Source organism: Takifugu rubripes, chromosome 10 (genome assembly GCF_901000725.2).
Source record: "Takifugu rubripes chromosome 10, fTakRub1.2, whole genome shotgun sequence".
Lineage (NCBI taxonomy): Eukaryota > Metazoa > Chordata > Actinopteri > Tetraodontiformes > Tetraodontidae > Takifugu > Takifugu rubripes.
The window spans coordinates 155,417-226,748 of record NC_042294.1 but is presented as its reverse complement, the minus strand read 5'-3'; the positions used below and the strand labels follow the sequence as shown (position 1 = coordinate 226,748).

Below are 71,332 nucleotides of genomic sequence, written 5' to 3'. Positions count from 1 at the left end.
TTCATTATTTTGATTTTTTTTATTTGAATAAAAAGACAAGATTCTGAAATAAAAAAAATATTTAACAGAATGATACATTTTAATGATCAAATGTATTTCTTCAGGTGAATTTTCGATTTGTAATAATGATTAATTTTGCTTAGTATGGTATTTTTGTTTGTTGCTTATTTTGGGGAGTTTCTTTGTTTAGTTTTGGGGGGGTTGGACTTGGACGGGACGGAGTTCTAACTTTTTTTATCACAACTCACAACCCTCCTTGTGTGGCAAAATTCACTACAAGACTCCTCTTCATCATCATTTACAAAGAATTAGACAGATGTATTTTCCTATCATATGTCCTGAAGATTGATGTGTTTTCTTTTTCTTGACCTCTATTGTCCAATTTCAATCAATCAATCTTTATTTATATAGCGTCTTTTACAATTAAAATTGTTTCTAGGCGCTTTCCAGAATCCCAGGGCCTGACCCCAGACAAGCAGCAGTGGCAAGGAAAAACTCCCCTTTAACAGGAAGAAACCTTGAGCAGGACCAGTCCCGTGTGGGGGGACCCTCCTGCTGATGGCCGGCTGGGTAGAGAGAGAGGAGAAGGGGGGAGGACAGGTAGAGAATAGAATAGGTAGGAGGGGAGAGGAGCAGAGGAGAGGAGAGGAAACCATGACCCAGTGGGGTGACAGAGGCCTGTCAGGTGATCATGTTTCTGGGCCCCGGCAGCCTCGGCCTATACCAGCATAGCTAAGATGTTAACCTAATGATTAGACGACCCCTTAAGTATGATAATTTGTCTGTCTATGATAATAACTGCAACTACAGAATTAGTAACAATAAACTTTTCCAAAGAGGTTTTAAGTCTAATCTAAAAAGTAGAGATGAAGTTAGTCTCCCGTACCTGGACAGGGAGCTGGTTCCATAGCAGGGGTGCTTGATAGCTAAATGCTCGGCCCCCATTCTACTCCTAGAGACTCTGGGAACGACACATACTTTATATCCCAGCATTCTGAGAGCGGAGCAGTCTATTGGGCTGCTAAGGTTTCACTAGCTCCACCAGGTAGGATGGAGCTAGGCCTCTGCGGACCTGACAGGTCAAAAGAAGGGTTTTAAAAATTATTCTAAATTTAATGGGCAGCCAATGAAGAGACACCAGTACAGGATTTATGTGATCTCTTATGTCAATACCTGTCAGAACTCTGGCTGCAGCATTTTGGATCACCTGGAGGCTTCTTAAAGAGTTGTTTGGACACCTTGATAATAAAGAGTTACAGTAGTCCAGCCTGGAAGTAACAAATGCATGGACTAACTTTTCAGCATCATGCCGCGTCAGCAGCTTCCTGATCTTTGTGATGTTCCTCAAGTGAAAAAAGGCACTTCTAGAGACTAATTTAATGTGTGAGTTGAAGGAGAGATTTTGATCAAAAGTTACTCCTAGATTCCTCACAGAGAGACTAGATGTTAATGAGATACCATCTAGAGTGATCATGTGATCTAATCTATCCTTGAGAGGTTCAGGACCAAACACCATGACCTCAGTTTTTCCTGAGTTAAGGAGGAGGAAATTTGAAGACATCCACGACTTTATGTCTTTAAGACAGGTCTGAAGCTTCACTAACTTCTCTGTCTCCTCTGGTTTCATGGATAAATAAAGCTCAGTGTCATCAACATAACAATGAAAATTTATCCCATGTTGCCGAATAATGTTCCCTGAGGGGAGCATGTACAAGGTGAAAAGGATTGGTCCAAGTACAGAACTTTGTGGAACTCCATGGATAACCCCACTGTATGAAGAGGGAACGCCATGGACATAAGCAAACTTGTATCTATCAGGTAAATACGATCTAAACCAGTCTAGTGCTGTCCCCTTAATCCCAATCACATGTTCCAGTCTATGTAACAGGATGCTGTGATCAACTGTATCAAAAGCAGCACTGAGGTCCTGCAGAACCAGCATAGAACCCACTCCATGATCTGAAGCTATAAGAAGATCACTAGGAACTTTAATAAGTGCTGTTTCTGTGCTGTGATGAGCTCTAAAGCCTGACTGAAACATCTCAAACAGGCTGTTTCTCTGCAGGTGCTCCGGTAACTGAGTCACCACCACCTTCTCAAGAACTTTAGAGATAAAAGGAAGTTTGGATCTTGGCCAATAATTTGCTAAGACATCAGGATCCAGTGATGTTTTTTTAAGCAACGGCTTAATCACTGCCACCTTGTAGGACCGGGGTACATAACCTGTCACTAAAGAGCCATTGATCTGGTCCAGGATAGAACTGCCTATCAATGGTAAAACATCCTTCAACATGTGTTGGGATGGGATCTAAAAGACACGTGGTGGACTTGGATTTCTGAATTACCGAAGACGCCTCAGAAAAATATAGGGCTGAAGGAGTTTAAGGGCTCATTGGAGAACCTGTATGTTCCCACAGTCAGCATGTCTGGTGATGGTCCAGTTGTAGGGATGGCCTGGTTAGCTTTTTCTCTGATAGCTAGAACTTTATCAGTGAAGAAGCTCATGAAGTCTTCACCACTAAGGGAAGAAGGGATACGTGGATCTAAAACACTGTGACTTTTGGTTAATTTGGCCACAGTGCTGAAAAGAAACCTGGGGTTGTTCTTGTTTTCTTCAATTAAAGAAGGAAAATAAGCTGTTCTAGCCTTACGGAGGGCCTTTTTGTAAACTAATAGACAGTCTTTCCAGGCTAAATGGTAGCTATCTATTTTACAGGAATACCACTTCCTTTCTAGTCTTCGCACTTTCTGCTTGAGGGTCCTAATGTATGAATTATACCAGGGAACACGCCTCCTCTAATTTACTATTTTTTTTATTTGTGGGGCAACAGAATCAAGTGTGATTCTCAGTGAGGTTACTGCATCTTCAGCAATAGAGTCAACCTCAGCAGGGCTAAGATTATAATGATTGATCCCTGGGGAAACACACAGTGGTCCTGGGATCAACACAGGGATCACTTCCTTAAACTTAGCTGCAGCATTATCTGAAAGACATCTGCTATAGTAAGACTGAGCTCTGAGCATAGAAGAATTCTTAATCATAAATGTAAAAGTGATCAAAGAATGATCTGACAGGAGTGGGTTCTGAGGGAACACTGACACATGTTCTACCTCAACACCATAAGTCAGGACTAGATCTAGGGCAGGCCTGGCCAACCCGCAGCTCCCGAGCCGCATGCGGCTCTTTGCCTGGTTTCATGCGGCTCTAACGTTCATATCGAAGTTTGGGTTTGGGTTTTTTTAATGTGCGTGTTCACTTCGCTTGAGTTCAATACGGTACCTTCGCCAAACGCGCATGCGCGTTAGATGAAAATACCGCAAAGTTTCTCAGTAGGGACAAGATCTTTTGAGTAAGCAATTAGTGTCAAGTTCGCCCTCAAAATGGAAGGGAAAAAATGCACAGCCAAACGAGAAAACCTGCACGAAAGCTTCGTGACCTGGTTCTGTGATCTACAACTGAAAAGGCCACAAATTGCATTCCTCGCTGACCCATTTAATGAGCCACACTGTTTGAAAGCCCCGCTAGTCACAGATGAGGCTGCAGCTGAGTTGGAGATTATCGATCTTCGTGAGGAGGACCAACTGAAACCTGCTTTAAGGGAAGGGGCCATTGAGTTCTGGAAAAGTGTGCCAATGGAAAAATACCCCAATGTCAAACGGGCTGCGCTTAAGATACTGTCAATATTTGGGTCAACATACGTTGCGAGTCTGTGTTATCTACCCTAAAACACGTGAAATCAAAGCATCGATCTGTTCTGACTGACACCCATGTGAAAGAATTGCTTCGCGTGGCAACAACTGAATACAAGCCAGATTTAAAGAGGATTGTTCAAAGCAACGAATGCCATAAGTCCCACTAAGCAACATGCATAGTAAGAGAAAAAAAGATATTTTAATTATTATATTTTTGTTTGTGGACTTAGTTGAACTGAGAGTTTGTGTGTGTGAGACAGTGCACACAATGTTCATTGTTGAAAATGACTGGCCCGTGGTCTGTATAAGTCAAATTCTGTCATTATCATGTTGGTGTGTGACATTTACAATAAATCTGGCTAAGCAGAGGTCTGTGTGTGTGAGGAAGGGATGAGGTGATGTACCTGTGTGCCCATGTGTATGATGTGGCTCGTTGCGGTAACACAGTAAAAAATGTGGCTCCGAGGCTCTGACTGGTTGGCCACGCCGGATCTAGGGTGTGGTTGAAGCTATGAGTTGGTTGGTTTATCTGTTGAAGGAAACCAACTGATTCAAGTAATGAAATGAAGCAATTTCTAAAGCTGTCATTTATAACGTTTACATGGGTAATAAAGTCTCCAATGATAATGACTTTGTCTGTTCGTTTGTCTGAAACGTCATAGGATTGTTTTGCGAACCATGAGTCAAAAGAAACCCACTGACTGCATCATCATCAATGGCTTAGAAGTAAACAGTTTGGAAGGAGGAAACTTCTATGGATTGCCTGATGTTTATTCACAGAAAGAAATTCCAGTCAGCAAAGACCATATACCAAAGCAGAAGGATTTGGAGAGATGGCCACATTTGAAGGATGTATGTCTGCCAAGCATTGATGTTGACATTGATCTCTTGATTGGTACAAATGTGCCTAAACTTATGGAGCCATGAAGGTGATAAATAGCAATGACAATGGCCCTTTTGCAACCAAAACCCTGTTGGGCTGGGTTGTCAGTGGTCTCCCCCATGATGAGCACACATGTTCCAATAAGCAAGGCAAACCTGTTTACAGCCACCGGATTTCTGTGGAAACGGTACATGACCTTCTGGTGCAGCAATACAACCATGACTTCCCTGAGAGTGCCTACGAGTAGGAAGAAATGTCTCAAGAGGATCTGAGATTTCTGGACAGAATGAACACCTATGTCAAAGTACAAGATAGTCACTATCAGTTGCCTCTGCCATTTAATGGAGATCCCAAAATGCCCAACAACCGCCTGATGGCAGAGCAAAGAGCAGAGTCTTTGAAGCGAAAGTTTGGGAGAAACACCATCTTCAAAGAAGAGTACACGCTGTTCATGAACGCCATGTTGAAATGTGGGCATGCTGAACTTGTGCCCAAAGAGGAACAGGAAATACAGGCTGGCATTGGATGGTACATACCCCACCATGGAGTATGTCACCCCAAAAAAGGAGGCTTGAGAGTGGTTTTTGACTGCTCTGCATCTTACCAGGGCACATCTCTCAACAGCGAACTCCTGAAGGGCCCAAATCTCACAAACTCCTTGATTGGTGTCCTGTTGCGTTTCTGTCATGGGAATGTGGCTATACTGGCTGATGTTGAGAAGATGTATTACCAGGTGAAGATACCACCAGATCATGTTGACTTTTTGCGTTTCTTATGGTGGGAAGATGGAAACACATCTCAGCCTCTTAAGGAATACAGGATGACCGTTTACATCCTTGGAGCAACATCATCAGCAAGTTGTGCCAGTTATGCCTTGAGGAGGACTGCTGAAGACCACAAAGGCAGCTTCTCAGCGGATGCAGTGAACAACCTTTTTGTTGATGATTTGCTGAAGTCCATGGATACAGAGACCAATGCCATTCAACTGTACAAGGAATTGAAGGCTCTGTGCGCAGCAGGAAGTTTCAATCTCACCAAGTGGTCCAGTAACAGCAGAGCTGTCCTAGCCCACATTCCTGAAGGTGAAATGGCAAAGCCCCTCCCTGGGCTGCCACCTTATCGTGGTGGAGGGGTTTGCGTGTCCCAATGATCCTAGGAGCTCCGTTGTCTGGGGCTATATGCCCCTGGTAGGGCCACCCATGGCAAACAGGTCCTAGGTGAGGGACCAGACAAAGCGCAGCCCAGGACCCCCTAATGATGCTGAACAACTTTGGTGCCAAGTTTCCCTTGCCCGGATGCGGGTCACCGGGGCCCCCTCCTGGAGCCAGGCCTGGGGGTGGGGCACGTTGGCGAGCGCCTGGTGGCCGGACCTCTGCCCATGGAGTCCGGCCGGGCGCAGCCCGAAGAGGCAACATGGGACCCCCTTCCCGTGGGCTCACCACCTGCAGGAGGGGCCAAGGGGGTCGGGTGCATTGTGTTTTGGGTAGCAGCCGGAGGCAGGGACCTTGGCGGTCTGATTCCCGGCTGCACAAACTGGCTCTAGGGACATGGAATGTCACCTCTCTGGTGGGAAAGGAGCCTGAGTTGGTGCGCGAGGTTGAGAAGTTCCGACTAGATATAGTTGGCCTCACCTCGACGCACGGCAAGGGCTCTGGAACCAGTCTTCTTGAGAGGGGTTGGACTCTCTACCACTCTGGAGTTGCCGATGGTGAGAGGCGACGAGCAGGGGTGGCAATTCTGGTTGCTCCCCAGCTCAGTGCCTGTGTATTGGAGTTTACCCCGGTGGATGAGAGGGTAGCCTCCCTTCGCCTTCGGGTGGGGGGACGGATCCTGACTGTTGTTTGTGCCTATGGTCCAAACAGCAGTTCAGCGTATCCACCCTTTTTGGAGTCCTTAGAGGGAGTGCTGGAGAGTGCCCCTTCTGGGGGCTCCCTCATCCTCCTGGGTGACTTCAATGCTCACGTTGGCAATGACAGTGTGACCTGGAGAGGTGTGATTGGGAAGAACGGCCCCCCTGATCTGAACCCGAGTGGTGTTTTGTTATTGGACTTCTGTGCTCGTCTCAGATTGTCCATAACGAACACCTTGTTCAGACATAAAGGCGTCCACATGTGCACTTGGCACCAGGACGCCTTAGGCCGCAGATCGATGATCGACTTTGTGGTTGTGTCATCGGATTTGCGGCCGCATGTTCTGGACACTCGGGTGAAGAGAGGGGCGGAGCTGTCAACTGATCACCACCTGGTGGTGAGTTGGCTCCGATGGTGGGGAAGGATGCCGGACAGACCTGGCAGGCCCAAACGTGTTGTGAGGGTCTGCTGGGAACGCCTGGCAGAGTCCCCTGTCAGAAGGAGCTTCAACTCACGCCTCCGGGAGAGCTTTGACCATGTCCCGGGGGAGGCGGGGGACATTGAGTCCGAGTGGACCGTGTTCCGTGCCTCCATTGTTGAGGCAGCTGACCGGTGCTGTGGCCGCAAGGTGGTTGGTGCCTGTCGTGGCGGCAATGCCCGAACCCGCTGGTGGACACCAGCGGTGAGGGATGCCGTCAAGCTGAAGAAGGAGTCGTATCGGGCCTTACTGGCCTGTGGGACTCCTGAGGCAGCAGATGGGTACCGGCGTGCCAAGCGGAGTGCAGCTACGGCGGTTGCCGAGGCAAAGACTCGGGCATGGGAAGAGTTCGGTGAGGCCATGGAGAACGACTTTCGGACGGCCTCGAAAAGGTTCTGGACCACCATCCGGCGTCTGAGGAGGGGGAAGCAGTGCACTGTCAACGCTGTGTATAGTGGTGATGGTGTGCTGCTGACCTCAACTCGGGATGTTGTGGATCGGTGGAAGGAATACTTCGAGGACCTCCTCAATCCCACCAACACGCCTTCCAGTGAGGAAGTAGGGCCTGGGGACCTGGAGATGGGCTCTCGTATCTCCGGGGCTGAAGTTGCCGAGGTAGTTAAAAAACTCCTCGGTGGCAAGGCCCCGGGGGTGGATGAGATCTGCCCAGAGTCCCTTAAGGCTCTGGATGTTGTAGGGCTGTCGTGGTTGACTCGACTCTGCAACATCGCGTGGACATCGGGGGCAGTGCCGCTGGATTGGCAGACCGGGGTGGTAGTCCCTCTTTTTAAGAAGGGGGACCGGAGGGTGTGTTCCAACTATAGGGGGATCACACTCCTCAGCCTCCCTGGTAAGGTCTATTCAGGGGTACTGGAGAGGAGGGTCCGCCGGATAGTCGAACCTCGGATTCAGGAGGAGCAATGTGGTTTTCGTCCTGGCCGTGGAACAGTGGACCAGCTCTACACCCTCCGCAGGGTCTTCGAGGGTGCATGGGAGTTTGCCCAACCAGTCCACATGTGTTTTGTGGACTTGGAGAAGGCATTCGACCTTGTCCCTCGGGGGGTCCTGTGGGGGGTCCTCCGAGAGTATGGGGTGTCGGGCCCGCTGATACGGGCTGTCCGCTCCCTGTACGATCGGTGCCAGAGTTTGGTCCGAATTGCTGGCAGTAAGTCGAACTCGTTTCCGGTGAGGGTTGGCCTCCGCCAGGGTTGCCCTTTGTCACCGATTCTGTTCATAATTTTTATGGACAGAATTTCTAGGTGCAGTCATGGTGTTGAGGGGATCCGGTTTGGTGACCTCAGGATCGCGTCTCTGCTTTTTGCGGATGATGTGGTCCTGTTGGCTTCATCGGCCCGTGACCTCCAACTATCACTGGATCGGTTCGCCGCCGCATGTGAAGCGGCTGGGATGAGAATCAGCACCTCCAAATCCGAGGCCATGGTTCTCCACCGGAAAAAGGTGGAGTGCCTTCTCCGGGTAAAGGAGGAGATCCTGCCCCAAGTGGAGGAGTTTAAGTACCTCGGGGTCTTGTTCACGAGTGAGGGAAGAATGGAGCGGGAGATCGACAGGCGGATCGGTGCGGCGTCCACAGTAATGCGGACTCTGCACCGGTCCGTTGTGGTGAAGAGAGAGCTGAGCCGAAAGGCGAAGCTCTCGATTTACCGGTCGATCTTCGTTCCTACCCTCACCTATGGTCATGAGCTTTGGGTAATGACCGAAAGAACAAGATCACGGGTACAAGCGGCTGAAATGAGCTTCCTCCGTAGGGTGGCTGGGCTCTCCCTTAGAGATAGGGTGAGAAGCTCTGCCATCCGGGAGGAGCTCGGAGTAGAGTCGCTGCTCCTCCGCGTTGAGAGGAGCCAGATGGGGTGGCTTGGGCATCTAGTCAGGATGCCCCCTGGATGCCTCCCTGGTGAGGTGTTCAGGGCATGTCCCTCCGGTAGGAGACCCCCGGGGAGACCCAGGACACGTTGGAGAGACTATGTCTCTCGGCTGGCCTGGGAACGCCTGGGGATCCCTCCGGATGAGCTGGAGGAGGTAGCTGGGGAGAGGGAAGTCTGGGCTTCTCTCCTTAGGCTGCTGCCCCCGCGACCCGACCCGGATAAGCGGTAGAGAATGGATGGATGGATGGATGGATGGAAATGGCAAAGGAAGGACTTGGACTTGGAAGACCTGCCACTGGAAAGGGCCATTGGTGTGCACTGGACCGCAGAAGATGATGTCTTCAAGTTCCATGTGACACTCAAAGAACAACCATGCACCAGACGAGGCATTCTGTCTATGGTTAGTTCAATGTATGACCCGCTAGGATTTCTTGCCCCAGTGACCTTTCGAGCAAAACACCTACTGCAGGAACTTTGCAGGCTGAATCTTAGTTAGGACGAAGACATACCCAACACCCATGCACAGTCCTGGAAATGTTGGCTGCAGGGCCTTGAGGCTCTCACAAACTTCAACATCGCAGTTTCAAACCAAAGAAATTTGGAAAGGTTGAACATGCACAATTGCACCACTTCTGCGATGCAAGTGAAGTCGGATATGGCATAGTGACCTACCCAAGGTTAGTCAATAGTCAGGCGCAAGTCCATGTGAAATTTGTGATGGGGAAATCAAGAGTGGCGCCGTTGAAGTTGATGACAATCCCACGTCTTGAGCTAACTGCTGCAGTCCTGGTAGTTCGAATGGATCGGATGCTCATGGATGAGTTGAAACTGGACCTGGAACCATCCGTGTTTTGGACAGACAGTGCAACTGTCTTGAAGTACATAAGGAGTGACAGCAGACGATTTCACACCTTTGTTGCAAATCGAGTAAACGCAATCTGAGGCATGTCTGATGTATCGCAGTGGAAATACCTGGGAAACTGAATCCTGCTGACTGTGCGTCACATGGATTAAATGCAGCAGACTTCCTGAAAGGCAGCAACTGGATCAATGGTCCCATGTTCCTGAAAGATTTGCCCAAAAACTGGCCCAACTCACCTGTTGACCTCGCGATTCCTCCAGATGACTCAAAGTTGAGGAGAGAAGTGCTTGAAGTCCATGCCACTGTTGTCAGCCACCATGATCCAACTAATGTGTTGCTGAACTACTTTTCCACCTGGAATAAGCTCAGAAGATCTGTTGCATGGTTCCTAAAGCTGAAGAGTTTGCTCACCCAATGCGCTCTCAAGAGAAAGGGGACCTTAAAGGCAGTCACGGCTGGCCCCATGACACTCTGTTCAAGACCTGGGAGAGGCAGAAGAAGCCATTGTGAAGTTCTGCCAAAATCAAGGATTCTCGCAGGAGATGGCAAGTCTTCGCAATGGAAGGAACGTCAGCCGGAAAAGCACCATCTTCAAACTGGATTAATTCCTTGACCGTGGCATATTAAGAGTTGGTAGTCGCCTGAGCAGGATGGCTATGCCAGAGGAGCAGAAACATCCAGCTATCTTGCCTAAGAGGCATTTCATCTCAGAGCTCCTGCTTCGGCACATTCATCAGCAGGTTGGGCATTGTGGCAGAAATCACATTTTGGCAAGCTTAAGGCAAAAATATTGGATTCCTTGTGCAAATTCCTTTGCAAGGGATATTGTGAACAATTGTGTCCCCTGCAGGTGAAACTATGCACGTGCAGGTGAACAAAAGATGTCCAATCTGCCGATTGATCGTTTGACTCCTGACCTCCCTCCATTCTCATACGTTGGAGTGGATTACTTTGGACCAATAGAAGTGAGAAGAGGGCATGGCATGGCAAAGCGGTATGGTGTGCTATTTACTTGCCTGACTACTAGAGCAGTTCATTTGGAAGTAGCACAATCGATGGATACTGATTCCTGTGTGAATGCGTTCAGGCGCTTCATATCCAGAAGAGGCCAAGTCAGTGAGTTGAGGTCAGAAAATGGAACTAATTTGATCTCCACTGAAAAGGAGCGACGTGAGGCACTGAAACATTGGAACATGGACCAAATTGAGAGCAGTCTCATTCAGAAAGGTGTGAAGTGGACGTTCAATCCTCCAGCTGGTGTCCACCATGGAGGCATCTGGGAGCGCATAATAAGAATGGTGAAAAGGGTCTTGTCCTCAATCACAAACCAGCAGTCTTTGGATGATGAAGGTCTAGTCACAGTGATGTGTGAGGTTGAATCCATCCTAAACAGCCGTCCCTTGACAACCGTTTCTCGTGACCCCAATGACTTGGAACCACTGACACCTAATCACCTACTGCAGCTTAAGGTCCAACCCTTGCTTCCACCAGGAATATTCAAACAGGAAGATGTGTATGCCAGAAGGCGATGGCAACAGATACAGTATATCGCAGATCTTTTCTGGACACGATGGATACAAGAATTTGTTCCACTCATGCAAGAACGATCCAAATGGTCCCGCATCCGGCCGAACTTATCTGTGAGAGACGTAGTAGTGATCGCTGATGCCGCAGCGCCACAAGGCTCATGGGTGCTTGGGAGAGTCATCGAAGCCATAGCAGACTCTAAGGGCCTTGTTCACTCTGTGAGATTGCAAACTAGAACCAATCAGCTCCTAAGGCCAATCAGCAAGATCTACTTGTTGGTAAAAGCCAACTGTGAATGCTGAACAAAGACTCATGACGTGCGCACGTGCTTCCCTTTGTACTACATTCATACACTGATACTTGCACACATTAATAGTAAAACTGGAATTGAACTTAGAATTTAGAGATTGAACATTTATTGTTTTTTTAGTTTTTAGGGCCAGATATGTTAGAGCCAATTTAGTTTCCTTAGTTTAGATGTTTACTTGGGTTAAGATTTCTTGGCATCAGGCCACGTACTTTTATTTTGACACAGGCTTTGGTCACATGACCAACTAAAGATGGCTGCCCCTCCCTTGGCAGTCAGCCTTTGAACTTAGGAAACGAACACTTTCGTTTACTTATTCGGACCTTTTTTGTTGAGCTATTTTATTTGGATTATTTAGCCTTAATTTGGAGTACAAACAATTTGGATTTATACCACTGCGTGCCACCTGCTTGCCTGCCTGCCATTTTCCCCCTCTGCTTGCTTGCTTGCCTGCCTGCCTGCCATTGCCTCTCTCCCTCTGCCTACATGCTACTTACCTGCTTGTGGCCTACTCACCTGCTTGCCTCCATCTTGAACACCTTCAACCATCGAAACCCAAGGTATGAGCAACAGCTGTGCACAGTGTTTTAAGATAGGCGCATAACAACAACTATACAACATCCTTCCTTTGAATTTGAACTGAATTGAAACTGACACTCTGGAAACTCACACAACTGGACATATGTTTTGGTCTAGGATTAACTAATAACTTGGAGTGACAGATTGCTGCCACTCCCCCTCCTCAACCAGTAACACGAGGAATATGATAATTAGGATGGGTAGGAGGAGTAGATTCATTTAAGCTAAAATACTCCTCCTCCTGAAGCCAGGTCTCAGTAAGACAAAATAAATCAATGTGATGATCTGCTATCAGGTCGTGCACTAACAGGGATTTACACAAAAGAGGTCTAATATTTAACAGTCCACATTTAATTGTGATATTAGTTTCTCCAACTTGTGCTTTGGTATTAATTTTAATAAGATTATGGTGATTGACCGCTCCCCTGCTCTGTGCTTGGTGAACTTTTAACCGTGGAACAGAGACTACCTCTGTTGAATATCAAATCAAATCAAATAGTGTCTTATACAATCAAAATAGTTTCAAGGCGCTTTCCAGAATCCCAGGGCCTGACCCCAGACAAGCAACAGTGGCAAGGAAAAACTCCCCTTTAACAGGAAGAAACCTTGAGCAGGACCAGACTCATGTAGGACCATCCTGCTGATGGCCGGCTGGGTAAAGAGAGAGGAGAAGGGGGAGGACAGGTAGAGGAAAGAATAGGTAGGAGAGGAGAGGAGAGGAGAGGAGAGGAGAGGAGAAGGAGGAGGGGAAAGAGGAGAGGAGAGGGGGAGGAGAGGAGAGGAGAGGAGAGGAGAGAGGCACAGAGTACAGAAACACACACAAAAATACGATATACAAGAAACAAATGCCGCAGCGTTTCCATCCCCTACCTGTCTGGAGTCTCGGAGAAGTTTAGGAGGATCCTCCAGAAACACGACATACTGGTCCATTTCAAACCCAGCAACACTCTCAGACAGAGGTTAGTACACCCTAAGGACAAGACACCAAGACCCAAACAAAGTAATGTTGTTTATGCTGTACAGTGCCAGGAGAAATGCAAGGAACTGTACATTGGGGAAACCAAACAACCCCTCCACAGAAGAATGGCACAACACAGACGCGCCACCTCTTCGGGTCAAGATTCAGCAGTCCACTTACACTTAAAGGACAGTGGGCACTCCTTCGAGGACAGCCAAGTAAGGATACTGGCCAGAGAAGACCGCTGGTTTGAAAGGGGTGTCAAGGAAGCTATCCATGTTAAATTGGAAAAACCATCCCTAAACAGAGGTGGTGGCCTGAGGCACTTCCTATCACCCACATACAATGCAGTCCTCCACTCCTTCCAAGAGCAAAACAAACATTCACACCATTCCAGGAGACCCAGTGACTCATCACCATGTGATCCAGCAGACAAAGGGGAGACACCTCAACAGAAACTAGGTGAACGACCCGACCAACGACCCTGCTAACGACTCTCAGGTGACCACCCAGATCATTAGCATACAAATGGTCCACAGGGGCTATATATTTTCAAGCTCTCTCCCCAGCGATTTCAGAACTGAAGAAGCCTTCTGGATAGAAGGCGAAACGTCTTCAAGAGAAGAAACCCAGTCCAGTTGACAGAGAAAACTACCTTGGACGATATACAATCACTTCAGCGGGGCCGGAGGTCATTATGCAGCTCCAAAGGCGAATATGTTATTTTTGCTGGATGAGGGTTCTAAGGAAGCAGCAGAGAGGTGTGTAAGACTACAACTCTGCATCCTGGTCTGGACCCTGGTTTGTCAGGTCATTTTGGGTCTAATAAAATTGGCCAAGCAACTAAAACTGAGGGAGGCACCATCCCTGGTGGGATGGACACCGTCTCTCATAATCAGGCTAGGTTTTTCCCAAAAAGTGCTCCAATTGTCTACAAAGGCCATCCGGTTTTTGGGGCACCACCGTGACAGCCAGCGACAAAGCGATGATATGCGACTAAACATTTAATCGCTGGCCAGATTGGGGAGGGGACCAGAGAATGCTACGGAGTCCAACATCGTTTTTGCGTTGTTGCACACCGACTCCAAGTTAATTTTGGTGACCTCCGACTGACGAAGCCGGGTGTCATTTGCTCCGACGTGAATAACAACTTTACCAAATTTACGTTTACTTCTCGCCAGCAGCTTTAGATTGGCTTCTATGTCGCCCGCTCTGGCCGCTGGAATGCACTTAACTATGGTCGGTGGAGTCGGCTTCACGTAGCGCAAAACAGAGTCGCCAATTACCAGGGTCGGTTTCTCAGCGGGTGTGTCGCCGAGTGGGGAAAAACGATTAGCCACGGGAAGCGGGTGGTGGTGCACCGTGGGCCTTTGGTTTGGGCTACGCTTCCTGCGAACCGTCACCCAGCCGCCCTGGCTAGCCGGCTGCTGCCGGGGAACCGCTAGCTGTAGCTACGCTAGGCAGCTCCGCAACAGCTAGCTTCTCCTGGCTACCTGACGCAACTCCAAGCTGCGGAACCGCATCTCAAGCGCACTAAGTCTCGCCTCCATAGTGGTTAATAAACTATACTTTCTGCACCTATTCCCTTCACTAAAGGAGGTAGAGGAGTAACTAAACATTTCAGACGCTGAACAGACAGACACCGGGTGAAACAGACGGTGAGGCCATGCTAATGCTAATAATCGGCACAGCCCTACATTTGTTTAATATGGGTTATTTCTCACTGTTATTATCAGGTAACTAGAATCTCCCAAGAATTCAATTTTAAGTAAAGTGAAGTAAGTAAAGTAAATCCAACACACACAAGTGAATCCAAATCAATCTCAATCTTTATTTATATAGCGTCTTTTACAATCAAAATTGTTTCAAGGCGCTTTCCAGAATCCCAGGGCCTAACCCCAGACAAGCAACAGTGGCAAGGAAAAACTCCCCTTTAACAGGAAGAAACCTTAAACAGGACCAGGCTCATGTAGGGGGACCCTCCTGCTGATGGCCGGCTGGGTAAAGAGAGAGGAGAGGAGAGGAGAGGAGAGGAGAGGAGAGGAGAGGAGAGGAGAGGAGAGGAGAGGAGAGGAGAGGAGAGGGAGAAGGAGAGGGAGAGGGAGAGGAGAGGGAGGCAGAGGAGAGGGAGATCCAACACACCGTGCACAGTGCAACCAACGAACGATTGAGAAGACAGGAAGTGACACAATATGTTACTGGAATCCACCAGCAGGTGATGGTGTTTGTTTTCTGTACAGGGTGAAACGCTCATAAAGCTTTCTGATTACACCCTGTGAAAGTTACTAAACAGCGGAGCCCCTGGTTACACCCCCGCTCTGTCTTTTTCAAGAAGAGTCAGGGGCTCAAACAGTGGGTTTCTCTTATGCAGATGTGTGAAACTGATAACAATCAGTAACTACAAAAAGAAACAAAGCGCTGTGGCACTTTAATCTACCTGCTCACTGTTTTTTTTTCTCCATCACTTATTTTTTATTTCCTGTTGTCATTCCTTTGAAAGTAATATTATCTGTAGTTCACTTTGACTACCTCAAATTGGTACAGACAAATAAGAACCATGTAATTCTTATTACATTGTGGACATATCCTAGCTACTAAAATTTTTGTTGACTTCTAACTTTTTTTACCTTTACAGAAGCAGACAAAGGAACGATACAGTGTTAAGGCATAAGCACAAAATATTGGCTAAAATGAGTTGTCCTACAAATATGTTAAAGTAATTGCACCAAAGTAAATATGGATTCATACATTTCTTTGGTTTCTTCATTCCAAACTGCAGTCTGCTGGGTCATCACAGACGTTAAAATTATATTTGCCATATGTTAGAGTCATTTGGCCTTGTTTGGCTACACCTGCAGGGATAACATCTTCCCACTGTTGTCGGAACAGCAGTGACATCTGTTCCTGAATATATTCCTGATCAGATGACGTCATGTCCTTGTTTGCAATCGCCAATGAAAGACCACAAAAAGGTGACACCATGTGACGTCAACACCCACATCAGCTGACCGGTTCTACTTTATGTCTCTCTGCAGAGCCTGAAGACTGAAAATGAATGGCTGCATTTACGACTAAAGAGAGGAAGCAGGGGAATCAATTAAATCCTAATGTTTAATAAACACTGCCCGAAATAGAAAGGACTCAGTCCAATGATGGGCATTTATAGAGCAAAGATGCAGCCTCAGGATTAACTTTTTTGTGTAGATTTGTGTATAAAGGTCATATCATGCAAGCTTCAGTCGCCCCATGATGTAATATATAGTAGCATGTTGGAGCAGAGGGGAGATGAGTTCCCAGCATGCTTTGGAACAATGTGTTTTCATAAGTTTATTCTGTTAAAAGATCACAGCAAGCCTTGATATAAAGTGGTGCTGTTCCATACGCTATACGTTCTGTGTTTTACAGTTCCTGTGTGGAGACTGTACATCTTTAGTATAGCTGCATGTTTAGTTGTTGACATCCCTTCATTTTGTGTGTGTTCTGGTGTTAATATCTGGCATTCCTCCAGTAGTTGAGCAGTGTATGAGGAACAGGAGTGGTTAGGAATTCAGAATCAGTCTATGTCTGATTTACTACTGCAAAAGAACCTAAGATTGCCACAATATTCTGTTGAATTCACCCTTGATTACAAAATCCCCTTGTGTTCAAATGCTAAAATCCAGCAGAGGAAAGAGACAGAAAATGATTTAAATATTACTGTTTTTATTGCATAATGACCAGCACATTTTCAAATTTGGTGGAAATTCTAAAGAAACTGAAACAAGATATTTTTAAGTAAAAAAGCCCTGCCCTTAAGTTTTAACAAAACATAAAGCAATTAGAACAGGCCTTCCAGAAGCATCCTTTGCACAGCATTATGATGCTCTTACTATTCCACAGGAATCAAACAGAAGTCCTTATAGAACTACAAATTTGCATTGAGCACACATCAGCTTAGATACCTTGAGTGATAAATACCATATTGAAAGTATATTTGTTTGTTTCCACTAGAAAAGAAAAAAAGCCAATTATTGTTTCAGTTACCATAACAGTTACCATAAAATAACAGGTACCAGTACCCCAAAGGATGCTATGACATAAACAGAACCAGAAACTATGGTAATTAATGCCTAATACCTATTTTCCACAATGCATCTCTTCTGACCACTGGCCTGCAGTGTTGAACAGCTCCCACTTCAGCATTGAGGGAGCGCCGATGTAATTCACAATTCATCAGTGAGTCTGCAACTATCTGAACAATACACCTATTTAACTTTGTCTGATGGTTTCATCTGATACCGGTTAGGCTAGTACTAGCCATATTCTGAAGAAGGGGGGCCTGTCACTGTCAGTTTGCAGACGCCTGACAAAGCTCCCAGGTCGATGTATAGAGAACCCTTCCTCTTTATGTGGCCAGAGTTCTCAGAACACAGCGACGACTCTGCAGCAGAACACCAAGGGGAACATGTTTAAACAAGGAAATGGCTCTGATCATTAGTGAGGCCGTACGAGCTGCATACCTTGCGTGGTGTCATGGTTCTCGCTCTGTTGTCGGAGCAGAGTGAGCGTGACCTCCTCCAGCGCTGAGTCCAGGCTCCAGCAGCGAGGCTGATCCTCCCTGGGTGGGTTGATGGCCTCCTCTTTGAGTAGCTCAGATGCTGAGCTGCGTTGAGCTGGATTCCTCTCCATAGCTCGCTTCAGGAAGGAACGCATTGTGAGGCTGCAGTCCTCAGCTATGTCCTCCAGAGGGGGAGCCTGCTTGTGGATCTGTCAAGACAGGGATGATGGATCTAAATTAAACAAGGCTTTAACAAATCCAAAAATGTGTAGCCACTTAGTATCAGTCTGAGGATACTCTTGTAAACAGGGTCAGCTGAAGAAAAGGGAAGCTCAACGTTGCTTCTGTATAACACAGTTTCACGAGGAAGTGAGTAACAGTGGAGCTGATGATCATTTCATAAAACAGAAAAAGGACTTCTTGAAAAAAGAGAGCCCCTTCCATGGAAAGTCAAATCAGAAATAATCGGAAGCAGACTCAGTAAAATCCTGGATTTAGCTTTGACAGCTATTACTGTTAGGTAATCATGACAAGGTTAGCATCTTTACATCCATACAATCTGAAACAAACCCACTCAAAAGTGTGTTACAATTTTTAAATTTAGCAGAGGTTAAATAGTAGGTTTGACCTCCCAGCACCTGGGTGTCATATGAGCTATGCTAGTAGACAAGCTGTTATCTTGTATGTGATTGTGTGAAACCGTAACAAATGTAACTATCACACTATAAGGGCATGGAGATTAATTTACTTACTTTTATTCCACCAGTATAGCTTATGGTAATCACAATTATTGTCCAAATCAGAAATAAAGAAAATATCTACCGTATTTTCTGGACTATAAGTCGCACCTTTTTAATTGTTAGTCAGGGGGTGCGACTTGTACTCCGGAGCGACCTAAATAAATACATTACCGTATTTTCACGACTATAAGGCGCACCCAAAAGCCTAGAATTTTCTAAAAAAATCGACGGTGCGCCTTTTAACCCGGTGCGCCGTTTGTATGGATTACGGTAATATTGGTTAATCGCGGCTACCGTAGTCAGTAGGCGTGGCCGAAGTAACAGCAGTAAGAGCGATAAATAGGAATTCAGTCCCAAACCATTTCTGTCTGTAAAGACCCCAAAATGGCTCCTTGCAAGAGACACGCTTACGACGCAGAGTTCAAACTGAAGGCTATCAATCACGCAGTTGAACACGGAAATAGAGCAGCGGCAAGAGAATTTAACGTGAACGAATCAATGGTGCGGAAGTGGAGGAAGCAACAAGACGACCTGCGCCAGGTAAAGAAGACTCAACGGAGCTTCCGAGGAAACAAAGCAAGAAGTGGATTAACAAAGGAACTCCAGCCACTAGATATTGGTGTCAACAGGGCATTCAAAGCTAGACTGCGAACTGCGTGGGAGCGCTGGATGACGGAAGGCGAACACACGTTCACCAAGATGTGGAGACAGCGCCGAGCAGCATACGCCACTATCTGCCAGTGGATCGTAAATGCCTGGGCTGATATATCAGTCTCGACCGTGGTCCGAGCTTTCAGGAAGGCAGGGATTGTCACTGAAATGCCAGACAACACCAGCGACACTGACCCTGATGACGACTTTGACGAGACGGAGCCGGCCATGTTGGACGCCGTATTCGCACAACTGTTCAATTCGGACACCGAAGAAGAGGAATTCGAGGGATTCCTGGATGAGGAATGAACTGACAAAGTGAGCTTTACCTGTTTCTTTTGTGTGTTTACAACTTAACAAGGCTGGTCATACTGTGAATATGGACATTACCGTTTGAGCAACGTTGTTATATTGCTATTGTTATATTGCTATTGCTTTGCACTACTTCGAGAGTTCGAGTTACCGTATATTGTGTTTGCACTAACGTTTGATTTACCGCACCGGTACTACGTGATAAAAATGTTGCGCTAAATCGAAGATTTATTAAACTCCACTATCCACTTGTGATAAAAATGTTGCACTGCCTGTTATAACTCGCTGTTATTAAACGAACTGTGTTACGCGAAAACACTACGTCACTCGGGAAAAATAATAAAACAGCTGTTTATTCATTTTGGGAGTGAATGGAGTTGTGAGAATGTATTCTATTAATGTATTCTATTAATAAAGTTTGACTGACTTATCTGACTGTTTTATTGACATTCCTTTTAGCGCAGCTCGATCTAGGGAATGCCTCATGAAACCACAGGCACTACGCAGTTTCTATGCTATGCGCCTTATAACACGGTGCGCCCTGTGTATGAAAATAGTTCTAAAATATGTCGTTAACTGAAGGTGCGCCTTATAATACGGTGCGCCTTATGGTTGTGAAAATACGGTATTACGGAATTTCACATGTTATTTTCACACTGACAACCACAAGAGGGCGCTCTAGGCATGTGTACCTGAGGAACGAGTTCCTTTTGCGACGCAGAAGAAGAAGCAGTGCTTCGTCTATGGAGTTAGACTTGATTGTTTGGTAAACTTGCTCGGATGTTCTTTATGCTATAGTTATCTGAATAACTGTTAATATGTTACGTTAACAAAGCAGACACGTACTCAGTTCGTTTTGGGTCATGTAGCTGATTTTGTTACGTTAGCATACCATAACCCTATTGCTAATCCATGCTAATTGCCTTTCAAGATTAAATGTATGTTCTTGGTCTCGGATTTTATCAAATAAATTTTCCCCCAAAATGCGACTTATAGTCCAGTGCGACTTATATATCTATTTTTCTTCTTTATTATGCATTTTTGGGCTAGTGCGACTTAAACTCCGGAGCGACGTATAGTCCAGAAAATATGGTAGTACGGTATCATCTTCTGTTTAAAAGCAAAGACTCTAATAATTTCATTTATCCTGGACAAATCATTGGAGGACTTTGCTCCTGTGCCCCGTGCAATCTTCATCCTCACCATTACCACAAGGCAAGGAAGCTATGTGACGCTAAAACCATAGAGGTAACTATTCTCACAAGAACAATAAAACATTACAAGGCAAATACTAGGCTGGCATTGAGAATAACATAAACATTCTTGTCAATTTGGTCCAGACTGAGATACCTTTGGCCTAATTAGCTGTGCACGTGACCAAAAGAGTGATCTGAGTTCTGAAGAATATGACCAAAAGTAATTACAATGTAGAGGTAAGAGGGGTATGCAGTCCGTGGGTATCTCCGGACCCAAGGAGGGCTGCCAGTCTGCATGTGGATGATGGTGGAACCCAGGCTGTAGATGTCTGCCTTGGTGTTGTGCCCTCGACACAGGACCAGTTCCGGACTCATATACATCTAAAAGACAGAACAAGACCCACATTTAATGCGCAGAATTAGAGAATAAACCTCCAACCAAGTAATACTTCCTCATATTTTAGGGTTTTGGGTTAAGATTTTTTGTTACAGGAAGCAAACATTTGCAGTTTAATAGATTACTTAAAAAAAAAAAAAACAGTCATTGTGGCCTGAGGGCACTGCAAGCAGTAGTATGAAAAGTAAAGGCCAGCAGTGGGCAAGTCTTACTGGAAATTCCAGGCTGCTTTCCTGCTGTAATGTCAGCCTAGGTAACAGTGCATTCAGTAGTTCTTTCACTCTTTACTGCTGGGACTTTCCAAAAACTGAAACCACAAGTGATCCAGGATAGAGGTCAAAATTTAACGCAGGAGACATGCGATGGGGCAAAGGTTTCATGGGAAATCTTGTCTTAACTCGATCGAAGTTGCTGGTTAGAAATGCAAGGACTACCCTGATAGCAGACAATCAATTCTTTAAATAAGAAAAGGTTCAGCAAACAAATACAAGATCTAAATGTTCCGTTCTTTAGTCCCTGGGGAAGTCTGGGCTGTGAGTCATACAAGGCCCTGCCTCTAAAACACACACTCCAGGCAAGGCACGAAGACAAATAAAAGCCACTTTTTTCTGCACCCTTTCAATTTTCTCTCTTCTCTCACCTCTGTTCCTCTTAGGTCCCTGGGAATGTATATTTCCTCTGTCATCTGCACGGACAGTCCAAAATCCACTAACACAGCCTTGTCAGACATCAAGACAATGTTGCTGGCTACAAAAAAAAACAGGAAAGGGTTGTTAGAATTCACAAATATTAGACAGGTTTCAGGGTTTTGTTGAAGTTTTTCAATTTAGTGGCTTTAGCCTCAGGAAATGAATTCCACAGTCAAAGGTAGATAAGCTTTTAAACAAAAAGGCCTGTTGCACCACTGTCTGAGGTCAAGGCTGATCTTTGTCAAAAAGTGGTTTTCTTCACTGGGGATTTTATTTAGCCTGTGAAGTCTAATAATTCCAGGAAGTCGTCAGCCTTGGGCCATCAGACCAGTTCAGTAATGCTTTTATCCCTGCAACATGCCTGTCAGCTAACCTGCCTATGTCAATGTTCCACAGTGACACACCGCCTGCACATACAACTACATTCTGACCTGATTACCTTAAGCTTTCAGGAAACATAGAATGCTCATGAAAGAGTGTGAACCACGGCCAGAACTGTGAGATATTTCCTTAGATCATAAGCAGTATTTCTCAACAGAAATTAAAACTGGCTTTTGTCAGTGACCAAGACCATTTCGGTGGGGTGGAGAAAACATATGCTATCTGGCTATCAAATAAATATATTACGTTTGATGTCGTGGTGGATGATGTTGTGCGAGTGCAGGTACTCCAGCCCACGCAGGACTTGCTTGGTCACCCAGATGATCTCGAACTCCCTCATGGGTCCGCAGCTCTCCAGCTTCTCCAGTACTGAGCCACCCTCACCTGCTTCCATGAACAGGTGGATGCTATGGTCATACAGCAATACACCATAGAGTTCTGCGATGTTCTCGTGGTGGAACCGGGCTTGGAATTCCACATCAGCTGCATTAAAATTTTCCATGGAAATCTGTGAGGATGATGACAGGTTGTAAATGTGAGGGACTTTGCATACAAGCTTTATATTTGAACGAGCATTACAGGGAAACCAGTTTATTTTATTGATGAATAAGATAACAACTTCTGATAATATTAGACACAAAAGTGAGTCATTTCTCGTTCAGCTTGAACCTTCAAAGCTAGCCACTTTTTATGCAAAAATACTGTAAAAAGAAACTGGCAGCAACAGATTTTAATGCTAACACATCAAAGACACCATAGATGTTTTATTCTAGCAACAACTGTTGTTATAGGTCATATTGTTTGGTAGCTATAGCTGAAATAGAATCTGTTAATGTTGCTCTCATCCCTCTCTCTGGAAAGAATAATTTGGTTTTGGACTGTGTATCTCCACAACTCACTGTGTCAACACACTGATGATGACAAAAAGCAGGGGAAACCCTTCACTATTCCTCAATATTGTTCATGCGAGCAAGAGTAAACACACTTCGGGGGAAGGAGGCTCAGGGGCAGGGGCATCTCCACTCAGTCTGCACCTGGGGTCTTGTCTGGTATGGTAGACCCTGGCCTCTATTGCTCTGGTGCTCAGGGTCTGTTTTTGTGCAGCCATGAGTAGAGCCTCTGTGCTGTCTTTCAGTCCAGCCTTTGTCAGCCACTGGTATGTTTTCTCAATATCAGCCACTTCCTCAATTTGTCGGTGGTACATTCCATGCATGGGCTTGTCCTTCCATGATAGCCCCTCAGGTTCCTCCTCCTTGCTGGGCTTTTGTTGCCTGAGTCATTCACTCAGCAGTGGGTCAGTGGGGGCCATCTTCTTGACGTACTCTTGGAGGCTTGTTGTTTCCTCCTGGACAGTAGTTCGGACACGTACTAGTCCTCGGCCCCCTTACTTTCGCTTTGTGTACAGCCTCAGGACACTCGACTTAGGGTGAAACCCTCCGTGCATGGTGAGGAGCTTCCTTGTCTCGATGTCACTGGCGTGTATCTCTTCCAGTGGCCAGGGTATTATGCCAGCAGGGTATCTGATTACTGGCAGGGCGTAGGTGTTTATGGCCTGGATCTCATGCTTACCATTCAGCTGACTTTTCAGGACCTGTCTTAACCTCTGCAGGTATTTGGCTGTGGCTGACCTCCTAGCTGCCTCCTCATGGTTACCATTTGCCTGCGGGATCCCCAGGTACTTGTAGCTGTCCTGCACAACTGTGATGTTCCCTTCAGGTAGTTCAACCCCATCAGTTGCGATCACCTTTGCCCTTCTAGATATCATCTGCCCACAGATAACATGAAGAGCATGAATAGCCATACGGTGCAAATGGCCCCACGGAGTAGAAGGCTAGAGGCAAAAATCATGGCAACACGGAGAGAAGTCAGTCTCCTGGTGGTGGCCAACCAACCTGACATAGTGGTGGTGGGTAAACGCCGGAAGACAGTGGTGGTGATAGATGTAGCAATCCCAAGTGATAGCAACATCAGGAAGAAGGAACACGAGAAGCTGGAGAAGTACCAAGGGCTGAAGGAGGAGATGGAGAGGCAACAGTGGTCCCAGTAGTGATTGGGACACTAGGGGCAGTAACACCCAACCTGAGTAGATGGCTCCAACAGATAACAGGAACCACATCAGAGATCTCCGTTCAGAAGAGCGCAGTCCTAGGAACAGCTAAGATCCTGCGCAGAACCGTCAGACTCCCAGTCCTCTGGTAGAGGACCCAAGTCTGAAGGAAGGAGGCACCACCCAGGAGGGTGAGGAAGATATATATATAGAAAAAAAAAATCTCTTATATAAAATGAATGCAATAACCTGCACCACTAATTTATTAAAAAAAAAACATCAAATACATTTCTAGTCCTAAAATTATATATTACACTTTTAAATGAAAATGAACACACCTGATATTAAACTGGTTTGTATGTACAATATTCCAACTTATTTGTCCCCTTCAATGCAGATCTATTTATTTTAGTTGTTCCTTTGGTGCAAATAGGTAAACTCATGATTTTTCTCATGAAATGTGTCACATGCCCATTTTAAATGAGCACATATGAGATGTGAGAAGTAACAGCAAATTCCTGTTTTTGTGTTTAAACACTCAGTTTTTTCATTCTAACACTGGTGTTCAGCTACCTATTGTTGCACAAAAGCACTACCAATGTTGGTTTGACATTACTTTCATCAAAATGTATTGTTCAAAGGTGTAGATGTGTGAATAAACAGAACCTGTCAGGTGTATGGTAATAACCATTGCCCTGAGGCGGAATTGGAATTCCCTTGGCACAGACAGGATTCCAGCCTTTGCTGTCGGACTCACCAGCTTGCAGGCCATTCTCTTCCTGCTCACTGCATCCTGAGCCAAGTGCACTTTTCCAAATGAGCCCTTTGGAATGAGACCAGACCCACGATTCTTGTATGTCAGTTTCCATGGAAATAGCAGTACATCCATGTTTATCTGGTAGCGGCCATTTTTCATGATCATGTACTTCTGCCAACACATAATCAATATTTCGGAAATAACTATAAACATCATCATTCTCTTGCATTAAAACACCAATCACACACGCACTATCACCCCTCAACTCATTCAGTTGGGCCAATCAGGTCACAGTGAACACCTTCAATAATGCTGTTTTGGGTATTCTCACCTTGTTAAGCAGCACTCCCACCTCCTCAGATGTGTGCTTCAGGGCGGCCGACTGCATATTAGACACACGGTTGACGAAGGACAAAAGGTCTGTCACAGATCCGTACTGAATACCATCAGCAGCCTTTACATATTCATTTGGCTCGCTCCCTGAACCCTCTGAATCCCCCAATTCTTCATTGTCGTCCATCTCCTCCTGGGAAAGGCCTTCCTCTTCAAATGATAGCCCTCCCTCCTCCTCCTGCTCGTCCTCCAACTGATACAGCCTCTCTGTAGCTGTTATGATGTCTTCTATGTTCATGTGAGCCAGCAGCAGTTCTACTCCGTGGCCAAACCTGTTGTTCATGATGATGCTCGGTGTGAGCTGCTCGCTCTGGAACCAATCATCTACAGGTCACTTATTTGCTGATCAGTCAGTCAAAGTACATATGCTGAGCATGAAAGAGCTGGCTTAGCTGCTTGCAGCTCTTTAAAAGTAGAAGGAGGAGCTAAAACTGTTTTTCCAAGCAAGTGAGGAAGTTCCTTTATCAAGGTGGGAAGCCCCATGGCGTGATTATTTACAGACGTAAATGGCAACACTTTTCACGACATAAGGAATCTAAAAAGATTATCGGTGACACGTTTTTTGATTCCCAAATTCTTCTAATCTTAATTAGCTTTTTTAGGCTATGCCCATGCGAATATTTTGTAAAATGCAGGCTACTTTATCTTGCACACCAAAACAAGCGCGGCCTTGACACAACCACAGTATCAAATACAGTCTCTAAAATAAATGTCCAAAACACCTAACAAGAATCCCCATTCATATCGTAAAGTACAAACGATCAAAGAAGTCTTACCATCATGTTAAAATGTAACGTTCTCCATCGAGCGAACTGACTGACTTGGTGCGCAATGAGATGTTTCCGACCGTTGCTCACAGACTGTGACGAGGGTTTCCACGCGCTGACGGTGACAAGGCGGAAGTATACACAGGAAGTGAGGTCCGGCACCGTGTGGGTCGGGGGGGATGCGGAGGTTGGGTGTGAGTTGGCGTCCCATATCATATAGTATCGTTTTCCTTTTGTTTTATGGCGTCGGAATATAATTTCGTTTGATAGCGGAAAATATAGGAGAGAACTTTCGACTAAACCCTGGGTGTTCCCCGGCGCATAATCAACAGTTTTGTTTTTATAATCACCTAGGTTTACAAATAACTTATACATGGAAATTATACCATTAGGACAAATCAAGACGGACTGTAAATAGTTTTAGTGCTTATCCCCAGACAGACAATATATACAACGTTTATATTACTTCGATAAAAGTACCGTTTGGTTTCTGTCGGCTTCCATACACTAAGCATTACGCACGCGCTCTTTGCTTCCCTTGTGGGCAGTAATGGCGACCTCCTGTGCGTTTACTAAGTTCCATATGAGGGGCACCCTGCTGAAGAACCCTCAGAAAGTCGACAGGTTTCTCTGTAGAACTGTACGAACCGTAGCATCAGCAAAAAGTGAAGTATTTCATGCGGGTGAGCTTTTGTATTTTTTTCTTTTAGTTGAATTATTGCATGTATAACTATCCATAGAGTACATGTCCCGCTTTTAGTGTGGCCTTGCATCTCGAATCAAAATGAATTCGGCATTTAATCGCACCTTTTCAGCTAATCTTCATAGTGATCAAAAGCTGTGGTGTTGGAGTAGGCGAGTCATTTCCTACAGTGCTACCTAAAGTTAACTCAACCATTTTATGGTCATTTCTGTGGATATTATCATTCAAGTGCACTCATTAACGTTTATTTTATTGATAAATTTCAAACCATTATTATAACATTATTGAAAAGCTCTTGAAAACAGCTCTTTCGCTTCCTAGCCAGTGGCACTTCCAGAAATATTTCATAGGGGTCAGATGGGAACACTTAAATCTTTGGCACACCAAAAGTAAAAGCCATAATTTCAGGATATCATTATGCTGTTCTAATGCATAGGCTAATAACAATACAGTTAACATTTTGAGTTCCACAACAATTCTGTTTTATTGTGTAGTGAATATATAAGGTATAAGGTGTACATTTATTGTAACTACTGGGGAAAAGCAGGTCCTGGCACATAAAAACAAGAACAGAAACAGTCATAGTTGCTTTATGTAACAGGAATTCCCCAGCAGGAATCAATAGGCTGATTCTGATTACCAGGCTATACAATATTCTTCATACTCTGCCCATGCTAACATTGCATTAGTATGTGCTCCAGATTTGGTATGGCCTAAAAGCTCCTCATCTTTGAAGGCTGCCTTTTTTCAAATTTTTGAACCCCTCTTTAGGTGTAAATACTGTTTCACCTGAGGAGAGGAAACTGAAGTGCCAGTAGGCGTAACAGTAGGCAGAGTCTTTACTCTGAGAGGATTCCAGCCATTTATGTGTGTTTTACCAGTCTTTTGAGAAGGAACATGTTCTGACCCTTGATAGGTTTGAGGGAAGATTTTTAGCTGTGGCTGCTTGGTGTTCTCTGCTCTTGACTGGGGGATATCTATGATAAACCAGAGGCAAAATCACTTATTCTGACATTAAAATAGTAATAGCGGTAATAATAATATTTTGCCCCTCTCCATAGTAATCAATTATAGCTCTAATAATAGCCTGTAAAGTTTCTATTTAGACAAATGAAACTCAACTACCAATAAACATAAATCAAAACGCTTTAAATGATTATGTAATGATTTGAAATTTAATGGAAATACACTCAACAAAACATACATTTCTTCAGATGACATTCCTGTCTAGGCTAGCCATCAATTTCATTATTAAGGCCAGTCATAATTTCACCTGATGGTCCAGGGGTAGGTCGAACAGCTGCTTTTGTTGAGTCCTGCCCGGCTTCTGGCTCTTTTATTGATGCTGGCTGTGTATCCTGCTCTGTCTTTTCCTCTACTCCTTCCTCCTCCCCCTCCTCACTAAGCCTCTGTTGCTCCTCTGTCGTCTTTTTCCCTCTTCTAATATTCTTGATTAAGAAGAGATGTCTTTGGACTTTCTCTTGTCTAAAAATGACTGACATATACAAGCAGCAGCTAATGTTAGCTACATAACTCAGTTATCAAGTCAAAAACTCATCAAAAAGCTGCTATAACAGCACAATTTAGCACTTACAAAAGCACATGTTATGACACATACTTGCCCCTCTTATTTTACTAAAGAATATTTTGACTTATTTACTTACTGGTAGTCTTCTCTCCTTTTGAGATCATTTACCTGTGAAGATACAAGCGGCAGCCACGCGCACAAGCTGAGCCATTGCCATAAATTAACCAATTATTGCTCCTCAACAGGTGGTCACAGATCATTAAGTGCTCTCCAGGAAGAGAGATTTCAACAGGCTGAAAGGTCTGTTCTCATTGGCTACCATTCCAGAATCAATGAACAGACGTTCCTCAAGAATTTATCAAGACATGGTGACATCAAAAAGTACTTTTTCTATGAAAGCTATGTATGTAACCCACAGAATATCTCTGATAGAGGGATTTGTCATATTGGAAGCAGTAAGCTAATGGTGTGGGTGTGTTTATGCCATGCAGGGAGTATATGCTTTGGTGGAATTCACTAACAGGGAAAGTGTTGCATCCTTACTCGATGAGGCAGTCATCCCAACTTGCAACCATGAAGCCACTGTGCCATTTAAATCCAGGCTGCTCTCAGTGAAGAATCTTGACTCTGCTGACCACCTTAACTTGCAGTTAAACCAACAGTTCCAACCACAAACCAGCATGCCCATTAACCAGCTTATAAAAAGACTGGCAAAAGAGAAAACGGTAAGTGAACCATTAGTGCCGTTTGAAATATTCTGCAGGCAATTTTGACCCACCTCTTTTTTCCATCAGATGGAGCAGCAGCTCATCTCTCTTACAGAAGCATATCAGCTAACAGAGGAGAACAGCCGACTGCGTTTCCTAGTCTGCTCGCTAATCAGGGACCTTGCTTCAACATATTTCCCAGAATGCACCATTAAGCCATTTGGTTCTTCGGTAAATGGCTTTGGAAAGCTGGGTTGTGACCTGGATATGATCCTGGACATAGATGGCACCAGTATCAGTAAAGTAAAGGTAGAAGAATGAAAGTTTGGTATCAGAGGAACTAACACATTATTTGTATTTGAGTAAATCAACTGAAATATTTGCAACAACCATCAACTTCTAATATTCTCTATTTATTTATCATATTATTACACATGATATGGGAGCATTTGTAATTGGTGGGCAAACGGTGATCATTAGGGGGCATTTAAAGTAGCACCTAGTACTTAAAGGTCAGCACAAGATCTAGAACATTCAGTGTACACAATAATTGAGGTCAATACAAATGCACCACTCAATATTTTTAATTCACCTTGTGGCATTAAAAATGAAAATAATCCTTCAAATCCATGAGTTTATTTCATCCCATCGAATAACAGTTTTTCTTTAAATGCAGAAACAATGGAATGTTCTTGATTCATTTCTGTGTTTGGCAATATAAGTTAAAAAGGGATCATCTGCCCTCTTTGCATTTGCAGCCAAAGTCTGGTTTGTCTATGGAGTTCCAGCTGAAGCGGGTCTCATCCGAGCGGGTCGTCACTCAGAGTATGCTGTCAGTCATAGGAGAGAGTCTGGACCGGTTTGCGCCTGGATGTGTTGGCATCCAGAAGATTCTAAATGCCAGATGTCCCCTGCTGCGCTTTGCCCACCAGCCCTCGGGCTTCCAGTGTGACCTCACAGCCAACAACAGGTACATGTAACGTCTGGCCCCCTTGTCAAAACCGTGGCTTTTTCTGTTGGAACTCTGAAATAGATGCTGTTGAAATGTGGATTCAAATGTCACAGCGTTGCTCAAAGGCTGTTTCCTAATAGAAACTGATTTAGGCTGTAAACTTCATCTTATCTTCCTGTAAAACCAGAAAGCAAATCAGTTCAGAGAAACTGAGCAGTATGTCTGAGTTTCAGTTCTTCCTTTTCGAATCATAACATTTTTCACACCTGCTGTTTGTCACACATAATACACTTTCTGAGCAAATTGTAAACCTCTCTTTGTGGTTAAGAAGGAGTGGAATTTCTCGCCCTCAGCTGAGTCTTAGAGACATGACTGCTGCCCTCTGGTGCTGTAACTGCACTTTTATCTTTCATTTAACTCTACAGGGAGTGCAGAATTACTAGGCAAATGAGTATTTTGACCACATCATCCTCTTTATGCACATTGTCTTACTCCAAGCTGTATAGGCTCGAAAGCCCACTACCAATTAAGCATATCAGGTGATGTGCATCTCTGTAATGAAAAGGGGTGTGGTCTAATGACATCAACACCCTATATCGGGTGTGCATAATTATTAGGCAACTTCCTTTCGTTTGGCAAAATGGGTCAGAAGAGGGACTTGACAGCCTCCGAAAAGTCAAAAATAGTGAGATATCTTGCAGAGGGATGCAGCACTATTAAAATTGCCAAGCTTCTGAAGCGTGATCATCGAACAATCAAGTGTTTCATTAAAAATAGTCAGCAGGGTCGCAAGAAGCGTGTGGAAAAACCAAGGTGCAAAATAACTGCCCATGAACTGAGAAAAGTCAAGCGTGCAGCTGCCAAGATGCCACTTGCCACCAGTTTTGTGATATTTCAGAGCTGCAACATCACTGGAGTGCCCAAAAGCACAAGGTGTGCAATACTCAGAGACATGGCCAAGGTAAGAAAGGCTGAAAAACGACCACCACTGAACAAGACGCAAGCTGAAATGTCAAGACTGGGCCAAGAAATATCTCAAGACTGATTTTTTTTTTTAAGGTTTTATGGACTGATGAAATGAGAGTGAGTCTCGATGGGCCCGTGACTGGATTGGTAAAGGGCAGAGAGCTCCAGTCCGACTCAGCAAGGTGGAGGTGGGGTACTGGTATGGGCTGGTATCATCAAAGATGAGCTTGTGGGGCCTTTTCGGGTTGAGGATGGAGTCAAGCTCAACTCCCAGTCATACTGCCAGTTTCTGGAAGAGACTTTCTTCAAGCAGTGGCACAGGAAGAAGTCTGCATCCTTCAAGAAAAACATGATTTTCATGCAGGACAATGCTCCATCACACGCATCCAAGTACTCCACAGCCTGGCTGGCAAGAAACGGCCTAAAAGAAGAAAAACTAATGACATGCCTCCTTGTTCACCTGATCTGAACCCCATAGAGAACCTGTGGTCCCTCATCAAATGTGAGATTTACAAGGAGAGAAAACAGCACACCTCTCTAAACAGTGTCTGGGAGGCTGTGGTTGCTGCTGCAGGCAATGTTGATCATGAACAGATCAAAACACTGACAGAATCCATGGATGGCAGGCTTTTGAGTGTTTTTGAATGTCAGAAATGTATAATTGTGAACGTTGAGCTGTTATACTGGTTTCCCTGGTGAAAATAAATAATTGAAATGGGTATATATTTTAAGTTGCCTAAAAATTATGCACAAAGTAATAGTCACCTGCACACAGATATCCTCCTAAAATAGCTAAAACTAAAAAAGCCCCACTCCCATTCCCAAAAATATTCAGCTTTGATATTAATGAGTCTTTTGGGTTCATTAAGAACATGGTGGTTGTTCAATAATAAAATTAATCCTCAAAAATACAATTTGCCTAAAAATTCTGCACTCCCTGTATACTCAAAGTGCCAGGTTGTATCTATGTCTCGCTAATGGTTTATAGACACAAGAGCAAAGCTACAGGTAACTAAATTTTAATGCTTATTCTAATGTTGGAAATTCTTTAAATCAGTTCAGTTCCAATAGTTTTATTATACTTACTTATCATTAAGTAGTTTATAAATCCCAGCTGTAGATCCTTGGGTTGTTTTATTAATAATGATTCACCGAAAGTGAAGATAGAAAAAACAGAAAAAAAAATATTTGTGACACTTAAACATTAGCAACAGTTCCGCTTGATGCCCACAGGGTGGCAGTGAAGAGCACAGAACTGCTGTACCTGTATGGAGAGCTGGACCCGCGTGTGCGTTTCCTGGTGTTCACAGTGCGCTGCTGGGCCCGAGTTCACAACATCACCAGTAACATCCCTGGAGCCTGGATCACCAACTTTTCCCTCACTGTAATGGTGCTGTTCTTCCTGCAGAAGAGGAACCCACCCATTATTCCCACCCTGGACCATCTAAAAAAGCTTGCAGGTAATACTTTTACTTCTTCCTGCCAAATAGGTACTTTTTATTTCTCTCCCATCAGAAAAATCACCCTCCTTTTTCAGTATGATGCATAAACTGATATGGTATCTGTGAACATGAAGGAGATTATCAATTGAGTGAAAAATAAAACAAATTTATCTCCAACATTACAAATGATTAATACGCATGTCCGTGGATACATTATTGTATAATGTCATGGAACACGACAGAAGACCAATAAGAGGTGGCTGCAGAATGTGAATCTAAAACTATTGCAACAATTAGGGTTTCAAAATATATTTAAGGCCTGGAAATTGAGGTATTCTGATTGAAATGTTTGTGATTCTTAAATAATGATCTGCATGTTTTTAAGCAAACACTCCTCTTGTGTTTTCCCAATTTATGCTCTATGACAGTTGAACTCGGATCTGAACTTTATGTTTCTCTTAGCAGAATTTGTCAAACTATTTGTTTTCTATGGTGATATTTGACTCCTTTTCCTCTTCTTCCTCTCTGTTAGCGTAGGTGCCATAACACAGTAGTACCAGTGCTCACAGGACAATAAATGATCCATCAGTGTAGGAAGGTTGATGACTTCACCTCTTTATGGGGCCTTTTCTGCCTTACACACATGCACACACACACACACTGCCTCCTTCACCACTTCACAGTGGTGAAGGAGGCAGAAATAAGGACATTGCTGCAGAATTTCACCAGCCAAGCAAGGACCTGATCTATGCTAGGTTTTATTGAACATTCGCACACATACACATTGCTGTCATCTGTCTTTGTCTTGTTTACAGTGCTCACAGGGCTGTTCTTCTCTTCTCACTTACCTAGGCCCTGCAGACAGGAGCGTAGTCGAGGGAAACGACTGCACATTTGTCAGGGACTTCAGCAAAGTTCTGCTGCAGAAAAACTCCAACACGCTTGGTCAGAAACCATGAAATGGCCTTTGTGTTTATTATAATGTAGAATCGTGTTGCAACCCACTAATAACTGTCTGATGTGATTTCTGTCTTTTCAGAGGATTTGTTACGAGAGTTCTTCGACTTCTATGCCACCTTTCCTTTTAGTAATATGTCCATCAATATCAGAACAGTAAGTGTGACTCATTCCCAGGCATTTGAACCAGTACAGTAACTTCTTGGAATGAAGATGCATCCTGGTGTGAAAAAGAAATCAGGACCTTCAGCTCAGAGTACAGTTGACACATCATGTCTCAAACTCAAAATTTGAAACCAGCTTCCAAATGTTTCACAGATGTTATTGAGTTAAGAGTCAGTCTGTCAAGACAAAATACAGAACCTGATGATACCTGTTAGAAATGGTATTAAAAAAACAGTGACTATGACAGAATCTTTATTTGAGAGAACATATTTCATTAGCTTCTACATGCTATGATGTTATTGGACTTATAGAAGTTGCAGACACCTTTCATAAAAGTACATATTGAAATCCTATGATTATTCCAGATACTTTATACTGAATAAAAAGTTGCATTTTCCTAGTTAAAAAACAAATCTTTCCTGGCCAAATAGTGATGCTATTTGCATAGTAATGAAGGATTGAGATGCCTCGATCAAAACAATCCTCCAGTCAACCTGCATAGGTAAAACAAATGCAGTCTAAAAAGACTATTACGGTATATCTTCCATTCACAATGTTTTATGTCCTTTCAGCCTCTGAACTGAACAAAAAATCCTGCTGCCAATAAAAAGATGGTGTGTAAATGGTGTCTGCAGCACTGTAACATCTGTCCTTGTCACATGAAATTGATGTCCAGCTTGCACAGCCCAATGTCCTCCAGTAAATATCCTATTAGAAGCTTCATTGGGCTGAGAGTAAACAAATTCTTATTTCATACATCTTTCAGTGGAGAAGAAAAAGGAGCCGGACATTTTTGTCCGCTGTGTTGTCTGTACGATGGACTCAGTTGGATTGGCTGACTGAAACCCACCTCTGAGCTTTTATGACATTAATCATTAGGTCAGTGTTTCAATGTTCCTCGACTGTTCCCCTGACTTTTAATGCAATGAAGCCTATTAAAAGGTAGACACTGCAACCTGCTATATGAGACTGGTATCAGTTGGACACAGCGGCAGAGGTGTGCAGATAGACTGACTGTGGCCGTGACCCATAGCTACAGGCTTTCACCAGAGGAGCAACAATCATAAATCACCTTTACTGTGCTGCAACTCTGCAGTTCTCTTCGCTCTGACTGATAGCTTTATTTTTGCCATCTTCATCTCCATACCCTTCACTGCACCTCATGCACTGTACAGCAGGAGGCTCTTGACTTTTTTTTGACCTGGCATATAGATAGTTTGTGGGATGGCCTTGGCTATAAACAGTCATGCAACCGTTGCAAACACATTTGGTATGCTCAAAGGCTTTTCCCATTAATCATTGCTTTTTTGTTCCCATTTCATTCTCATTTCGCACAAGTTAAACAGTCTTTGAGAACCATACCCGTGCCTCCACCCTCCAGTGTAGAGCTCTTCAGTCGGATCCAAGTGTCTCTGATTGAGAAAATCGCCCATCAATGTGATAGATGGCATAATATACGCCATACTTGCAGAGCCTCACTATTTCTTTAGGCTTAGTTTCTCTCCTTTGTGTCCCCCTCCTCCAGGGCAAAGAGCAGCACAAACCAGAAGTGGCTCCATTGCACATCCAGAATCCATTTGAATCCTCTCTGAACATCAGCAAGAATGTCAACAACTCACAGTTAGACCGCTTCATTGCTTTATGCCAGGAGACGTCGTGGCTGCTGCAGCAAAGTGAAACCATGATTCCCAGAGCTGGTGACCAAGGCGACAATCCAACCCCATGGGGGCTGGCTAGCCTCCTGCTGCCTTCACAAGTAGTAGCGGTGAAAAGTCGCAAGAAACGACGGGAGCCAGCCAGCGAGAGGATCAAGAGTTTACTGGAATCTTTAAAGAATACCAAGTCAACAAAAAATTAAAGAGGCTTTTATATCTGCGGCTGTGTCTCTTCCTGCATCTTTTTTTTAGGATGTATACCTTTTGCTGATTTTCTTTAGGCTGTCCAGTGAGGAGCAATGTGCACTGAGCTGTAGTTCCTATTATGGACACATGAACTGGAGAGCTCAGCCTGGATGCATTTATTTATTTGGAACTTTTTCCCCAATGATTTTTTAAATGGTTTTTTCTTAAATAACCAATGTTATCCATCTGCATCTCCATCTGTTTTTTGTAGTGTTGATATCAATATCAACAAAAGTGTCATGCAGAGTTTTATCACAAATGCTGTGTTAAGATCACTTCTCCAAAACAGAACTGGGGAAAGATTAAAATCACACAGAGGGTGTCAAGAGTGTCCGGGTTGTTTTTTAAAATTTGTATGTCAAAGCAAAAAACGGCTACGTGTTATCCTAATTAGTTGTTCACTGATTAAAATAACATTTTTCATTTAAATTAAATAAATGTATCTATATAGCTGGTTCACTTAATGAAAAACACACTAACCAGTCTGGAAAAGGTTACATTTTTAGGTTACAAGATAATGGGGGATTCTTGCTCAAAACAGAATCTCTCATATTAACATACACCAGGTAGAATTTTTTTTCAACAAGTATATGCAAGTATGATGAATGTATTAAAAACAAGTAGGTATGTTAGGTCGCATGTTGCCTGAGTGCATCTACAGATTCAATATGACAGCCTGCTTGAGTTTGCAGACAGGAGAATCAGGCCCATGGGAAGCTGTTAGAGGTGGAAGTGTGGAGCCCACAGCTGTTTTTCCATTCATTGCCGTGGGAGGTCAGGAGGTGAGACGATAAGCTTTTAACTACTCCCCCCCACCCCTCCTTGCCACCGGGGCACCACACTGATGGGAGGAAAGCCTCACACCACCTCACCTCACCCTGTTTTTGAACTTCACTTAACTCTCCTTGCCTCTTCGCTTCCAGCCTTATGCGTTGCTTTCAAGTTCAGCGTGCCCCCCGAACCTTCCCCCACCCCTCTATCGCCGCCATCGCTTTCCTGTCAGAGTGGCAGCGTTATTTGAGGATTGTTTATTTACAACATTGGAGTTTTGAAGCATGCAAGTCATGGAAAAATCAGCACCTTGAGAGAGTTAGATGAAATATGTTTGGTGGTATTTGCAGGGTTTATCAATATTTAGGTGAATGATTCAAGGAACCTGATTGATAGTTTGGGAAGTTCTGGACAATGTCACTATACCTCAGCTTGAAAATTACAATGTCAGAATAGTTTCACTCAATCTCTCTCCCTGAACAAAAATAAAATCTCCAAAGGAATCAGGATAGTGTTTGTTTAACCAGTTCCACTTTGACCGTCCAGGGCATTTAAAAGCTACCCACTGAAAACACTGATTTATTTGGAAAACTAATGAAAGCCCCACGATTGATTTTCCCTATAAATAAAGTGAGACTCTGGTCAGAGTTTATGCTGCTGCCTTTTCCTGGCTCCTAATCGGCCTTTGGAGGGAAGAATGCAAAACCCAAGTTTGGGGAATTTGAGAAAATACATTGCAAAAGTAAAAGGGGAAAAAAAATACATAATTAAAAAGATCTTTCTGTGAATTCCAGGTTCATTTCCTCCATAAATGGTCAGGAGAAGTCTTGTTAGGGGATTGAAAAGAGGTTTTAGCTCCTGAAAAACGTGATGTGGAAGTCACATCAATTGGAGCACTTTCAGAATTAACCTTTTTCAAGCAGTCTTAACATCACGTAACCCCTTGCACTTACCTTCTTTAACTACAAAGATGTGAAAGCAGTGTGAAGTAACATAATCTTAAAATACTTCCCCCTGCAGTTCCACCTATGTCCCGACAACATTGTGAAAAGCCATTACAGTGTTTTCTATGGTTAAGGAACAGACATCAACAGGGCCTTACATCCCTTCTGTTTTCCTCTCTTTGACACTACAGCAGCCCTTCAGAGCTGCGTTGAGAAAGAACATGGGAGGCTGGAATGCGTGTCACCATGCAAGGGTACTGATATTATCTCATTGTGTGTCCATGGCTGGAAAATGTCAAACTTTGGCTGCGAGCACTTCAAGTCTCTGACTTGATATATGGTGAAAACACGAGGTCAACGGTTTACAACTGCTCTGTTGATGAAAGCTGTGTGTACATGGGAATGGCTGGGACTCATTGTTCCCCCCAGCAGCATTGTTTCTATGGAGACTACGTGACTGTATGTTCAATTAGTCTGCCACAGACTTGCCAGCAACCAAATCATCAGCGTGTCGGCCATCGTGGAAGGCTGCACATTTTTCTGATAGTAATAATACATCTTCCATAATGTCACACGACATACCGGTTCATTTCAAACCCAGCAACACTCTCAGACAGAGGTTAGTACACCCAAAGGACAAGACACCAAGACCCAAACAAAGTAATGTTGTCTATGCTGTACAGTGCCAGGAGAAATGCAAGGAACTGTACATTGGGGAAACCAAACAACCTCTCCACAGAAGAATGGCACAACACAGACGTGCCACCTCTTCGGGTCAGGATTCAGCAGTCCACTTACACTTAAAGGAGAGTGGGCACTCCTTCGAGGACAGCCAAGTAAGGGTACTGGCCAGAGAAGACCGCTGGTTTGAAAGGGGGGTCAAGGAAGCTATCCATGTTAAATTGGAGAAACCATCCTTAAACAGAGGTGGTGGCCTGAGGCACTTCCTATCACCCACATACAATGCAGTCCTCCACTCCTTCCAACAGCAAAACAAACATTCACACCATTCCAGGAGACCCAGTGACTCATCACCATGTGACCCAGCAGACAAAGGGGAGACACCTCAACAGAAACTAGGTGAACGACCCGGCCAACGACCCTGCTAACGACTCTCAGGTGACCACCCAGATCATTAGCATGCAAATGGTCCACAGGGGCTATATATTTTCAAGCTCTCTCCCCAGCGATTTCAGAACTGAAGAAGCCTTCTGGATAGAAGGCGAAACGTCTTCAAGAGAAGAAACCCAGTCCAGTTGACAGAGAAAACTACCTTGGATACAATGACCTGGATGACTGAGAATTTACACAGACATCTTCCATAATGGCGCACAGACAGCCATTGATGCTAATTTGGTGTTTTTAGGGGGGGGGGGGGGGGGGGGGGGGGTTAATGAGCATAGGATGCCACATATACAGTACATGAGAGTACATGTTGGTGATAATTAGCTAACTAAATACATAATGCATCCGATCAATAATAAAATGGCATCCTAAATATTCTGGCTGACTGTTCTTACAGAATTGAGGTATTTGATCACCAACATCCTTGCTTCTTCTCATCCTCATGAGCCAGATTTTACCTCCCTTAGCTTAATCTACAGTCTGCACCACAGCCAGAGAGGCCTTATCAGCTATGAGAGCCTGCATGTCAGCTCGTCCTCGATTCTCTTCTCATTCACCCTACAAGGCTAGTTCACATTCACACAGCAACAGTGTTTCAGTTAGTCCACTCAGCAAAAAGTTTGATGGCTTCAGCAGCAGAAACATCAGCTCTAATTATTGCACATGACGCTACAGTAATGTTAGCAATAGTTCCTCAAGATGATCCCGTTGCTGCTCTTGATATATATGAGATTTTTCATGATTAAAAAATGTTTTTCTCTTTTCACTGACCAGCTTGATCTGTTGTCGATGAGGCATAAATGTGGCTGATTGGCCAGAGCATGATTTTGAATCCTAGAAATCCTAGAAAAAAAATCCCCTCTTTATTCCTATCAGGTATTATGTCTGCTGGAATAACCTCATCCCCATAACCTTTATTACTAATAGCAGGGTTTTGAAGAAGGTGCTTGAATTAGTTAATCTTGATTGGGATGTGCCTATGCATGCATTGAGGATAAAAATTTGCATTTCATTTCACTTCATTTTGTTGAGTCATCATGACATCAAAGATGTGTATGAGGATTAAGAGGATTAAAGGTATCTGCAAATGTATTATGTCTATGAGTGTCCTCATCAAGATAAATGTACAATAATGTGTTGATGTGGACAACAAAACTGAAGTCTGTAAGTAGAAAATGATAATTGTTATCTTGCATAACTTTATATTTAATTTGACCCTCCTCCTGGGGTTGACAGGAAAGGTATGAGGAATGTTAAGGAAATTTACTTCACTGAATTAGTTTCATGATAAAATAAGTGCTTATTGTGTGTTCATTATATTTAGACAAGGTAGTTTTCTCTGTCAACTGGACTGGGTTTCTTCTCTTGAAGACGTTTCGCCTTCTATCCAGAAGGCTTCTTCAGTTCTGAAATCGCTGGGGAGAGAGCTTGAAAATATATAGCCCCTGTGGACCATTTGCATGCTAATGATCTGGGTGGTCACCTGAGAGTCGTTAGCAGGGTCGGTGGTCGGGTCGTTCACCTAGTTTCTGTTGAGATGTCTCCCCTTTGTCTGCTGGGTCACATGGTGATGAGTCACTGGGTCTCTTGGAATGGTGTGAATGTTTGTTTTGCTGTTGGAAGGAGTGGAGGACTGCATTGTATGTGGGTGATAGGAAGTGCCTCAGGCCACCACCTCTGTTTAAGGATGGTTTCTCCAATTTAACATGGATAGCTTCCTTGACCCCCCTTTCGAACCAGCGGTCTTCTCTGGCCAGTATCCGTACTTGGCTGTCCTCGAAGGAGTGCCCACTCTCCTTTAAGTGTAAGTGGACTGCTGAATCCTGACCCGAAGAGGTGGCACGTCTGTGTTGTGCCATTCTTCTGTGTAGAGGTTGTTTGGTTTCCCCAATGTACAGTTCCTTGCATTCCTCCTGGCACTGTACAGCATAAACAACATTACTTTGTTTGGGTCTTGGTGTCTTGTCCTTTGGGTGTACTAACCTCTGTCTGAGAGTGTTGCTGGGTTTGAAATGAACCGGTATGTCGTGTTTCTGGAGGATCCTCCTAAACTTCTCCGAGACTCCAGACAGGTAGGGGATGGAAACGCTGCGGCGTTTGTTTCTCTCCTCCTCTCCTTTGCTGAGGTCTTGCTTTCTTGAGGTTTTGGTGAAGGCCCAGTCTGGGTAGCCACATGTTTTGAGAGCTGTCTTAATGTGGTCCTGTTCCTTCTTTCTGCCTTGGGATGTGGTGGGTATTTCTCTGGCCCGGTGTTGGAGAGTTCTGATCACTCCCAACTTGTGTTCCAGTGGGTGGTGAGAGTCAAACTGGAGGTACTGGTCGGTGTGTGTAGGTTTTCTGTAGACTTCGATGGTGAGATTTCTGTCCTCAGTGATCTTGACTGCGCAGTCCAGAAAGGCCAGACTGTTTCCTTTTACCTCTTCCCGGGTGAATTTTACATGCTCGTCTGTTTTGTTGAGGTGATCGGAGAACGCTTCCAATTCTTGTATTTGAATTTTGACCCAGGTGTCATCGACCTTGCTAACGACTCTCAGGTGACCACCCAGATCATTAGCATGCAAATGGTCCACAGGGGCTATATATTTTCAAGCTCTCTCCCCAGCGATTTCAGAACTGAAGAAGCCTTCTGGATAGAAGGTGAAACGTCTTCAAGAGAAGAAACCCAGTCCAGTTGACAGAGAAAACTACCTTGGATACAATGACCTGGATGACTGAGAATTTACACAGACATTATATTTAGAGTTAGGCTTCTAACAAAAAGATACCTGAACAGATGACAGACAACTGCATTATTGTAAATCTTATTTAAATCAAAATCAAATCAAATCAATCTTTATTTATATAGCGTCTTATACAATCAAAATTGTTTCAAGGCGCTTTCCAGAATCCCAGGGCCTGACCCCAGACAAGCAACAGTGGCAAGGAAAAACTCCCCTTTAACAGGAAGAAACCTTGAGCAGGACCAGGCTCATGTAGGGGGACCCTCCTGCTGATGGCCGGCTGGGTAAAGAGAGAGGAGAAGGGGGAGGACAGGTAGAAGATAGGATAGGTAGGAGAGGAGAGGAGAGGGGAGGGGTAGAGGAGAGGAGAAGTAGAGTGAAGGGGAGGTAGAGGAGAGGAGAAAGAGGAGGAGGGGAAAGAAGAGAGGAAGGGAGAGGAGAGGAAAAGGAGAAGGAGAAGGAGGGGGAGAGGGGGAGAGGCACAGAACACATCCTTAGCCAAGGACAAGAACATCACCATCTTACCAGCTGACAAAGGTAGGTGCACGGTCGTACTCAATACCACTGACTATGACACCAAAATACTCAGTCTTCTGACAGATACCGCCACGTATGAGAAACTCAAACGGGACCCCACCAGCTCATACAAGAAGAAGGTGGTAGACTTACTACAGAAACTGGAAAAGGATAAAGCCATTGACAGACCACAATACTACCGTCTATATCCAGGAGAAACCATCCCTTGCATTTATGGATTGCCCAAGATCCACAAACCAGGGACCCCTCTCAGACCCATAGTAAGCAGCATCAATTCGGTAACCTACAACATTTCCAAATACTTGGCCTCCATCTTGTCGCCCATGGTTGGCAACACCCCACACCACATCAAAAACTCCCAAGACTTTGCCCAAAAAGTCGTTGGACTCACACTACTTCCAGAAGAGACTATGGTATCTTATGATGTCACGTCACTCTTCACGTGCATCCCCACCGCCAGCGCCATAGACACCATCCACAAGCACCTTCTATTGGACAAGAATCTTACAGAAAGAACAACCTTAACACCGGCCCAAATCTGCACCATGCTGGACCTGTGTTTGAACACCACCTATTTCCAGTACAGAGAAGGCTTCTACAGGCAGAAACATGGCTGTGCCATGGGCTCACCAGTATCCCCTATAGTTGCCAATCTATACATGGAGAAGGTGGAATCCCAGGCCCTGACATCCTTCACAGGAACTGCGCCAAGCCACTGGTTCAGGTATGTGGATGACACCTGGGTCAAAATTCAAATACAAGAATTGGAAGCGTTCTCCGATCACCTCAACAAAACAGACGAGCATGTAAAATTCACCCGGGAAGAGGTAAAAGGAAACAGTCTGGCCTTTCTGGACTGCGCAGTCAAGATCACTGAGGACAGAAATCTCACCATCGAAGTCTACAGAAAACCTACACATACCGACCAGTACCTCCAGTTTGACTCTCACCACCCACTGGAACACAAGTTGGGAGTGATCAGAACTCTCCAACACCGGGCCAGGGAAATACCCACCACATCCCAAGGCAGAAAGAAGGAACAGAACCACATTAAGACAGCTCTCAAAACATGTGGCTACCCAGACTGGGCCTTCACCAAAACCTCAAGAAAGCAAGACCTCAGCAAAGGAGAGGAGGAGAGAAACAAACGCCGCAGCGTTTCCATCCCCTACCTGTCTGGAGTCTCGGAGAAGTTTAGGAGGATCCTCCAGAAACACGACATACCGGTTCATTTCAAACCCAGCAACACTCTCAGACAGAGGTTAGTACACCCAAAGGACAAGACACCAAGACCCAAACAAAGTAATGTTGTTTATGCTGTACAGTGCCAGGAGAAATGCAAGGAACTGTACATTGGGGAAACCAAACAACCTCTACACAGAAGAATGGCACAACACAGACGTGCCACCTCTTCGGGTCAGGATTCAGCAGTCCACTTACACTTAAAGGAGAGTGGGCACTCCTTCGAGGACAGCCAAGTACGGATACTGGCCAGAGAAGACCGCTGGTTCGAAAGGGGGGTCAAGGAAGCTATCCATGTTAAATTGGAGAAACCATCCTTAAACAGGGGTGGTGGCCTGAGGCACTTCCTATCACCCACATACAATGCAGTCCTCCACTCCTTCCAACAGCAAAACAAACATTCACACCATTCCAAGAGACCCAGTGACTCATCACCATGTGACCCAGCAGACAAAGGGGAGACATCTCAACAGAAACTAGGTCAACGACCCGACCAACGACCCTGCTAACGACTCTCAGGTGACCACCCAGATCATTAGCATGCTAATGGTCCACAGGGGCTATATTCTCAAGCTCTCTCCCCAGCGATTTCAGAACTGAAGAAGCCTTCTGGATAGAAGGCGAAACGTCTTCAAGAGAAGAAACCCAGTCCAGTTGACAGAGAAAACTACCTTGGACACAGAACACAGAAACACACACAAAAAATATGATATACAATCACTTCAGCGGGGCCGGAGGTCATTATGCAGCTCCGAGGGCGGCGATACCTGTAAATAAATAGAGGGGGGGGTAGAAGCAGAAAAACTACACAAGAACTAGTCTGCTTGATGAGGAGAGGAAAGGAGAGGAGTAGAGAGGAAACCATGACCCAGTGGAGTGACAGAGGCCTGTCAGGTGATCATGTTTCCGGACCCCGGCAGCCTTGGCCTATAACAGCATAACTAAGCTGTGACTAAACGATTAGACGACCCCCTAAGTATGATAATTTGTCTGTCTATGATAGTAACTGGAACTACTGAATTAGTAACAATAAGCTTTTTCAAAGAGGTAGGTTTTGAGTCTGATCTTAAAAGTAGCGATGGAGTCAGCCTGGACAGGGGACAGGGAGCTGGTTCCATAGCAGGGGGCCTGGTAGCTAAATGCTCGGCCCCCCATTTTACTCCTAGAAACTCTGGGAACCACAAATAGACCAGCATTCTGAGAGCGGAGTGGTCTATCGGGCTGATAAGGTATCACTAGCTCCTCCAGGTAGGATGGAGCTAGGCCTCTCTTTTGTAGGTCAAAAGAAGGGTTTTAAAAATTATTCTAAATTTAACGGGCAGCCAATGAAGCGACGCCAGTACAGGAGTTATGTGATCTCTTTTGTCAATACCTGTCAGAACTCTGGCTGCAGCATTTTGGATCAACTGGAGGCTTCTTAAAGAGTTGTTTGGACACCTTGATAATAAAGAGTTACAGTAGTCCAGCCTGGAAGTAACAAATGCATGGACTAACTTTTCAGCATCATGCCGCGTCAGCAGCTTCCGGATCTTTGTGATGTTCCTCAAGTGAAAAAAGGCACTTCTAGAGACTAATTTAATGTGTGAGTTGAGGGAGAGATTTTGATCAAAAGTTACTCCTAGATTCCTCACAGAGAGACTAGATGTTAATGAGATACCATCTAGAGTGATCATGTGATCTAATCTATCCCAGAGAGGTTCAGGACCAAACACCATGACCTCAGTTTTTCCTGGGTTAAGGAGGAGGAAATTTGAAGACATCCAGGACTTTATGTCTTTAAGACAGGTCTGGAGCTTCACTAACTTCTCTGTCTCCTCGGGTTTCATGGATAAATAGAGCTGAGTGTCATCAGCATAACAATGAAAATGTATCCCATGCTGCCGAATAATGTTCCCTAAGGGAAGCATGTACAATGTGAAGAGGATTGGTCCGAGTACAGAACCTTGAGGAACTCCATGGCTAACCCTACTGTATGAGGAGAGAACACCATGGACATAAGCAAACTGGTATCTATCAGATAAGTATGATCTAAACCAGTCTAGTGCTGTCCCTTTAATCCCAATCACATGTTCCAGTCTATGTTACAGGATGCTGTGATCAACTGTATCAAAAGCAGCACTGAGGTCCAGCAGAACCAGCATAGAGACCAGTCCATGATCGGAAGCTATGAGAAGATCATTAGTGACTTTAAGAAGTGCTGTTTCTGTGCTGTGGTGAGCTCTAAAGCCTGACTGAAACATCTCAAACAGGCTGTTCCTCTGCAGGTGCTCCAGTAACTGAGTCACCACCACCTTCTCTAGAACTTTAGAGATAAAAGGAAGGTTGGATATTGGCCTATAATTTGCTAAGACATCAGGATCCAGTGATGGTTTTTTAAGCAACGGCTTAATCACTGCCACCTTGTAGGACCGGGGTACATAACCTGACACTAAAGAACCATTGATCTGGTCCAGGATAGAACTGCCTATCAGTGGTAGAACATCCTTCAACAGGTGTGTTGGGATGGGATCTAAAAGACACGTGGTGGTCTTGGATTTCTGAATTAGCGATGACGCCTCAGAAAAATATATAGGGCTGAAGGAGTTTAAGGGCTCGCTGGAGAACCTGTATGTTCCCACAGTCGGCACATCTGGTGATGGTCCAGTTGTTGGGATAGCCTGGTTAGCTTTCTCTCTGATAGCTAAAACTTTATCAGTGAAGAAGCTCATGGATCTAAAACACTGTGATTCTTAGTTAATTTGGCCACAGTGCTGAAAAGAAACCTGGGGTTGCTCTTATTTTCCTCAATCAAAGAAGAAAAATAAGCTGTTCTAGCCTTGCGAAGGGCCTTTTTTTTAACCGAATAGACAGTCTTTCCAGGCTACATGATAGCTGTCTATTTTACAAGAATGCCACTTCCTTTCCAGTCTTCGCACTTTCTGCTTGAGGGTCCTGATATGTGAATTATACCAGGGGGCACACCTCCTCTGATTTACTATTTTCTTTTTCAGGGGGGCAACAGAATCAAGTGTGATTCTCAGTGAGGTTGCTGCACCTTCAGCAATAGAGTCAACCTCAGCAGGGCTAAGATTATAGTGATTGATCCCTGGGGAAACGCACAGTGGTCCTGGGATTAGCACAGGGATCACTTCCTTAAACTTAGCTACAGCATTATCTGAAAGACATCTGCTATAGTAAGACTTTGTTCTGAGCATAGAAGAATCCTTAATCATAAATGTAAAAGTGATCAAAGAATGGTCTGACAGGACTGGGTTCTGAGGGAACACTGACACATGTTCTACCTCAACACCATAAATCAGGACTAGATCTAGGGTGTGGTTAAAGCTATGAGTTGGTTGGTTTATCTGCTGGAGGAAACCAACTGACTCAAGTAATGAAATGAAGCCATTTCTAAAGCTGTCATTTATAACGTCCATATGGATATTAAAGTCTCCAATGATAATGACTTTGTCCGTTCTAAGGACCAAGTCAGATAAGAAATCAGAGAACTCAGACAGGAACTCTGAATGTGGACCAGCAGGGGGCCGATATACAACTACAAACAGAAGTGGCTTTTCTGTCCTCCAGTTCAGATGAGTGATGCCAAGAGTCAGGCTTTCAAATGAACTGAAGCCATGTTTTGGTCTGGGATTAATTAATAACTTGGAGTGATAGATTGCTGCCACTCCCCCTCCTCGACCAGTAACACGTGGAATATGATAATTAAGATGGGTAGGAGGAGTAGATTCATTTAAGCTCACATACTCCTCCTCCTGAAGCCAGGTCTCAGTAAGACAAAATAAATCAATGTGATGATCTGCTATCAGGTCGTGTACTAACAGGGATTTACACAAAAGAGATCTAATATTTAACAGTCCACACTTAATTGTGATATTAGTTTCTCCAACTTGTGCTTCAGTATTAATTTTAATAAGATTTTGGTGATTGACCGCTCCCCTGCTCTGTGCTTGGTGAACTTTTAACCGTGGAACAGAGACTATCTCTATAGTGTTAAATATGTTATTGTTGGTGGATGAGGGTTCTAAGGAAGCAGCAGAGAGGTGTGTAAGACTACAACTCTGCATCCTGGTCTGGACCCAGGATTGTCAGGTCACTTTTGGTCTAATAAAATTAGCCAGATTACTAGAAATGAGAGAAGCACCATCTCTTGTGGGATGGACACCGTCTCTCCTAATCAGACCAGGTTTTCCCCAAAAGGTGCTCCAATTGTCTATAAAGGCTACCTCGTTTTCGGGGCACCACCGTGACAGCCAGCGACGAATCGCTGGCCAGATTGGGGAGGGGACCAGAGAATGCTACGGAGTCCGACATCGTTTTTGCGTAGTTACACACCGACTCCAAGTTAATTTTGGTGACCTCCGACTGACGAAGCCAGTTAGTTGACAAAGTGATCCAGACTTAAGCTTCATACAAAATAATCCAGTTGGATGATGAGCCAAGTTTTGAGACAAGTAAGACTAAACCATTTTGATCTGACTGCATGTATCTGTTGGGAAAACCTATCTTTAAATATTTAAGGGAACTATTATAGCTGTCTACAGATAAATATATATATGCACTCATGAATCCCTGCCTGTTGCTTGGTGACTACTGGAATAGGCTCCAAGTGCACCCAATTATTTGTAATAACAGAAGATGAATGAATGAATAAATCTTAATTGTGACATGTGATAGTTAGCAAACTGATTTGTTTGGTTTAAATGTCATTGTAATCTCTTCAGTGCTTCCAAACAGTGTGTGTCGTCTCTGGGCCTTTGTGTGTTTTTTGTAGATTGTGGTGAATTCCAAACTAAGTGGACAGATGCAAGCTGAATCAGCTGCTTGGAAAAGTTCATGGTCAGTTTGTTGAGCTAGGAGGAGTTTTGGGTCTCCCTCTATCTGTCCAGAAATACATTTTCCATGAAAAACCTTGCTGTCCTTCACAGTTTTGTCTGAATCTGCAGTAAGTATTCCTTTTTTCTTTTTTTAAATACACTCTTTAAAATGCCCATAATATTACCCACCACTCTGTCCTAATCAGCATAAGTCAGAGTCAGTCCTAGACAGGTCTCACACAGATTCTCTCACACTAAGGATTGAGAAAACACCTGCAGAACAGGCAAACTGCTTTTACCTGTAAAAAGTTGTACCCTCTTACACAGCATCTGAAATTCCCTTTCATCTAATCTCTTTCTCTGCAGAATTCAAACTCTAAATTAATTCTGCATGTTTGAAGATGCCGATTCTCCAGATTAAAGTGCAACTCATCATCTTTTCTCTGTGTTTCACCTTTTTAAGACCGGTCATCTTTGGCCAGGATGTTATCTGTTTATTTGTCATTTCAATCAAATCAATCTTTATTTATATAGCGTCTTTTACAATCAAAATTGTTTCAAGGCACTTTCCAGAATCCCAGGACCTAACCCCAAATAAGCAACAGTGGCAAGGAAAAACTCCCCTTTAAACAGGAAGAAACCTTGAGCAGGACCAGGCTCATGCAGGGGGACCCTCCTGCTGATGGCCAGCTGTTTAGAGAGAGAGAGAGGAGAGGGGGGAGGACAGGTAGAGGATAGAATAGGTAGGAGAGGAGAGAGGATGGGCACAGAAACACACAAAAATACACTACTTGTTAGGTAAAAAATAAAAATCCTGTCCACATTTACAATGTCAAAAGTTCATACAATGTCAAAAGTTCAGCTTTCATCAGAATACCCAAAATAATTCATGACTTTCTTTATGAAGTTCAGATTGTGTTTGTGTTACCTTGGTCATAGCATTCCTTCTAAGATATCATCCATTTTCATCATCAGAGTCTAAGGGCTGCCCACCTTTTATTTTCTTCTTTTTACAATCAAAATGGCAGTATTTCATCCCTCCCTCGGTGTGGAAGATTGTTTTTCCTTTGGTGGTACTGCTGATGTAGTGTTGAAGGGGAACGCAACATATTTAACTTGTACAGAAAATATTTTCCTCCCTCCGCTCCTCCATGCACAATTAAATTCAGATGTTGCTTGTAGGTGGCTGCTGAATTCTTGGGAGTCCCCCCCCCCCCCCCCCATCATTGTGTTCCAGTAAGTACAAATTGGAGATTTGCACATCAGAAAAAGAGAGAAATGAAAAGAGACAGATTGAAAACAAACCTTGTATTGTTGCTGCTGGGACTTATTCTAAATGTCGTCCTCAACTTCAAGCTACATTTGACATTTTCCAGATGCCACCAGAGTCGCTGTGACACTCTGGTCAGATGTTCATGCTACGCATGTGAAGTTTTCAGCCGACAAACATCATGCAAAGTTAAGTCAGAGCCGTAAACCTTTTGACTATACAACTATATAAAAGTAAATACTCTATATCACACAGACTATGCAGAAATGTTTTGCTTCAAATGTGTTTTCAGACCACCTTTGCCTTTGAAGCCATCACTTGCTTTGAATGTTTTCTACATTTTCTTAACAGTATTTCTTAAAATCATATTCTTCTAGTGACCCTTTTGGTTTGGACATCTGGTATGGACATCCCATAATGGAACTTTAAAAATCCATCAAAAGAGTTTTTTGCGGCCTAAAACTATCAGATCTTCACCCGAGATGGCAAAGTTGCTGGTAGAAGTTTGACACTTAAAATTAAGTGACAAAATTCCTCAAGATCACCTTGAACTTTGAAGCTGTGCATGTTAGGTTTTCCCAGTCAACAGAACACTCCAACACTAACATCAAACCTTAAATCACTAAAGCTGCATTGTTACGAGCGGTTGTACCAGGACCCGAAAGCAGGCAGCACACAGTGGCAGTTCGTCTCCCAAGAAACTTTATTGAAGATCACAGGAGTGTATTAACTCACAAGAGATGGAGACCACGATAAATTCTAAATCCAAGCCGGAAAGGCAAACTCACAGCAAACAATCCCGACCGGGGTCAAAAAGTAGTCCGAAAAAAAAGAATCTAAACGATTGTCCAAAAATCGAGTTCCAAATAATCCACACAGGAATTAGTCTCAACGAGAATCCGAGAAGGTGTAGTCAGGGTTTTCGGAATCAGCCAAAACACGCCAACACTGGCAAGCCGTGAGAACAGTCCATAAATAGGTGGCTTGATCACCGATCATCTGCAGGTGCACCAGTCCCTGGCGCCAGCTGCGGCTGGGACGTGGCTCCACCACGCCCCCTGCAGGGAAAAAAAACACAATAGAGTTCCCAGAAGCTGGGAACCTGACATGCATTCTCCCTCTGTGTTTAAAATGTGTGTGACATGATCACTGTACATGGGAGTTCACTCCATGCCCTGTCTGCATACTCACACCACTCTGATGTTCTACATGGAAATGAGGGTAAAGGATATCAAACGGAGGTGTAATACAGAACGATTTTCGACCAGAAAACACACGCAGACAGTCACCGGTGTGGAGTTGATGATCAAAACAATCATCAGAAATCATGGAGGGACTAGTTTGCTGGGCTTGGTTTGTGAAAATAAGGATGCGAGGGTGGAACCCACACTGGAAGCTCTGTTCTTCAGTCTGATCTCTGAGCAGCTCTTTTGGCTGTCAACATTGTTTTGGATCCATGAGACTCACTGTTCCGCCACTCGCACATTGTCATATGAACTCATACAGACAATTCAACTTGTGTACATCACAAAAAAACAGGCAAATCTTTGCTGAAAACCATCAGAAACAAAGTCACAGTATCACTGTAACTGTCACAGTCAATGAGACCTAATGTTCCCCACTGCAGCTAAAAGCATCTAGAAAGTATCTCATTTTACCGACTACACTCTGACATAAAATAAATCTACACTAAGATCTCATTAAATTTAGGCTGTGAACTAACTTTAGAGGTACCCATACTTAGATTCAACCCAAATTCATAAAACATCTGAAAATATGCAGCTGGATTCTGTCAGATGCCTCACACAGCTTGAGATGCCTGCCATCGCCACAACTAGATTGAGGTTAGCTGCAGGAGTGAGAGAAAAAGCAGCAGACAGAAATTCACCCTCAGGAGTATTATCCTATTTCTGCGGCACATTTCTATTTATCTCCCTCCTTTGTTGCCACCTCTGATTTTCTCAGGATAGAGAAATGAGTGAAAACCTGAGATGCATTCTTCTCCTCTGCCTTATTCCACCACCTCTCACCTTCCTTGTAGATTCCAATTAAAATGGCCCCGGTTCCTTTTGCGTAATAAAACCTTAATAAACCCCCTAGCGGCTTCCTGTGCACGTTCATGGTGTGGTTAATGAAGCCGCTATCAGCTCTCAGAGCGGGAAATGGTCTTATTAGAGCCAGTGGAATGTAGCGAGGCCCACTGGAATGATTCGGAGGCTCCAAGCTCATTAGAGATCATCTGTTGCAGCCCACTTACTGTACATGAGAGACTGGTTCACTGATTGGCTGATAGACTGACTAGCCGACCAGACCGATTGACCTGAACATTTTTTTCTTAATGCTTCCATGTTCACAAAGTGTTATCTGCTTTTTCTCTTTTAAATGGGTGGTAACATGATCAGAGATTTCTATAAATAGGGAGTATTCCACTGTCCAGGGTTTTAACCTTAAGTCAATGTGATTATACAAATTATGGTCTGTATAAAAAGAATCCAGAGCCTTTGAATTCACACTGTTTAGTTTACTTTTATTTACAAAAGAATCCCATTATGATTACAGGAGTGAAACAAAGAGTAGAGCTTGGCAATGATTTAGTTCTTATTACGCATAACCTATCTTCACTCTGCCTATTGATTTTGCAGCATTGCATAGAAGGTTGTCTGAAGTAGAGTAGCCAATGTCACCTTCATCATGCTCTTCATCCAGCAGGACAAACCTTTGTGTCAGCAGTATCTTCTCCTCACACATTAGCATTAAAGGGACACATGTGCAACAAAACTATATAAGTACAATAAACAGTATATAACCAATTTTCAACATTTCAAGATAATGTTTTGCATCCCTCAAACACAACCACAGTCAAGACAGTTCACGTTGCTATGATTTCTCATTATTTAATCTGTGTCCATACTGTGTCCATATTGTACATGCTGGGTGTGGACTAGTAAACCTTGAAATGTGACATTTTTGAAAGAGGTGATGGAGCTCAGACTATTGGTATACCCTTGCAAACAAAAGAAATTCAGGCATGTCACTCAGCTTCAAACATATATCCTCTTCCATTTGACAGTATTGTTTACAGGGAAGTGATATCAGCTATTTTGATGGATTCTCAACTATTGTGGAGGGTGATTATTTTTCCCCTTAAGCACGTTGATGTGAATGAAACTGCCTTGCAACAATCAACAGTTCAGAGCTACAGAGCAGGAATGTTGCTTTTTAAAGATTATGACTCAGTGATGAATCACACCCGGAATCACTACTTCATGTGCTTGGAATTGCCATCATAAACCTTTAAATCCAGCTTTAACATCACTATACTCTAACACTGCACTACGTGCTCCAGTGTTTAATAGTAGCAATCAGGCTCAAGCATTGCTCAAACGCACATGCAACTCTGAAGGTAGTAGGTCATACTGAGTCAAGCACTCTTATATAAAATAAATAATTTTTATAATAATAAAAATGTTACTGAGCATATTTTTGTCCAATTCTGCTCTTGCCTTTACATCATGTTTATGTTTTAGCACATTTATATAATAGGGATTTTCGATAGCACTTTTTAAGACTCAGTCTTGAGTACTCACCATTACCACTGTTATGGTGATACTGGCAAAGCTTACACAATTATAATCGATCACGAGGGAGAAATGTGTACTGTTGAGTTTGTCAATTTTTGCCCCAACTTGACTGAGATGAAAAAGTTAAACATCAATGACCCCTAGAGAGCATTCAACAGTAGCCAGCTATAAGTTCAAAGTTCAGTCAGGATAAACAAAAAAAAAGAGACTGAGTCAATAGGATCACCAAGTTATTGTAGTAAAAATACTTTTTTGTAATAACTGTACTGTATGTTCCACATCTGTGTTTCTACTTTCTCTCTACTTTTCTACATATACTTTTCATACCACTTCTTGCAACAAAGTTTGCATTCTGCGATCTCCAAACAGGCAATGTTTATGTGACAGAAACAGCCATGTTTGTGTCAGCAGTGCCTACATTTGTTCCAACCCCCATTATCCCTGAACGGGAGCATCTTTGTCTCGGAGATTGGAACATGCCTTTGCTACTTAGGATGTTGCATTTCATTCAACACAGACTGATTTCATTCGAGGACTTTCCTGAGCAGAAAATTTACAGAAGTAATTATAGAAATTAAGGAAGACTGAGAAAAGACAGTCCAGATCAGAGTCTTCTACAGGGACTCATTATGTTAAGACAATAGCTCTGTCTGAAATAATAGAGAAAAGAAGCCACCGAAATCCAGCCTTAAAGACCCCGAAACAAGAGCTGTATGGTGGTTACAAGACAGCCCCAAACGCTGTCGTGTTTAGAATAGAATAAAATAGAACTGAACAGAATAGAATAGATGCCAAATGGTTTACATATGGGAACACAACAGACTTTTTGTATTATATTTAATCATCCTATCATTTGTTTGTTGACCAAAAGTTAACCTTGTAAAGTTATTTGTGTTCCCGGATAAGAATGCGAGTGTTTGTTTTTCTTTCCTTCAACCTAACACTGGGTGTGCCATTTTCTGATGTGTTTAGGTAGCAGGCATGGAAGTAAGAAGACCCCAAACTTCAACAGCAGGTTTTAATTCTCAGTGAGGGAGGTTATACCTCAGATACACCAATATGTGAATTTGTCAGGTTTATTTTCTTTTGATTAAAAAGGCATTTGAGGCATGTGCAGCCAGAACTGAACCTCTATAATAATGCCTTTATTCTCTCACTGAGGGGCAGGCTAGGTCCCATTGAAGGTAGAGGTGGCGCCACACTTCTCTTCTGTGTTATTTCTGACATTCCTTACCCTCATCTCAATTGTCTTCTCTCCCATGTCAGAGCCCAGACAACAAATTCCACTCATGCCTTTCATTTGGAAAGATGCAGCTTAGTAGTGAACTTCTCAGACTCCGTGGAATTTCCTACTCTCAGCTCTAATGGCAGTCCAGTCGATGCTGCGTAAAAAGTTGTATTAATGGGGTTTGAATCATTGCTCCTGTTTACTCGGGCTGGATTTACCAGAGTGTGACTGACAGTACCAAGATAAAAAGGTGAGAGGTGATGGACGAAGAATTACCCAAAAGGCCATGAGCAATGAGGAGGAATTGATAGACGATGGTGCAAGAATATTTGTTTTCAACAGTGACACAAAGATGGATGACAAATTGTCACTAACTCCCACTGCACTAAAGTGTTGAGACTGAAACCTGGGACACAACAGTTGATGTTAACTTATACACACAATAGCAGATGTGCAATTTACTGCCACTTTTCTTCCCGTCCCAGCAGAAGGCAAATGTAATGTTCTGGCCTCATGTCTTCAATCTTTGTTTACCATGTATAAGTATAATATATTCCCTGACCCCTGTTCAGCATCCCACGCATGCCATGTAGAAGTTACTTTCCCTCACCTGATGTGGGACCAGAGTCCTGCCTTAAACAAGGCCACTTACCAGAAACAGAGCATGACTGCATTTACATAGGGGGGGAAAAAGGACACACTAAAAATCCGAAAACCTTATCCTAAAATCCTATCCTAAAAAAATCACTACTTTTCCACAATCCTTGAGAAAAATTAGATCTCTGAGCGTGACATGGCTCTGGGGCTGAGCTGTTTTCTGTTCTTGCTTTGACCGCTTGGCCTGCTTTTGTACGCAAATCCTTGGTTTGTTTTTTGCTCCCTTTGTGCAAGAAAGAAATGGGTGATGAAAAGAACAGTGACAGAAGGCCTTTGAAGTTGTCTGTAAGAAACTGCGCTGACGAGCGGGAAGCATTTGGGTCCCTTCTACTTGAAATAGTAATTATGCAAACGCTTTGATATTTGGAATACTGGGAGCATGCGTTCAAGACTTCTATTCTCAGTGCAGTAATAAAAAAAAAGAATATTCCCTATTCTCCTGAATAATAACCATATTACCAGAAAAGATCTTTTTTCACAGACTTCTGAGACAAACAATGGCTTTTGTCTTTACTAAAATCTGAAATAAAACCTCTTTTTGAAATATTTCCGATATAATCTAATGGCCAGTTTCTTCTGTATCTCGCTATCCTCTACACAGCCAAAAAGAGAATTCACAAATCAGCATCATATGAAATATAGGTCAAGCTCAGGCTGTGCTCTAGTTTCTGTTTGTCGAAGTCACAATGTGAGCTGCTGTGAGATAGTCTGGATCAAACATGTTTTATCTTGACTGATACACGAAGGGTGCAAAACATCTTTGGCATTCATTTGTCATCTTTTGTCAGGAAAGGCATCCGACTGGGCTGCAAAGAGCTATGTTTGCAGAACCTTCAAACCATTTTCAGTAACATGAAATACTCCTTTTTTATCAGGCCAAGTCTAAATCTCTGCCCTGTAATGCAAATCCAAATATCAGTGTGTGAGACAAAAAAAGAAGGAAGGGGAAAAAGAGGTCCATTTTTCTGAATCTTTCCTTTTTCATTTTGTTATTGAAAATATGTAAAGATTCAAAACAGGCTCATAAACACAGCTTTTGTGAATTGTTTCAGTTGCATATGAAGACTGAGATGGAGAGAAGAATCAGTCAAGAAAAGAAAGTGAAGGAAGAGAAATTTGACATTGGAATGTCAAGCGTAAAGACTAAGGGAACGTTTTCTAGGTGTCCTTTCCATGAACTCCAGATGGAGGTGACACTACTGCACGAATCCCAACAGTCAATATCAATAACCACTTCAGACGTCACAACAGTGGGATGGAGGACAGAGGAGATGGTAATGGGTGTGAAATCTGCTTTTTCTTTATATATCTTCAGAGGTGAAGAGAAAGTGTAATGTTGGGTGAAGGGATCAAAAATGCCTGCACAGTCTTCATCCTCTCTTAAAAATTGAAGTAATTTACATGATATTTTGATTTCAACATTAAAGAGTAAATTGTCCTGGGAAGGATTTTAGTTTAGATATTAGAAGTAGTGACGAATTATGAACATTAGTTGTACAACGATACCGATTCCAAATGCACAATAACTGATGCCTACAGACATTTTCAATAATTTCTATAGTTTTACAGCCAGTAAATAGTTTATGTCAGCATAGTTTCAACAGTGTTCAATAAATAACATTACCTGCTCTGTGTTTAAAGGTACTTTTCCAATCACAAAAACTCTGATGACAATAGCATTTTTTTTAACTTGAAGGGTATTGTGCTGACATTTAAATTTAGCTATAAATAATGACTGAATAAAAGCAGACCCAGGATTTTATCAGCCAATAAGTATCAGATGCTGAACAGAATGTTGTCGGTGAAGTAATAACACATCACTGCGAACATTGTAAAGAAATTATTTGTGTTTTAATGTTAAGTTAATCATTGTTATTCAATTGTTCTAATCATTAGAGTAATGATTAGAACAACAACACTAATATGAAACACAGTATAAAACAGTATTACATTGTTTTTAAAAGTCTGTTACCTTAACCAGTCATTACTATAATTGGTAATCAAAGATGAAAATGACTTTTTTACCCACACAGTTGGAATAATTTTGTAATCATGATACATTCCTTTTTTCATATTTATTCATATGTATACATCTCATTATAAGCAACTTGGATCAACATGATCATTATGTAATAACAAATATTGCTATGGCACTTCAAAAAAAGCTGGAATCATCCTTCCATGAACCATTTCCTGTTAACTGCCAATTAATTCTACCAGTTTGCAAATGCTGATAGGTCCAAAACTTTCACACTCACAGATTAGGGCATTTTAGAGTCTCCGACAAACTTTATTTGCATGTTTTGGAATTGTGGAAGGAAATTATGGTTCAGAGAGAAAACTTATGACCGAGTAAACATGTCCACTCCCCATCACAACTCCAGAACTTTGAGGTGATTGCGTTAACCTCTAAATCACTGTGATTAATCAGAATCTTGGGAAATGAAGAATGTATTATGTAACTAAAGATGGGGAAAAAAAGTGTGTGCAATCATAGCTGATTTATTTTATATGATTATGTGTTTATCTAAAAGGCCATGATCCGTATGCTGATGTCATGCAAAATAATAAAAGAAAAACACGTATCATGTGGCTGTAGTACATAGTATGACTGTAGGGAAGTTGAATGTGGAGCTGAAATTCATCAGTTAGGAACCCTCCCTCAGCTCCCTCATTCAACCTAGATGGTAGCCTATTAAACTGACATGGCAAATGGAATCTCTTTGCTCTACAAATAATCAGCATGTGGGCGTATACTTAAAGGCTGTTGCTATAATTATGATGGATGCCTTTTGTTGCTGTTCTTATGTCAAAATAATGCTCCAAGGCAAAAAGTGCCTTGTGAGACACTGTGCAGTGTGAAGTTCTGCAGAAGAGTATCTGGATGCAGATCTGAATGTGAGTGTTAAGAGAGAAGTCCCCCACATTGGAATAATTATTTCATTAAACAAAATAATATGTTGAATTACACACACTCTGACAACAGTACATCACTTGATGATGGTGCCTTAACAAAAACATTCAATAATTCAACAACCATTGAAAAAACGAATTGCCTCAGTGTAAACAACAACCCCCAAATCCCCCTATACAATAATATACCAGTGGAGCTGTTTGTAAAAACCTCTCATTTTTCCCAAATATGTAATTGCAGAGGACACAATTCCTTCTGATAAATTTGTCTTGTGTTGGAATAGAAAAAATCTTATCTGTCATTAGTGTTCCTGTTTTGTTTGTCTTTACTCCATATTGCAACAATCCCTTGGAAAGGCAAATGTACTGTGTGGCCTCAAATCCCCAAATGGCCTGTTTATACAATTTCTTGTTGTTTTTAAACCCAGAAAACTTATGACACAACTAATCATCACACTATGAATCCTGAGTTTCTTTTTTTTCCTCCAGTGGACTACTTTCATTGTATTCCCAGGCTCAGGAACTTTGGATATCTGGCTAATGTTGATGAAAACAAAGTGCTGAGCAGATTAAAACCTATACAAGAGCAGGTGTCCAAGCATTCCTCTCTGCAGTTTCAATTATTCCCTGCAAAACAGTATCAGAAAATATATACCAATGCTGACTTTGTACAACTTGAGTCAATATTTTCAAACCCGTCTCATTCCTTGTTTGATTTTGCAGACATCAGTGGGCCCTATGGTAAAGCCCTGGCGGTAAAGCCCTTTAATACTCACTAACTGGGAGGAGAGTGGGGAGGCAGTGGAAAATGACCGGTAAACTAGCCCTCTTAAGGGTCTTTTGCTATGTTGGTGGTCCTTCCACCCTCAGATTTTATGGAACAGTCTAGTCTCTATATACTCGTGGGGTTTTCTTCGACAGCAAAAGCAGCCAGTAGCAGTGGAATGCTGTAATGTCTTGCATATGGGGAGGAACCCCACAATGATGGTCTATTCTTTTGTTAAACAATGACAGTCCTGGAGCTCAGAGTGAAGTAAAGACTGGCTCAATAGGCTTAAAACACAAAAGAAAACTGAATCCCATTCTACAAAAAGTCCATCTTCCAATTGAGTATCATGGAGGTCACTGTCCCTGAGCTGCAGCTGGACTGCACATTATTGCTATTTACAGAGGAGCAGGGAGGTGGTGGAGGTGGCAGCTGGGAGAGTTGGTTACTGGCGCCAGATCACAGGTTGTATTTACAGAAACCTCAGAGCAAAGCAGAGCGTGCCAAGCAGCTCAATATCTACCCTGCAACATGAAGCCATTCTGCTCCATTCATGATTTCAATGTCACAGCACTGAGGGCTCCTGGCCCAGAGCTGTCAACCAGAGAGCAATGTTATGAAAGATCCCCCCTACTAGCACACATTTCTGTGTGAAATTTCAAAATAACAACAAAAAACAAGAGGATGTGTGTAGAGAAATACCACAGGCCTGTTTGTGTTCACTGACAATATACTGGGGCTCAGTTCATCTCACATTTGGTGCCTTTTCCACATTCACAGTTTCACACATGTCAGCTTTTAAAAATTACTTTTACTCAACTGCAAGTGAAAACAGATCTGGTCAGACCATGCAAAGAATGAGAACGCGTTTCAATTCAAACTCAAATTCAAATGTTTATGTGTATGGTACTTTTCATACATTAAGTAGCATAAAGGGCCTCACAGAGAATAAAAACAACAAAGAAAAACAACCCCCCAAAAGTATACATTTACAGAGATCCACAAAAACATATACAGTGATCCCTCGTTTATCGCGGGAGTTACGTTCCAAAAGTAACACGCGAAAAGTGAAATCCGCGAAGTAGCAACTTTATTTTTTTTAATTATTTTACAATGCAATACTGAACAGTAGAATGAAACCAAACATCAAAACCTGTTTTAAAGACCAAACTTTGTTTAAAACAATAATTTTAATATAATAATACTGTACAAGGTTGGAAACATTGTCACTGGCGTATTTCACGGTCCCAGCTGAGCCTCTTCGTCCTGACTCCGCTCCGCTGTAGCGTCTGTTTCTACGGAAGGCGCAGGAGTCTTCCTCCGAGAGAAAAACATTGTTATGGGTAGTTGTTGGCGCTCTTTCTTTTTCTGAGCAAGAAGATTTTTATAAACGGATATGCCACCTTCGATTATATTTGAGAACTGCAATGAACGACTCGCAAAAAAAGCCGCGAAAGATGAACCGCGATATAGCGAGGGATCACTGTACAACCTCATATACACATGCATACTATGGTTAAAAAGCCAGCTTCAGAGTACCTCTGGGTCTGTGAGGGTTGATAGAATAAATGTAGGTCAGATAAATAAGAATGCTCGAGACTGTTAAGACATTTAAAAACTAATAAAAGACCCTTAAAATCAATCCTGAGGTGCACAGGGAGCCAATGCAGTGACTTTAAAACTGGTGTAATGTGCCATTGCCTTCTGGTCATCATTATCCCATGTGCGGCTGAATTTTACAGTGATTGTAGATTAGAACGCTATGTTGCGAAGACCAGAGAAGAGGGCATTACAGTAATCTAAGCAACTGGAGATAAAAGCGTGCATCAGCATGTCTGTAATGACCTGAGAGAGAGGCATCCGCATTCTGACTGTATCCATAATATGGTAAAAACATCAATTTCATGTTTTTGATGCGTAATATAAAACTAATTTCAGTCAAACATCACATCCTGATGTTTCACAGATTGTGATTGTTTAGGATCCTGTAGTTTTGGTTCAAGTATCTCTCTGGGTTTCAGGACCAATGACTGTATTCACTGTTTTTTCCTGGTTGAGCTGTAGGAAATTTTCTGACACAAATGATTTGATAGCTAAAAATGCAGTTATCCAAGGTAGTTTTCTCTGTCAACTGGACTGTGTTTTTTCTCTGTGAAGACGTTTCGCCTTCTATCCAGAAGGGGTCTGAGAGGGGTCCCTGGTTTGTTCTGAATTCAATGGGGACCGAGCTTGAAAATATAGCCCCTGTGGACCACTGGCATGTTAATGATCTGAGTGGTCACCTGAGAGTTGTTGGCAGGGTCGTTGGTAGGTTCGTTCACCTAGTTTCGGTTGAGGCATCTCCCCTTTGTCTGCTGGCTCACATGGTGGTGAGTCACCGGGTCTCTTGGAATGGTGTGGACATTTGCTTTGTTGTTGGAAGGAGTGGAGGACTGCATTGTACGTGGCTGATAGGAAGTGCCTCAGCTCACCACCTCTGTTTAAGGATGGTTTTTCCAATTTGACATGGATAGCTTCCAGCGACACCCCTCTCAAACCAGCGGTCTTCTCTGGCCAGTATCCGTACTTGGCTGTCCTCGAAGGAGTGCCCGCTCTCCTTTAGGTGTAAGTGGACTGCTAAGTCAATCAATCAATCAATCAATCAATCAATCTTTATTTATATAGCGTCTTATACAATCAAAATTGTTTCAAGGCGCTTTCCAGAATCCCAGGGCCTGACCCCAGACAAGCAACAGTGGCAAGGAAAAACTCCCCTTTAACAGGAAGAAACCTTGAGCAGGACCAGGCTCATGTAGGGGGACCCTCCTGCTGATGGCCGGCTGGGTAAAGAGAGAGGAGAAGGGGGAGGACAGGTAGAGGATAGGATAGGTAGGAGAGGAGAGGGGTAGAGGAGAGGAGAAGTAGAGTGAAGGCGAGGTAGAGGAGAGGAGAAGGAGGAGGAGGGGAAAGAGGAGAGGAAAGAAGACGAGAGGGAGAGGAGAGGAGAGGAGAGGAGAGGAGAGGAGAGGAGAGGAGAGGAGAGGAGAGGAAGAGGGAGAGGAGAGGCACAGAGCACAGAAACACACACAAAAAATATGATGCACAATCACTTCAGCGGGGCCGGAGGTCATTATGCAGCTCCGAGGGCGGCGATACCTGTAAATAAATAGGGGGGGGGGGGAGCAGAAAAACTACACAAGAATCAGCATAACTAGTCTGCTTGATGAGGAGAGGAAAGGAGAGGAAAGGAGAGGAAACCATGACCCAGTGTAGTGACAGAGGCCTGTCAGTCCTGACCTGAGGAGGTGGCACGTCTGTGTTGTGCCATTCTCCTGTGGAGAGGTTGTTTGGTTTCCTGTCTTGGCCTTCAGGTGTACCAGTCTCTGTCTCAGAGTGTTGCTAGGTTTGACCTGAACCGGTATTTCGTGTTTCTGGAGGATCCTCCTAAACTTCTCAGAGACCCCGGACAGATAGGGGATCGAAACGTTGTGGCGTTTGTTTCTCTCCTCTTCTTTGCTGGGGTCTCGTTTTCTTGAGGTCTTGGTGAAGGCCCGTTCTGGGTAGTCACATGTTTTGAGAGCTGTCTTAATGTGGTCCTGTTCCTTTTTCCTGGCTTGGGATGTGGTGGGTATTTCTTTTGCCCGGTGTTGGAGGGTTTTTGATCACTCCCAACTTGTGTTCCAGTGGGTGGTGAGAGTCAAACTGGAGGTACTGGTCAGTATGGGTAGGTTTTCTGTAGACTTCAATGGTGAGGTTTCTGTCCTCAGTGAGCTTGCCCACGCAGTCCAGGAAGGCCAAACTGTTTCCTTTGACATCTTCCCGGGTGAATTTTACATGTCCGTCTGTTTTGTTGAGGTGATTTGAGAACGCTTCCAATTCTTGTGTTCGAATTTTGACCCAGGTGTCGTCCACATACCTGAACCAGTGGCTTAGCGCAGTTCCTGTGAAGGATGTCAGGGCCTGGGATTCAACCTTCTCCATGTATAGATTGGCCACTATGGGGGATAATGGTGAGCCCATGGCACAGCCATGTTTCTGCATGTAGAAGCCTTCTCTGTATTGGAAATAGGTGGTGTTCAAACACAGGTCCAGCATGGTGCAGATTTGGTCCGGTGTTAAGGTTGTTCTTTCTGGAAGATTCTTGTCCAATAGAAGGTGCTTGTGGATGGTGTCTATTGCGCTGGTGGTAGGGATGCACGTGAAAAGTGACGTGACGTCGTAGGATACCATAGTCTCTTCTGGATGTAGTTTGAGTCCACTGACCTTTTGAGCAAAGGGAGTTTTTGATGTGGTGTGGGCTGTTGTCAACCATGGGAGACAAGATGGAGGCCAAGTATTTGGAAATGTTATATGTTACAGAATTGATGCTACTTACTATTGGTCTGGTTTGTGGATCTTGGGCAATCCATAAATGCAAGGGATTGCTTCTCCTGGATATAGATGGTAGTATTGTGGTCTGTCAATGGCTTGCTCCTTTTCCAGTTTATGTAGTAAGTCCACCACCTTCTTCTTGTATGAGCTGGTCGGATGTCGCTTGAGTTTCTCATATGTATTGGTGTCTGTCAGAAGATTGATTATTTTGGTGTCGTAGTTAGTGGTATTGAGTAAGACCGTGCACCTACCTTTGTCAGCTGGTAAGATGGTGATGTCCTTGCCCTTGGCTAAGGATGCAATGGCTCTTTTTTCCACGTTAGTGATATTGGAGGTTTAGCACTAGCTAATGCAGCTGTTACCTTGAGTCTAATCTGTTCTGCTTCTGGGAGTTTATTGTTTGTGATGGCTGTCTCAGTGGCTGTGATGAGTTCGATAGTCGGTACCTCTTCAGAGGTGACTGAAAAATTCAGATCTTTGGCAAGGACTTCCTCTTCGGTTTGTGTAAGCTCCATGTCTGATAGGTTTTTCACCTATTTCTCCCGTTGTGAAACTAGGTGAATGAACTTACCAACGACCCTGCCAACGACTCTCAGGTGACCACTCAGATCAGGGGTTATATTTTCAAGCTCGGTCCCCAGTGAATTCAGAACTGAAGAAGCCTTCTGGATAGAAGGTGAAACGTCTTCACAGAGAAGAAACACAGTCCAGTTGACAGAGAAAACTACCTTGATGACCTGGATGATTGAGAATCTACACAGACAAAAAAAATGCAGTTACAATAAAAAGGGCATAAATCACCCTTGTGTCATAAGCACATATAGTAAAACACATATACATAGCGTAGCCATGAAAGCTGATGCCGGGCTTCTTGATAACATCCTCAAGAGGAAGCATGTAACGATTTAAATTAGTTGGCCCTAAAATTGCCCCTATGGGAGCCCTACATTTCGTGGGTTGCTGAGGAACATGTTTCCACAATTATGGAGACGCTTCAATCAGTAAGGTAAGAGATGACCCAATTAAGAAGGGAGGCCCACAATTTTCTTCATTTAGTATTTGATAAAATGTGTTGGCCTACTGCACCAAAGGGGGCAGTTAGATTCAAGACTGTAAGAGTGTGGTAAGTAAATTGCATTTAAACTGGATTTGGGATGATATTGTCTGGGTAATGTTTGCCAAGAAAAATAAAATGGGACAAGATTGTTAATACAGAACTACAGCGTTATACTAATCTGTACAGTTAATATATATCATACACACACACATATAAAAAAGAAATCTCTTCCTCGCCCTCCTGGGCGGTGCCTCCTTCCTTCAGACTCGGGTCCTCTACCAGAGGCCTGGGAGTCTGAGGGTTCTGCGCAGGATCTTAGCTGTTCCTAAGACTGCGCACTTCTGGACAGAGATCTCTGATGTGGTTCCTGGTATCTGTTGGAGCCATGTACTCAGGTTGGGTGTTACTGCCCCTAGTGTCCCAATCACTACTGGGACCACTGATGCCTTCATGCCCCACATTCTCTCCATCTTCTCCTTCAGCCCTTGGTACTTCTCCAGCTTCTCGTGTTCCTTCTTCCTGATGTTGTTATCACTTGGGATTGCTACATCTATCACCACCACTGTCTTCTGGTGTTTATCCACCACCACTATGTCAGGCTGGTTGGCCACCAACATCTTGTCAGTCTGGATCTGGAAGTCCCACATGATCTTGGCCTGATTGTTCTCCAGCACTTTCGGGGGTGTCTCCCACCGGGACCGTGGGACCTCAAGTCCATACTTAGTGCAGATGTTCCTGTACACTATACCAGCCACCTGGTTATGCCGCTCCATGTATGCCTTGCCTGCTAACATCTTGCACCCTGCTGTGATGTGCTGGACTGTCTCAGGGGCATCTCCACACAGTCTGCACCTGGGCCTTTGTCAGCCACTGGTATGTTTCCTCGATATCAGCCACTTCCTCAATTTGTCGGTGGTACATTCCATGCATGGGCTTGTCCTTCCATGATAGCCCCTCAGGTTCCTCCTCCTTGGTGGGCTTTTGTTGCCTGAAGCATTCACTCAGCAGTGGGTCAGTGAGGGCCATCTTCTTGATGTACTCTCAGAGGCTTGTTGTTTCCTCCTGGACAGTCGTTCAGACACTTACTAGTCCAAGTTCCACAGCTTCATGGAGTTCTCATCCATATATATATATATAGTGATCCCTCGTTTATCGCGGGAGTTGCGTTCCAAAAATAACACGCGAAAAGTGAAATCCGTGAAGTAGTCAGCTTTATTTTTTTTTTATTATTTTACAATGCAATACTGAACTATAGAATGAAACCAAAAATCAAAACCTGTTTTAAAGCCCAAAATTTGTTTAAAACAATAATTTTAATCTAGTAATACAAGGTTGGAAACATTGTCACTCGCGTATTTCCCAGTCCCAGCTGTGCCTCTTCGTCCTGACTCCGCTCCGCTGGAGCGTCTGTTTCTACTGAAGGCGCAGGAGTCTTTCTCCGAGAGAAGAACATTGTTATGGGTAGTTGTTGGCGCTCTTTCTTTTTCTGAGCAAGAAGATTTTTATAAACGGATATGCCACCTTCGATTATATTTGAGAACTGCAATGAACGACTCGCAAAAAAAATCCGTGAAGCAGCGAAGCCGTGAAAGATGAACCGCGATATAGCGAGGGATCACTGTATATACACAGTATATATATATATATATATATGTGTGTTTGTGTGTGTTATATATGTGTGTTTGTGTCTCAGATAAACATATTAATACTGAAACACCTAGATGCATAGATTTGCTAATTATCACATTAATTTGAGTTATCTATCTCTGTCATCCTGTGGTCTTTTTAATACATGCTGCGATGAAGATGACAGCTCTTAGGTGTGCCATACATTTTTATTGCATGACATATGTATTTAAACAAAGGCATGGCTCAGATCAGTTTTTGGGCAGTTAGAGCAGCAGTAATTGAGTCATTAGTATTCTGCAGTCTTGGTTTCAGCAGAGGAATGATTCATTGATGCTCTGTGTTTGACTGATCATGCTGCCTCCACTCTGTCAGTGGGCTCACGCTAAACACTGAACTGGCAAGAATTTGTAATTTCAATAAATGAGTTGCTGGAAGTCATGCCTGAATTCTGCATGTGCATCATTGGAGTTCTACTGATTCTAACTGGTATGCAGAGATGATTGCGTGGAGGTCACTGCACAATGGAACTTCCTCTCTGAGCTTCCCATGTCCCCTGTCATGTTGTTTACAGGACCATAAGAAGTGGTGAGGAAATTCATGAATTATATATCTGACATACCTCCACAGCACCATCTTACAGCGAACGGAGCAGATATAATGAGGGTGGGGGACTGGCCCTTTGAGAGTTGTGGACTAAGTCTTTGAGTCACTGCAGACCTCCAGAGTTGCAGCTCAGATGGGTTAGATTCCAGCCAGGATCCACACAATCAAAAACAACAAACAATCCTACTCCTCTTGGCTCAAGTCTATGAGGGACTTCACCTCTGCAAAAATAATACCGTCTTATATTTCTCTTTTACACACTGATTTGTATTTTGGGCTTAAAATGTCAACTCCTTTTTTTCCGACTCATGATACACATCTCTTGCTTAGTCCTTCCTTTTTCTTTCCACTTTGGTTTTGTTTCTCTCTTTTTGACTCTGCCTCCATTAAATTTTTGCATCTGCTCAGGCAACATTTGCCAAGAACTCCTAATAATATTCCTAAGCGGAACATTCAGGTGAACATTTCTAAAGTGCTTGTCATGCCGACGGCTCTCACTCCACTCCTACAGAAGCATCCATTACAATAAAGTAAGCCATAAAACTGCTTTCCTGTGTCAAAGAGTCAAGATTTCTCTGCACAGACAAAGGTCTGGACAAAGGTTAAAGGTACTGTATGTCCTGCAGCTGCAGGAATGGATAAATACTGATATGTGACATGTTTACAGAAAGCGTAATATTCTCATTAAAGTGAGTTTAAACTGAAAGAAAATTCTCTGTATAAGCACTTAATGTTGGGGTCCAGGGTTCCGGGTTGTATGGTTTTTCCTGCAGGGAGCGTGGAGGAGTCGATGGGCAACAGCTGGCGCTGCAGGCAGGCGCACCTGTCAGCAAGTTCCATCAGGCCACCTATTTAAGGAGGGAGCGCCTGCCTACCAGTGTCAGAGCAGTTTGGTGTTTTTGGTGTCTTGTCGTTGGTGTGTTTTCTTGCCTGTTTGAGGTCTCCATGCTGTCCTGCTACACTTGTGAAATGTGCAGAACCCGACTCCTGTGTTGGCTCTGTGCTGGATCTCTCTGTCAAATCAAATCAAATCAATCTTTATTTATATAGCATCTTTTACAATCAAAATTGTTTCAAGGTGCTTTCCAGAATCCCAGGGCCTAACCCCAGACAAGCAACAGTGGCAAGGAAAAACTCCCCTTTAACAGAAAGAAACCTTAAGCAGGACCAGGCTCATGTAGGGGGACCCTCCTGCTGATGGCCAGCTGGGTAGAGAGAGAGGAGAGGGAGAAGACGGGCACAGAGCACAGAAACGCATACAAAAATACACTATTTATACAGCGGGTCAGTGGGGCCGGAGGTCATCATGCAGCTCTGAAGGCGGCGATAGCTGTAAATGAATACAGAAGGGGGGGAGAGAAGCAGAAAAACTACACAAGAATCAGCATAACTAGTCTGCTTGATGAGGAGGAGGAAAGGAGAGGAGAGGAGATGTCTGTGTAGATTCTCAATCATCCAGGTCATTGTATCCAAGGTAGTTTTCTATGTCAACTGGACTGGGTTTCTTCTCTTGAAGACATTTCGCCTTCTATCCAGAAGGCTTCTTCAGTTCTGAAATCGCTGGGGAGAGAGCTTGAAAATATATAGCCCCTGTGGACCATTTGGTCGACCCTGCTAACGACTCTCAGGTGACCACCCAGATCATTAGCATGCAAATGGTCCACAGGGGCTACACTGTAAAAACGATAACTCGTAATTGTTGATTTAATTAAAGTTTTCAAATTAAACTGACTCAGAAATAAAGCTTTCCATTTACAACCTACAAAAACTTGTTTGCCCAACCAATTTCTCTCATTGTTGTCCTAACTAAGATTTTATAAGCAGCACAATAAAGATTATCAACTTTTGAGTAGATTTTTTGAGTTAAGTTGGGAACCAGTGGGAAACCCCATAGATGACTGACGTGCGCATGCGCACATGGTCTGAACAAGTTTGAATTTGCTGTCGACCAAACGGACCTTCTACCGAACCTGAGCAGACCGGGAACTGAACTGATTCGTCCATTACGGATTTTCGCCTGGTCTGCAGTTTGACTGTCGTGCTTGGCCATTTTCTGGACAGAAGCGGGAGCTGACGACCATTTTGCCCTAGCAGGTAAGCTAATTAGCTTAAGTATGTTGTTAGCGTTTTCTACAAGCGCCTAACGACATTTCCAGCCCTTCACCTACTTCTATGCTAAGGTTTTATTACAGAGCATCGGCCCAGCTCGTTCGACCCCCGCAAAAAGTAATGTTTGATACTGTTTAATGTTAATCACGTCTGAAATTCAGATACAGACTTTCATCACTAAATGGCGGTATCTCATCTTTACTGCACGTCGGCCGTGGTAAAGCTTATTAGCTTATTACTCGTTTTTTAATGTGTTTTAATGTTATCCTTGTGAGGAGACATGATGTTAACATGACCAACAAACTCCCGCCCATGTAAGCTACGCGGGTGCAGGCAGGCGTCCTCGTGCACACGCTTTCATGGGTCGGTGTATGGCAGACATGTGCGCCAATTATACGACACTGATGTAAGTAACTTGCATATTAGCTAACGTTGTTTTTCTTTTGTTCAATAGACACCGTTTATCCGGTGCTGCACTGTTACTTTACAGTAATGTATAAAGCTAACTTTAACTTTACAGTTTGACAGCTGGTGTGACACTGTCTAATGTCCTTAATTACTGTAAGTTAACTGTTACATACAAATTAAAGTTGTGCTTCATGCTCTGTTATAAGATTGCTACATTTTCAGAGCTTTTTACATAATGGGGAAGGAGACAGAATATTTGAGGAATAATTGTGTGTTGTTGATGTCACATTACAGATAGTATTAATTTTTCATAGTTATTGTGTTTTTATCATAGTAACAAAGACAAATGTTTGAATTCACGTTTGCATTAATGTTACACGTCACGTATGTTAGCAATTATATGCCTGATATAGTAGAAGATATAGTAGAAGACTGGTCATATATAAGTTAATATGATTCCCTACATACTTTTTCCGTGTTGTCTCTGGTTTTGGCTTGTTGATGTGTTCAGCTCCTGCATCTAGGTATTCCTTCTGTGTGTTATATATGGATGTTTTATCCCATAATGACTGTTACAATTAGATTTCAGGCAAGTAGGGCTGCAGGCAATATTAATAAAATTCTTATCATGATATATATTTTTTTCATATCAGGAGATTTCAATCCCAATAATAAGTTTAACTTAATAGTCTAATATGTAATACTTCAAAGTCTCTTTAAACGTTTAAGTTTTCTTATAAGTACATTCAGAATATAATGTTTTTGACCAAATACTTTTATTAATATTGCAACAATATTGTAGTGATGACAGTTGGTGCTTTCACAAACTATGGACATAATGAGACTTTAAAATCAGTAATCATTAGTAATATGGATATAACAACTAAATGGGTAAAGGAAAATAATAGAACAGCAAGGACAGTCTGGTAAGTAAGGAATTACATTGCCCATTTGATATATCCTCTTCTCCCTGCATGACAAATTCACCCTGGATATTGCCTATTCAGTAATGGAGCATCACAAATTGGTTAAATAAAGCTGTATTGTTATTTTATGTTTACAGGGACTGTTGCAAAAGTGCTTTTAGCAAAACTGATTGTGTCCTATGGGTCTCTTGTGTTTCAGGGGTGGATTTCATGCAGTGCAGATTTTGCAAATTCACAAGCTCCAGTCAAGAGACTCTTCTGAAACATTTTCGCCTTCATCACAGACAAGGTGCACATTGGCCTTGCATTCACACAGACTGTGTATGTGTATATAAAACACCTGGAGCATTACGATCACACCTCTCAAGATCACACTCAATAGTGAAAATCCACAGAAATTCAACATTTCAATGTGAATTGTGTGATTTTAAGGAGATTTGCAGTGAAAAAACTTTTTGGAACCATCTTGGACATCATTTAAAGAACCGAGAAACTGTACAATGTCCCTTTCTAAGGTGTACCTTTAAAACAAACATTCGCCCAACCCTCAGTTCTCACAGAAGTCGAAACCATAAAAATTGTACACTTGAGGATTTTCGAACAATTGCAAGAACTGTTCCTGAAGATGAGATAATTGAAACTGAGCAATCTGATAGTGAAGCAGGAACATCAGCTTATGATATTGTGAGACCAGATGAGGTTGAAGAGATTGTAGAGGATGTAGATAGTGAGACACTTGAACACAAATTGGCTTCTCTCTTTCTGTGTATGCAAACAGTGTTGCATGTTTCTCGAGCTGCAACACAAAAGATTGTAGAGGATTTGCATAACCTGCTCTCTTTCTCTAACATTCATGCTCTCAAGAGTGTCAAAGAGATCCTTTCAAAACATGAAATTGAAGTAAATGATTCTGTTTTGCAAGAAATTTCTAATGCTATAGTTCAAACTAATCCACTCCTTTTAACATCGGAGAAAGGTTCCCTATCTACAGATCACCGAAGGAATATATATTTCAAAGAGCACTTTTCTGTTGTAGAACCCACAGAATATCTGTACAACACAGCTCATAAAAACTCTTTTGTTTATATATTTGTCACTAAGATACTTGAGACTTTACTCAGACGGGCAGATTTTTTGGACCAAATTGTATTTAATCAAGAAGCTTTATCTGGACACTGTTACGGTTTAACCCCTTTGAGGGGGGGTTTAACGTAGCGACTAACAAGCCACCAGGGAAGGACCCAAACAGTTTATCAATATTGTGCTTTATTTCTTTACACACGTGCATACATGAAAAGTGGAGGGAGAGGTGGAACAAACGGGTCTGTGCCAAAACAAAAGACAAAAAAACGGGGCATCTTAAAACATCAAAACACAATGGTGGCCACAGCCCATAACCTAGTGTGACTAACAATCAAAACCTACGTGCAGCAATGTATGGGGTACCCCGTCCTTACCTTGTCCCACCTGCCCTCCACAAACTCTCCCTGTCAAACACTGAGCAAGAGAGCGAGCCCACATGAAATTAGGGGGGAGAGCCTTTAAAGCGGGCCTCCGCTGGTGATTGGTCAGCTAGACACAGGGGAGCCAATCCTAAGATCCCCGGAGTCCACAGGTGGTGTCTATCTTCCTCGTCACCAGCACTGCCTTTCGGTGTTCCACCACTTCTCAGCCTCTGGATGGCGCCACCCTGGGAGGTCACCAGCAACAAAGAACACAAAGAAACACCAACAACTCCCCTGACACGTAACAACACCTTAAGTCTTTTCAAGACGGCAAGTATTACAAGGACAATAAGCTACTGGGACAGCAAAACTTATGTATCAGTTTGGCATTATATATTGATGATTTTGAAGTTTGTAACCCACTGGGCACCTCTAGAAAACTTCATAAGATTACTGCAGTATATTGGGTAGTTCTAAATTTACCAGCCAGATTCTGATCGAATCTCAGTTCAATTCAGCTAGCTCTCTTGGGTAAAAGTGTGGATGTCAAACAATATGGTTATGAAAAGTTTTTTGAGCCATTGATTAATGATATAAGGTGTCTAGAACAAGAGGGAATTTTTGTGGAAGTTGTGGGTCAGTTTTTTAAAGGCACTGTATATTGTGTAAGTGCTGATAACCTTGGTGCACATGGTCTGGCAGGCTTTTCTGAAAGTTTTACTGTTGACAAGTTCTGTCACTTTTGTTTGATAAGTAGGGACCAAATTGCAACCACTGAAGTTAATGACTTCCAGTTCAGGAGTGTTGATCAACACAATACATTTCTGGAAGAGCTTAGGCAGACTGACAACCTCCAAAGTGTTAATGGGGTAAAAAGGGAATGTGTACTGGGCAAACATCTACTGTTCTTTCACCCAATAACCGGATTTCCTCCAGATGTTTTGCACCTTTTTGAAGGTGTCATCCCTTTGGAGTTGTCCTTATGTTTGAAAAATCTAATCTCAAAAGGTTTCATTACATTTGATGCAT

The 71,332-nt window shown here is 43.3% G+C and overlaps 3 protein-coding genes and 2 long non-coding RNA genes across 9 annotated transcripts; 3 read left to right on the top strand and 2 right to left on the bottom strand.

Annotated features, from left to right (window-relative positions):
* Positions 1-16,702: 16,702 nt before the first annotated feature.
* LOC101069247 (mitogen-activated protein kinase kinase kinase 8) lies at positions 16,703-26,030 on the bottom strand. 2 transcript variants are annotated; one of them, XM_003977086.3, is made up of 8 exons: positions 25,897-26,030; positions 25,059-25,430; positions 24,728-24,898; positions 22,170-22,431; positions 21,494-21,600; positions 20,685-20,837; positions 17,520-17,766; positions 16,703-17,440 (listed from the first exon to the last, which is right to left on the bottom strand). In XM_003977086.3, exons 1-8 carry the CDS (start codon positions 25,900-25,902, stop codon positions 17,313-17,315), a joined length of 1,446 nt encoding a protein of 481 aa, XP_003977135.2. In that variant the 5' UTR covers positions 25,903-26,030; the 3' UTR covers positions 16,703-17,312. The 2 variants fall into 2 exon arrangements, with proteins under 2 accessions (XP_003977135.2, XP_029698559.1); XM_029842699.1 differs by lacking the exon at positions 24,728-24,898.
* Positions 26,031-26,061: 31 nt separating this feature from the next.
* On the top strand, positions 26,062-35,531 carry LOC101070480 (poly(A) RNA polymerase, mitochondrial). 4 transcript variants are annotated; one of them, XM_011618176.2, is made up of 10 exons: positions 26,062-26,570; positions 28,364-28,521; positions 28,610-28,843; positions 28,913-29,134; positions 29,584-29,795; positions 31,977-32,203; positions 33,038-33,130; positions 33,225-33,298; positions 34,074-34,186; positions 34,833-34,968. In XM_011618176.2, the coding sequence occupies exons 1-9, from the start codon at positions 26,438-26,440 to the stop codon at positions 34,161-34,163; spliced, it is 1,443 nt and encodes a 480-aa protein (XP_011616478.1). In that variant the 5' UTR covers positions 26,062-26,437; the 3' UTR covers positions 34,164-34,186; positions 34,833-34,968. The 4 variants fall into 4 exon arrangements, with proteins under 4 accessions (XP_011616478.1, XP_011616477.1, XP_011616476.1 ...); XM_011618175.2 differs by lacking the exon at positions 34,074-34,186 and having other exon boundaries at positions 28,913-29,056; positions 34,833-35,531; XM_011618174.2 differs by lacking the exon at positions 34,074-34,186 and having other exon boundaries at positions 34,833-35,531.
* On the bottom strand, positions 27,029-28,335 carry LOC105418516 (uncharacterized). Its single transcript, XR_965701.2, has 3 exons — positions 28,255-28,335; positions 27,864-28,085; positions 27,029-27,567 (listed from the first exon to the last, which is right to left on the bottom strand). It is a non-coding gene; the product is annotated as an uncharacterized lncRNA (long non-coding RNA).
* LOC115251210 (uncharacterized) lies at positions 30,677-31,462 on the top strand. Its single transcript, XR_003889772.1, has 2 exons — positions 30,677-30,738; positions 30,837-31,462. It is a non-coding gene; the product is annotated as an uncharacterized lncRNA (long non-coding RNA).
* Positions 35,532-67,432: 31,901 nt separating the features above from the next.
* On the top strand, positions 67,433-70,356 carry LOC115251315 (uncharacterized). The gene is made up of 2 exons (XM_029843097.1): positions 67,433-67,509; positions 69,058-70,356. Exon 2 carries the CDS (start codon positions 69,069-69,071, stop codon positions 70,071-70,073), a length of 1,005 nt encoding a protein of 334 aa, XP_029698957.1. The 5' UTR covers positions 67,433-67,509; positions 69,058-69,068; the 3' UTR covers positions 70,074-70,356.
* Positions 70,357-71,332: the final 976 nt, after the last annotated feature.

What these genes read in the sequence shown, in the direction of transcription:
- LOC101069247 (XM_003977086.3), bottom strand. An exon ending in TGGGAGTGCTGCTTAACAAG is followed by an intron (nt 24,899 to 25,058) that starts GTGAGAATACCC and finishes ATGTGTTGGCAG; the next exon opens with AAGTACATGATCATGAAAAA. An exon ending in CATCCACCACGACATCAAAC is followed by an intron (nt 21,601 to 22,169) that starts GTAATATATTTA and finishes TTTTTTTTGTAG; the next exon opens with CCAGCAACATTGTCTTGATG.
- LOC101070480 (XM_011618174.2), top strand. Translation starts at nt 26,438, where the DNA reads ATGGCGACCTCCTGTGCGTTTACTAAGTTCCATATGAGGGGCACCCTG. An exon ending in CCAGTATCAGTAAAGTAAAG is followed by an intron (nt 29,135 to 29,583) that starts GTAGAAGAATGA and finishes TTGCATTTGCAG; the next exon opens with CCAAAGTCTGGTTTGTCTAT. An exon ending in TGTCCATCAATATCAGAACA is followed by an intron (nt 33,299 to 34,832) that starts GTAAGTGTGACT and finishes CCCCTCCTCCAG; the next exon opens with GGCAAAGAGCAGCACAAACC.
- LOC115251315 (XM_029843097.1), top strand. Translation starts at nt 69,069, where the DNA reads ATGCAGTGCAGATTTTGCAAATTCACAAGCTCCAGTCAAGAGACTCTT.